The following is a 72,089-nucleotide window of genomic DNA, read 5'->3' as shown; positions in this document are numbered from 1 at the left end:
TAAAACATATTTCATACTTTTTCCACTAGCTTTTTGTTCAGATGTTGAAGCACCAAATACAAGATTGTTGTCACTTTGACAAGGGCATTACGTTCTCAGATACACATGAATTTCTACAGCAGAGGTGAACAGGCAAGCAGTTATTCTGTGACAACAGTACTGATAAGAGGAGGTGAACAAAATGTCTCTGTCTGTATTTTTGCCTGTGTACCATATATATACTACTGATTTGTAGCAGGGTATGCAAAGAGATTGTTAGGCTGCCCTTACTCCCCTAAGTACCTATTTTATTTTCTTTTTACCTATTGATTTTTTTTTGCTTGTTTCTGCAAATAGAAACAGGACTCCTACCCTAATTCACACAAGCAGATAGGCAATATTTATGCTGATTTTGTATAAATGCTTTCTTTTATTGTACTACCACTTAGTTTTCCAACAAGAAATTAGGATTTCTCTTTCTACATGTAAATCATTATTTCCTTTCATACCATGCAGCTGAACAAAAAGATATAAAATATTTAAGTAACCTTAAAGTCAGTGGAAATAACTGACCCTTTGGAAAATGGCCTTGGGTTGTTTTCCTTTAGAGCAGTTATAGAAACACCAAGGTTAAGAGCTTATCCCTCACTACTAACATTGTATTTTCACTTCACTGTTACTCCATTGAGGAACTGGATAAAGGTGAAGCTTGAGGAGTGACAAGGAAGGTGACTCTTACAGGAGAAATTGATGTTAGGGTAGAGCTCTCTTCAGTCAGATTAATGGCTTGAATCAATGGATCTGAGATGTCCTTCTGTACCCAGAAATTCCTGCAGTTTCTGGTATCCTTTTATCTCCATCTTTTGCTGCAAAATTAAAACATATTTAGAGATAACTTTTTGGGGTTTACAAACCAAATAAAGGATAAAGATGACAAACCAGACATAGCTTCAGCAAAATAGTTGAAAAAAAAATCAATTCCCAGTGTGTAATATTTTTAAATAAATAAAACTAGATGTTACCATTGCAGTTGTGACTTTAAAGATTTATTGTGGAGCAGAGTTCAGCAAGGCTTTTTCACCATATCTTCTCCATTTTGGCAGCATTTGGTAAGATAAAAAAGAATCAAATTACTTGCTTTAAAATACATACTGGTCATAATTCAGTGGTATGAAAACATTGTGATATAGATTGTGAAATATTTTTCCAAAATATTCAGTGATATGGCAATACAAGATTATTCACTGACTGTGACAAAGGGTAATAAATTCTAATGCCCTAACATAAGATTTCTTCATAATCTAACTATGGAAAGCAGAAATTGCCTTTAATAGTTTTCCACAGCTTTAAGAGTTAAAAAAAAAATACAAAAATGAAATATTCTTAAGAGAGAAAGATGTTAACTGGCAGAAAAATAAAATAATAGTTTGAAAGAACAACAGTATATGTTAGGATTAATGGTCTGGTGCTTGAAAATACTGATGCATTAATTGGAACATCTAATTAAAAAGTACCATTTAAAAGGACTAAATCATGTGAGAGAATTTGATTCATGTCAATTGTTCGTTACAAAAAATAAACCTAAAAATCATATTGTCAGAGTCAGTCCTTTAATTTACACTTCTGGATTAATAAGAGAATTCATATGTTGGTAGGTGACTCATTCTCTTTGTTAATTTTCGAGTTTAACACAAAATGTAACAAATTTAATTCCTGGTTCTCACATTCGAAAGGAGACTTACTGCAAAGACATTTTCATTTTATTTCAAGTGAAGTACCAATTTCTTTAAAGATATTAGAAGTGAAAGAAATAAGAAATGAAAACAATATGATCAAACAGAGTAGATCTCAAAAAGGCACTTTCAAATATATGTGTCCTGGTGGAATCTATACCGTTGATACAGGATACAGGAAGACAAGTAAATTTTTTAAGAATGGGATTCACCAAAGCAATTCCCTCATTATCAAAAGCTGCCTAAAGTTTTAAGCAGCAAAATCCCCCCTCTATCTGGTGGTAACATTCCTCCTTATGCAGCCCAGAATATAATTCACCTCCTTTAGTTGCAGCTGCACACTGCTGGCTCATGTCAAATTTTGTGTCTACCAGGATCCCCCAGTTCTATTTTGCCAAGATACTTCCCAGCTCCTTGGTCCCCAGTGTGCACTGTGCATGATGCTATTTGTACACAGGTGAAGGAATTTGCACTTCGCTTTGTTGAAGGTTCAAAAGGTTTCTGTCAGTCCATTTCTCCAGCTTGACAAGGCAGCACAACCCTCCGGTGTATCAGCCACTCATCCCAGTTTTGTGTCATCACCAAATTTGCTGATAGTGTGCTCTTCCCCATCATCCATATCACTAATGGAGATGTGGAACGGGACTTGACCCAGTGCTGACCTCTAGGATACATTGCTAGATACTCATCTCCAAGCAGAATTCATGCCTCTAATAAGTAGTACGATGGTTACGATCCCAGATTACGATCTGGGTTATAGACCCAGAGACTTTCTCCTAAAACCCTGGTGTTGAAGAAAATCTACTCCTCTCTAGCGCAGAGGTAAAATTTTGATTTGCTTATCTATTTTCCTGCCATTTTTAAACCTGTTTAAATTTTCATATGGATACTTACTTAGGCCTTAGATAGCTATGGTCCAGCAACTTTAAGGCCTGTGATTAATCAAGATTACAAGCACTGATTAAATGCTGATTAAATTGGGAGGAAAAAGTGGAAGTATATACAATAAGGCAGATAACTGAGGAAAAGCATTAGGAAGCCTTTGACACCAACTTGCCAAAATTCTGAAACATAAACAGCTGAAATAAAGGTAACTGGAAGTGAACATAGATGAAAATTTTAACTCAGTAGAAAAAGATCACAAAATGGCACGTTCTATAAAGACAGCCATTATTCTGAACTCACTTTCTGGAAGAGAGGAATAGTACATAAATGTATATAAAATGAGAAATCAAATGAAAAATATATTGTGATGAACCATGCCAAAAATTATAGATTTTGACAGATCGTAGTTATTGTGAGAATGACTGACTGGAGTAAGAATTACTGAACACATAAATAAGTTTCTGTGTGTGTGTGTCAGTCTCAGATTTTCTGCTATTTTTATTTTATTCAACTATGCAGAATGTCTTGAATGACCAAAATGATCTGAAGCAATTTAAAGACCCATTTAGGAAGCAGTTCACAAGGTGGAGTGAAATCTATGTTGAGCAAACTTGAAAGGCTTTGGACGTTTGATTTAGATAAGCATGCAAAGTGTGAATATTTATTTGAACCTCTAATTTCTTGTAGCTTGTTTTTGTTCTGGATCCAAATGACTCTCTCAAAGCTATATTACATGAACATTTGCAGTAAGGAAGAATGTATTATCAGCTTTTAAAGTATTTGAATTTGAGCTGGAAAGAAATGTTTTCCTTTTTGCTAGTGAAGTATTACTCTATATTTGTACAATACTGATATGTCACAGAATCACAGCATGGCATTGCAAGTGGCTCCAGCCACTCTGTCTCCTGAGGAGAATTCAACCAACCAGCTGTGGCGGTCAGCAACCCACGTTTAGTACATCACTGCAGTTACGGTGAGAATCCATGAGTCCTTTGTTCTGCTATTTGCATGTTTTCCCCTGATAGGTTAATGTTTTCCCCTCCAGTTTTATGTAGGCGGTTATGTATATTCATTTTCCTTGTTTGAGATGCATACGTTCTAGAAAGTTCTTTGTTCCCCGATGCCCTATTGGATCCTTCCCTAAGTCCCTCCTATGTGTTGTTCCCATTGGTTCCCTTACTGTCAACCCTACCTACTTGTCCCTATCCCATTGGATGTGATCCTGTTCCCTGCCTTTCCTGTCCCCACTATAAAATCCCTGAACCCTTGTCAGATCCTTGGCTCTCCAGTTATTTGTCTGTGTCATTTCGCCAGAATAGATCTCTGCATGGTGCACGTACGAAGAGTCCCCTCTCTTTTACTTCTTTGCCTTTGCTACTGCGTACGCTCACAACAGTTCAAGGGAAAGCTCTTTCGGGTGAGGTGCATACCCTGTCTGCCTGCTTGTTTGTTAGTGTGTGCCTGCCGTAGTGTGGACGGGTCCGTGGTTAGACCTCCGGGCTCTCTTTCAACTAGCACGCAGCGCACTGTCATCACAGAATCACAGAATAAACTTAGTTGGAAAGGATTCGCAAGGATCATCAAGTCCAATTCCTGCACAGCACCGTCCTCAAGAGACACGCCATGTGCCTGGAGAGGATTGCCCAAATGCTTCTTGAACTCAGTTAGCCTTTTATCTGTGACCACTTCCCTGGGGAGCCTGTTCCAGTGCTCAACCATCCTCTGGGTAAAGAACCTTTCCTTAATATCCAACTTAAACCTCCTCTGACACAACTCCAGGCCACACCCTCAGGTCCTGTCACTGGTCACCACAGAGAAGACATCAGTGTCTGCTGAACAGCTGAGTGACCTCAGCTGCTCCTCATACGGCTTCCCCTCAAGGCCCTTCACCATCTTTGCTGCCCTCCTTTGGACACTCTACAACAGCTTTGTGACCTTACACTGTGGTACCCAAAAGCTCACACAATATTCAAGGTGAGACTGTACGAGCACAGAGCAGAGCGGGACAATCCCCTCCCTTGCCCAGCTGGCGATGCCCCCCAGGACATGCTTGGCCCTCCTGGCTGCCAGGGCTCTGCTGACTCATATTCAACTTTTCACCAACCAATGCCCCCAGGTCCCTTTCCATGGCACTGCTTTCCAGGATCTCATTCCCCAGTGTCTGTACATCCAGGTGCATCCACCATCCCAGGTACCGAATCCATCATTTTCCCTTGTTGAACTTCTTGTGGTTGGTGATTCCCCAGCCCTCTAACTTTTTGAGGTCTCTTTGCAGGGCCTTCCTGCCTTCAAGGGAGTCAACAGCTCCTCCCAGTTTTGTATCATGTGCAGACTTGCTCAGTATCCCATCCAGTCCTGTGTTCAAGTCCTTTTTGATGATATTGAAGAGCACAGGGCCTAAGATGGAGCCCTGTGGAACCCCACCAGTGATAGGTCATCTGTTTGATATTACACCATTCACTATAACTGTTTGTGCCTGACCTGTGAGACAGTTGCTCACCCATCACAGGATGTGTTTATCCAAGAGACAGTATAGAAAGCTTTACTGAAATCCAGAAAGATTACATCAACTGGCTTCCCATAACCAGCTAGGTGGGTTACCTTGTCATAAAAGGAAATCAGGTTTGATAAACAGGACTTTCCTCTTGTGAAACTTTGCTGGATGTGACCAGTGACTGTGTTGTCTTTCAGGTGTTTTTCAGTACCATCCAGACTAATCTTCTCCATAACTTTACCAGGCACTGAAGTGAGACTGACAGGCCTGTAGCTTCCAGGTTGTCTTTCTTCCCCTTCTTGAAAATTGGGACAATGTTTGCCAGCTTCCAGTCAGCTGGCACCTCTCTGGATTCCCAAGACTGCTGAAAAATCAAGAGAATTTTTGTGATGACATCAGCTCACTCCTTGAGGATTCCTGGATGAATGCCTTCAGGCCCCATAGATTTCTAGGGATCCAGCTAGAGCAGGAGATCCCACACAGTTTCACAATCAACTGGGTGTTGATCATTCACACAGTCATGGTCCTCCAGCTCAGGGTACTGAGACCCCTTTGGTCCATCATCTGTGTTGAAAATAGGGGTAAAGAATGCATTAAATATCTCTGTCTTGTCCATGTCCCTGGTTGTGAGGTGATCATTCTCATCCTGTAATGGGCTGATGTTATTTTTACACTGCCTATTGCCATTAATTTACTTGAAAAAACTCCATTTTATTGTCCCTTATAGTTCTGGTCAGGTTCAACTCCAGTTGAGCTTTGGATGCACAAATTTTCTCCCTACAGTGGCAAGCAGCATCTCTGTATTCTTCCCATGTCACTTGATCTTGCTTCCATTGGGCATACACCTTCCTTTATTGCCTTATTTCCAAGAGAGGATCTCTGTTCAGCCAAGCCAGCCTTCTGCCTCACCTTCTTGACAATTTGGGAATTGCCTGCTTCTGTGCCCCTAGGAGGTGATGTTTAAAAATGACCAGCACTGATAGACCCCATCACCTGCAAAAACATTTTCCCTGGGGACTTTACTTACCAGTTCCCTGAGCAGTCTGAAATCTGCTCTCCTCGTGTCCAGAGATGAGGTTTTACTCACACTTTTCTTCCTGTCAACACAGATTAGAAACTCAATCACTTTGAGATCACTGTTGCCAAGACAGCTGCCAATCATAAAATCCTGTCTGTTGACAAGCAGCAGGTCGAGAAGGGCATCTTTCCAAATTGGGTCCCTTAAGACCTATTCCATAAAGTTGTCATCCAGGTTTTTAGGAATTTTCTGGCATGGGTTGTACCAGCTGTGTGATGCTTCCAGTTAATTTCTGGCAAGTGGAAATCCCTCATAAGGACAAGGGCAATTGACTTGGAAGCTTCCCTTAGTTCCTCAAAGAATAATTCATCGGTGTCATCGTCCTGGCTAGGAGGTCTGCAGTAGACTCCTATAATGTCATTCACATTTTTTGTTTGCCCTTGATTCTTATCCAGAGGTTCTCAACTATGCCATTGCCAGCTGTGTCATGAAGATAAGAAAAAAAATTAATAGAATGGAGAGAAAGAGCATACTATCAAGTACTGAAAAGGGGAGGTGAGTTACCCAGGGTATAAATACTGTGGACTCAAAGTCCCTGTCTTATTTTTTATGGGCTATGAATGTTGTTAATTGACCATGGATTGAATCCATAATAAAAGGTTATATCTCTCAAAACTAACTTTTGAACAAAAATACACATGAAAAGTAATATTGAAAACATTTTAAGAGGAATTCTTGCAGGTATTCACTGATAGGAACGTGTCCTAAGGATTCAAAAAACACCAGTGTATAGAATTAACTGAAGATAAGAGACGAGCACTAGGCTATTTCCGTGTGCTATGTCGAACATCAGTTGTGGAAAAAGGCTTAGAAACTATTTTAAGAGATCAAGTGAGAAAATACTTTGAAGGACTCAGGTTGATTAGCAGCAGAAAATACGGTTTTAAGAAAAAAAGAGATTTATGCATTAGTGACTTTTTTTCCCTTCTAAAGAAAACCACTGCAGCTTCTGAGTTGAAGAGAGAAAACTGAAACTTTACTGTTTGAAATATTTTGGCAAGATTTACATTGCAGGTGTAGAAGTTTTAATAAATAACTGAAACAGTAGAATGATTCATTGGCTAAAGGATAATAAACAAAGAAGTTTCTTACTGAAAATTTCAGGAGTCACTAGAAAGTAGGAGTTATTGTCTGGATAGACTAATAGGGTGTCTTTTGGGCCAGTGTGAGAGCTTCCCCAAAATCTTTTGTCCATACAGTTATTTTAGTGCATTACAAGACTCTGAGACTAGCTCAGCCTCAGCAGGACTGAAGAGAGGGACAAGGGGTAGACATGAGCTGTTGAGGTTAGGGAATGAGACCTCTTATCTCATTTTGTAATTTCTAGAATAACTAGACAGAGATCTACTTGAACATGTTACCAGAAAATTGTATCGACTCTTATAAACTTTCTTATTTTTGAGAATTTTCAGTAGTTTTTAGCATGTGTTTGATATTCAGCAGTCACCCTTCGAGCTCAGTGATTGAAGAGATGTCATGTAGTATTATTTCTGTTTCTTGAGTAGATGAGCAAGTGAGCAATATTTTTGTGGTGTTGCCCAGTCCTGCTGCTACAACTATTGGACCAAATGAATATAAATTGACTTTGTGCCAAACAGACTTTTGCTTTCTCACTTCCTTGTAAAAAGTAAAGGACAGAGTTATCACGTTAAATCTTGTAGTGTTCAGATATATTAGACCAAGTTGTGGAGCTCTACAAATTACTAAAGTTGAATTTCAGTTGTCAAATTAACAAAGTTTGAGAACAGGGTTCATGCTCTATTTTCCTCATTTTTCTACTTATGTCTGATGCTTACAAACTCATGTCAAAGGCTCCACCCTTCTTTTGTGAATTATCATAGGAAACAAGGGGAAAATGGAACAGAGTGGCAGAGCACCAAAGCTAACACAAAACTGTAAACCCATAGCAACAGAAGTTGTACATAAGTTCTGCTATGTATGGAAATAATAGTCCACAGCAGTGGAGAAATGGAACATACAGACTACAGCCTTCCAAGAGTGTTTTAATCTTCCTTAATGTTGGAATAACAGAATTGTTAGTGAATGCAGCTGTATTCCTTGTTCATTTGTCATCTTATTAAGTGCAATGCATATCTAAGCCATGTCTCATCTGGTTTTGTTCATAAAATGGAACTTAAAAACAGTTATTGCTTCTCTAGATAGTGTTCACATCAGTTAACACATTTTTAATTCTGTCTTTTAACTTAGAATATCCGTCTTGCAGCAAAATGTAAATGGAAGAATACACATTAGGATGGAATTATTTCTTTTCCAAACAGAGAAAAACCCCAATCACAGATGATACAAAATGGTGAAGGTATTGGGATAGGAAACCAACAGCCTCATTTCTCTTCTGAATTATGAACATTAGAGACATAAGTCAGCATACGTTTTATCTAGAGGGAGTTCTGACTGTAAGGCTATTGCCTATCCAAGCCTCTATTTACTTCTAGCACTACATAGTTTACAAATACCACTGGGATTGTGTCATTTTCATCTTTTTCCCCACTAATGAATAACATTTTCAGCTTTCAGAAGCAAGGAATTTTTTAATGAAAAAAAATGGTTGCCTTGCCAGTTCTAAGCATGCTAACAATGTATCATTAGAGTAGTTATTAGTTTAAGAAAAAAGAGCTCCAGGAGGGACAAGTGGTTCAAGTTTAATATATTATTAAAACAATTTCAGTGTATTACTGTATCAGTATTAGTTTGCAAAAAACTGACAGCAAAGCTTGCCTTTCTCCCACATTTCACAAGAATGGTCCCAGGAGAGAGAGAGTCTGCAGCCAACATGCTTTAATCTATGTGAAAGTAAAAATGGCTTTTGTGCCTAACACAGAGACATTACAGGGTTGGCCTTTTTCCTTCTGAAGGATGTACATTAAGGGTTCAGAATAATAGATCAATGTTCAAAACATCCCAGAACTACAATGCATTTTTCAAATATCTGGCTTAGAAATGAAATTGTGTAATAGTAGTGTAATAATATGTTCTCTTCAAGCTTTCAGGGTCATCTTTTCTGTTTGCCAGGTCATTTGCAGAACTCATAGGCATGAGTGGTTAATGTAAATCAGGATATGCTTTGATAATGAAAGGAAAATTCAAGAAAATCAAGAGTTTTAGATAAAGACATACTTTTTTGGCAAGTTGGTTTGATTATATATTTTTGATTGGGAGGTTTTTTGTAATTAGCAGCAGAGATTATATATTATTTCTCTAATAAAGGAATTGGCTATAAATCCTATTTTTGTAATTTTTTCCCTCTTAACTAATAACTACATTTTGTTAATTTTAGTAAAATATATATCCCTTTGTTTTAAATTTGTGTTTCTTTCAAAATTGAATGGAATGAAACAGCAAAGTTTTCAGTAACAGAAAAAAAACAAGATAGCTGGATGTCACTCCTGTATTACTGGTATGAGAAACATTTGCATCTGTAGATCTCTTCTAATCAACTTACAGGTGAAATAAAAGAAAGGTTTGAGAGCTACACAGATACTCTACAGATGGATGTTTGAAATTCCACATTTATGTGTTTTATTTTGGTTTCCTTTTTGCTTCTGGTTTCTGTTGCTTTTGCATTATTTTTTTTTTTTTTAATCATTAGAATCCAGAGCAATGTTGTTAAAGACACTGATAAATTTTCATTTATTTTGAATTCCATATAATATTGAAAAAGAGACAGAGAGGTGGGCAACACCTGTTGGCAAGGAAAGGTTTGCGGCCCTGTTATAGTGTATTTTACTCCAAAATCAAGCAAGTAGTATAGGGAAAGCAGGATGGGAAAAGCTAGACAAGTTGAGTTACCTGTATGCTGTAAGAAATTAATCTTTCCTGATACATCAGTTTCCTAATGGTGATTGCAGGATGTAAAGATTTCTCAGTGTGTTGGCTATTGTGGTTTAATTTAAGAAGATAAACAATTAGTAGAATTGTTATTTAAGAAAATTATTTAAGAAATTATTTACATTTCCATTAGATATTCATAATGTACCATTAAAACAAGTTGTATGAATGAATACTAAGTCAAATATTTTGCTGTTAATACTTAAGTAATGACTACAATGCAAGTATTTTTGTAATTATCAGAGCTTCATCTTGTAGAGAAGTAACTAAAAGGTCCCCTAAATTGTCATTTCAAAAGTAGTTTCTGTTTGGAAAGTATAAATGTGAACCAGGAAGAATGATTGTCCAAAAATTATGATCATCATAAACTCTAATTCTCAATTTAAATATATTGAATATAATAAATACATTCAGTTATATAGTCACAAAGCCATCTTACTTTTACCATTATGTAAAAATTGCCACATTGAACATTGTCCTTAAAATTACAGTACTGTCACATTGATTTATTCATATCATCAAGAAACAGGTAAAAGATGTCATTTTAAATGCAGAAGATAATTTTCCAAGATTATATGACTATCTTGCATTAGTTCACTGTTGTGTTGGGCTTATGTGGCCAGATTTTGATTACAGGGGTGGCTTCTGTGAGAAGCTTCCAGAATGCTCCCCCATGTCCAGCAGACCCAATGCCAAATGGCTCCAAGATGGACCTGCTGCTAGCCAATCAGAAATGGTCATAGCACCTCTGTGATAATGTATTTAAAAAGGAGGGAAAGTTATTGCACAGGTGTAATTGCAGCCAGAGGAGAGCAGGGTGAGAATACATGAGAGGAACAATTCTGCAGGCACCAAGATCAGGGTAGAAGGAGAGGAGGAGGAGATCCAGGCACTGGAGCTGAGATTCCCCTGCAGCTCATGGAGGAGACCCATGCCAAAGCAGGTGGATGCCTGAGAGGAGGCTGTGAACCCCTGGGAAGCCTGTGCTGGAGCAGGGTTCTGGCAGGGACCTGCAGACCCATGGAGAGAGGAGCCTATGCCGGAACAGGCTTGCTGGCAGGACTTGTGACCCTGTGAGGGACGCACTACAGCTGTTTCTTTATTTTACAAAAAAGCTGAAAATTATTACAATTTTTTTTTACATAAACTCTATGGGGAGGAATTTGCATTTTTAAAAGCTAAGACCATCCTAATGATTAGACCATATTCCCCTAGTGATATTTAACTTCCATTTCATTGAAACTAATAGACTTTATGGAGCTATGTACAAGGGCAGGATATGTTTGGTTCTGTTTCTACCTTTCCATCAGTTTTCATATTTAGAGGACCAGAGGCTAGAGCCACCAAAGAGGGGCTTGCTCCCAGCACCAGAGCAATCTCACATATTAAAGTTATTGTAGGCTGACTGCAGATGGGCAGGTCACAGTCTAGTATTACTTTTAAGCTGGTTTTTGAAGCTGAGGATTGAGTGGAAAACCCGGTTCTATTCCATTGTACTTACATCGGACAAGGGGGACGCAGAGTTTTGAAAACTCCAGAAAACCCAGCCATCTACTTCATTGAATATTTTCCCATTACAGAAGCTGTTGACAAAAGATGCAGGCAGGTTCACAAGATGGGTGTCAGGTATATGGCAGGAACAGAAAATATCAGAATTGGTGCTGAGGATGAGAGGGTTCTCGGAAAGAGGAAATAGTACAAAAGTGCTCTTGAATTTTCATCTACAACAGCAACTACACACCAAGAGTGACTGTGTAGTATGCCCCCATCCATAATATTTCATTATCAGAAAGTCTCAGAGATAACTGAAAGCCACAGTATCACAAAAATCTCATGCTTTTATATTTTATTATTTTGAAAATGAAGAAGGAGGTCTTGTGAAAATTTTGTGCCTCTGGAAGCAGGGGAGTCATAAGTTCCTTTAACCTCATTTTACTCTTCCTTAAGATTTTTTACTACATCTAACAAAAATTATATAGTAAATCCTCATGTCACAACTGGCATGAATCCTTTTGTTCCTAAACACCATTCCTGCACTCCTGTGCAATCAAGAAGTTCAGTATACTGATATTTGCAAGTGTAGAGTGTGGAATCTCCTGGGAGTGATGAAAGTTGTGTTATATTAGATCTTGATGATGAATCATTACCAAGTAGGGGAAAAAAATTATTCACTCCATTAAATTTTCATGCATGCTATGTTTTTAATTTAATAAACAACTATATAAGGACATATTAAAATGTATTTATTGTTTTGGAGGAGAATGAAAACTACTCTTTCAGAAAACAGTTTTACTAGTTTTGTAAAATTAATCATATTTCACAAATTTTCTAGAATTTTAAGTGTTGTACCTTAAATTACTGACAATGAACCCTGCAAAGGATACGTGTGTTTATGGTTCTGTTTACTCTAATCTCTGTGGCAAATGAAACACTGACATAAAAACAGCCACATTTCCATTTTTCATCAACTGTGTTGTTGATGTTTAGAAGTAGGTGGGCACGCTTCACATTTAACAAATGATCAATTTTAATGACAAATACATCTCTGTGTGGTCTGCCATTTTGCAGGCAGAGCATTTATCCCTGCCAGCACTGCTGTGAATTTCAGTACATCAGCTAGACAAAAGTGAACTCAGTCTTTTACCTGCCTTTGGAAATATGCAGCACATTTCTGATTTTCTTCTGAAATGCAGCTGACCAGGATGCAGTGCATCGTAAATTAACAGGAATTAATCAAAGAATAATTATCACTCTGACCCCATGACTCTTTCCCCATGACTGTACACCTAGTCACCCATGCTTGCCTGCACAATTCCTTTAAAGCATGCCATGCCACAAAGAATGTGTGTGTATGTGTGTGTGTGTGAGAGACAGGACAGTCCTGCTGTTCTGACAGCTGTGGAAGGACACAGGCATCAGAACTCTGTTGACATAAAGCTGTTCAGAAGAATCTCTTGCAGTGCTTTCGTTTTACATAATACATGCACATTTGTTGTGGTGTAGTATACTTTTGTACAAAATTTGTTGATACATCCTTCTTTATTGAAATTCTGCTTTGCACGACAAAAAAAAGATAACCTGTGAGTTATGCCTTGAAATATGTTCTCACAGATGTACAAACCCACTTTTAATAACTTCTGCTCTCCTTCACATAAATGCATATTCCATGCGTCTTCTATAGCAGGTCTAGGTATAAGCCTGGCATATATTGATACCAGGCTGCAGATGAAATCTTGTCTTTTCCGTTGGGTTTCTTGTGAACACCCGAATGCTGTGAGTGGTGTGAACCACCGTCAGCGTTGGGAGTTCCATGCAGGGAAAGAGAAGAAATGCAGAGGAAGGTCATACAATAAAATTTCTGATGAAATGGAGTTGTTAGCTACAAGAATGGACCCTTGCATTGTACATGGTTGTTACACTGTTCTTACGGGCAGCAGAAAAAGTCTTAGCTTGTAGAGCCTCTTTGTCCTCGATTAGCAGAGATCTGAGGTTAGGAGCTAGAAAAACCCTGACATGCATTCAAGTTTTAATTGAACTTGAGCTCAGTTTGTTCAGAATTAAGAGCAAATTCTGGCCATGGACATGGACACTGGAAAGGCAGCAAAAGGGGGGGAGGATGTCTGTATCATTGCTTTGATAGTTGAACTTCCACCTGTTGGTTTTACTACTGCATAATATAACAAGGTTTCTTTTTGTCCTTCATCACAAATTCTAATATTTTCTTTCCTGACCTATGGATTGCAGAAAAAGAACAGAAAAAAAGCAGTGAATCACTTGGATCCTGCAGTGTTACAGAGCAGCATCAATTCTTGATTTATCACCTTTCATTAGATCAGAATTAAAAAAAAAATAAAAATAGCTATGAGAAAATGGGATAAGAAAAATGAAGATAGTGTGGGCAGAAGTAGTTTTCCTCTACATTCTTGGCTGCAGATATTTAGTATTCTGCCCATAGTTCCAGTCTTTTATCCTGCCTGCCTCCTGTTTCTTGTTTTTCTGGCATTCAGCCTTACTTTGGCTGAGCTGATAAGAGGCAGCTGGCACAAAGACTTATTTGCATCTTTCTCCAGCTCTGCAGTGACTCAATGTGGTAGGTAACAGCTATGGAGGTGGAAAAACTTGGAATAAGCTAAGATTCTAGAGGAAAGGCAAAAGAGAGAATAAGTAATTAGATGGAAAGCAACATCAGCATGGGCTACAGAGATCAATGCTTCTGAAAATACACAGTGGGGGCAATAACACTCTTTGGACCTTCAGAGAAGGAGACTGATTCTCTGCAAACATGTTCCAAAGAATGGTACACTAGATGTGGTGAAGGATAAGGGATTTATTTGGGAAAGGATTCTTAAGTTGGGGGTTTTCTTCAGATTTTTGTAATCTTAATTAATTTTCATAAAAGCAACAATACAATGATGGTCTTATTTTTCAGGTTACCTTTGTATTTAACATAAAAGTAACAAATATATTCAATAAATTCAGTAAGCATATCTATGATGAGTGAAGGAAAAAGAAATTCTCAACATGCATAGCAACTTGCAGTGTTTTCTAATCTGCAGTCTAGAATATTTGTTGTTTTCATTTCTGGTTTTGTTGGCTTTTAAATGAAGAAAGATATTTTATTGTGCCCACATTAACAATTTCTCTGTCTTTCTATGTATGGTTTACGCCTTACTCTATAAGGAAATGCGTCCATAAATGTTCTTTAAACTCCTAAAATTATGGAATGTCCTAAACAGCAGAAATTACAAAAGTGAATGTTTCAATAATGAAAAAAATGCAGCCATGTTTCTTACATTTCTCACATGATTTCTTCCTGAATTATTCATAGGAAGACTTGAATACCAAGAATAGAAAGTTTGTTTCTATTCGTGATTTTACTTATCAGATCATTGCATAGGTTAGAAACCTATTTGAATCCCAGGTGATTGCTAGTGTCCTTAGTTTTGATTGGGGATGCTTGTTTTGCAGATAAAAGAGATATATTTAAGCAGAAGCTGAAATTGATCCCTTTAGCATGACTAAGAATAAGCCTTATCTTAACATGTTGAAATAGTATGAGAACATAAAATAAGGCTTTTCTGGATCAGATCAAATGGTTCCCTAAGTTCAGTGATAATAAGATAGTTCTTAGGGAAGGCACATAAATCTGACCAATACCTGATATTAATTTTTCTCATGTTTCTCCACAGTCATTGGATTAATGATCCTGACTGCTCTCTTCATCGTCTGGTTTACAAGACTATTTCTGATTTTTTTTCAATCCCTTTTTTGAAGCAGCTGATTCCATGTACCTCCACAATCTCCCCTAGAAAGAGATTCCAGAAAGTTTCTACCCACTGTGCAGAGAAATATATTCTTTCACCTATTTTAAGTGGATCTCCTGGTTGTCTCAATGGATATTCTCTAACTCTAGGGTCAGAGAATTAGGTGGCTAACTGTTCATGTTCATCTTACGCATTTCATTAATGAATTTGAAACCATGATCTCACCTCATTCTTCTTCTCTACAAACTGAGGGGTGCACAGTTGTTTTAATTTCTCTGTTTGAGGAGGTGAGAAGCCCTTCATCATGTCAGCTGCCCTCTTTGTGCCTATTCTGTCTCCAGGAAAGCCTTTTTGAGATACAGAGAGCAGCAGTACAGGTGCCACTACAAAACCTGCACAATTTAAAGCTTTCCAGAGAAAGGTACTAATGTTTCTCCCTTTCTCAGGAGAGGAAAAGGAAGATAGAACAAATGATATCTAATAGTCATTGTACTTAAAGCAAAAATTTGACGGCACTGAATGGGATTTGAGGAAGATACCATAATAGAGCAGAAATAATTTTCAATTTGTCATAAAACCTGTACAAAGTGTGGTTATGTAGTTATTTCAATTGCACATAAGAATAGTTTTCCATGGATAGGCAATATATGATTAGTTGTATGAGAAGTAAAGCTGCAGATTTGGTGACTGATCTGAATGTTCTCTCCTTCCATGTTTGTGATAACTGCCAGTTATTTTGTGACAGAAAATTTTGAGATCAGACAGTATCACAGTGACAGAAAGTGTATCTTGTACTCCACTACAGAGTAATAAGAGTTCAGCAAGAGTATAAATTGTCAGGATATCAAGAAAGGGTTTTAGAATTCAGAAAGACTGTTCCCCTGAGAGACAGAGATGAGAGTTTCTTAGGCTCCAATATCTTCAACTGATAAGACTCAGGAAAGGCTCATACACCTCTCACAGTAATAGATGCTATTATGGAACTGTCATTAGAAAATCGTTGACATTCTAGCCTTCCCCTAACTGTGTCTGATAGTTTTAATGAGATCCTAAATAAATTCTAGCATGAATAAAAATAAGGGGGGTTCATATCATCACATGTGATTCTATTTGTGCAGTGTCTAAAAAAGCAAATTACACACATAATTATGTATGCTATTATTTTGTCAAATAAAAGAATACAAATACTTCCCCTCCCCTCCCCCCAAAAAAACCCAAATCCCCAATCAGACCAGAAAATACACAAACAAACCACCTTTTCCAAAGTATTTTCCTTCCTATGATACAAGACTGGAAGAAGGAAGCAAAAACGAGGTTTCTGAGGAATTTCAGGAGGCATTGCTTTTATTGTTTCCTTGTACAAGTATGACATTTTAAAAGTACTTGTAAAAGTATGCTTCTTGTATGTAACATCTTCTCCAGACTTTCTTATTTATCAGAAAATCTTATGGATTGGACTACTCTTTCTTCATGACTGAAATTTTCAGCAAGACTTCTGCATTGTTGCAATTCTCTCATGATACACCACTGTGTTCCTTGCAATATGTTCCTTGCAACCTAACTTTTAACAAGTGATTGCTGAGACTCTTGTTAGGTGGAGATCATGTTTGGTCTTGTTATGTGTCAGGAACCATTTTTTTCAGGTTGCTGAGTGCATTTTAGCTATTTTATTTCAGAGGCGTGAATCTTTTGTCTTTGGCAATCTACTGTCTTTTGTGCTTAGACAGGTTTTCATGGTTTTTTACATAAACTTAATATGGTTATTTACTGACAGTTTTTGCTCAGCCTGAAACAGAATCTTGTCACTTACTGTTTTAATGTTCTTTTCATCTTCATCTGTATTAATAGGATAAATTGTGATTTTCTGCTGTACTGAAGAAAATATGACATAGGGCCCTTCCTGGTTTTTTCTTTAGTTCTTGCAATTCTAAATCATGCAGGAGGCTGATAGACAAGGAATTAATTGCTCCAGCTCACACAAGTCTGAGGTAAACCACTTTCAAAGCTATGCAAATATTTGTGATGTGCTGTTCCACTCTTGAAGTCATGAGTTAGGTTTATATGCTTGGTAGAAAGGAATTCTCTTGCAGAGTGAAGTGGACAGAGGAAATAAATAGCTGGTCTTGAGATATGATATCCTTCATGTAAAGATGTTCAAAGCAATAACTGAGTATTTCTTTTTTCTTGGTGATTTGTAACACAGTAATGAAACATAGATTTAAAAGAAACATAAAGATTTTAGTTATAGGCTAGCTGTGTTGAAATTAGAATAAGAAAGAATTTAAGCTTGGCTAGAGTTAATTAAAATGGTTAGGAGAGCTAGAACTGAAATGGTTTTTAAGATGTTAGTAATTGATTACTAAATAATTGATGATCTCTCATTTGTATGTTTGTTTAGCTGTGCTTAGAACGAGGAACAGAAACATTGATAAGGTGGTCTAGGGAACAAGGACAGTTACCAATTTCCTCCCTCTGTGAGAACCTATTCAAAAGTCACGCAAGAGGAAATTTGGAGGTCACTAAAGTAACTAGGATTGTTAAAGTTCAGAAAAGGGAAAAAGGTCAAAATGAGGAAGATGTGCTTACTTCATCTATCTGGGACCACTGACCCAATTCGAGACCACTGACTCAATTCAGAGCACACACTACGCATGCTTAATGACATTAAAGCTCATTTCCATATGAAGTGGAGAATGGGAGGGGTCATTGTTATAAATATGTATTTGTATTTTGGATATTCATAACATTTGTGGATAAATGAACTCTGTAACCATTCATACCTCGACACTGCGTATTAGGAAGCTGTTCCACGCAGCTGCCCGGCTCCAATAAAGCATACACTTTCTAACTTTAAACTGTTAGAGAGTGTTTGTTCATCTCGGATATCAATATTAGATCGATATTCATATCTTGGTAAATCAGTAAAAGGTGGGTACACCAGAGATGGAATGCATCCAACTGTTCAGTCGGTAGATTCTTGGTACAAAATATCTCTGGGTGTAAGTACTACTAAAAGACATATAGGGCTCACACTCATATTTAATGTGCACTGACAAACTAGTGGTACAATTGCTACTACTACAAATTATTACAGATCTGGAGAAAAATCATATCTTTGCAGCAGAGATAAAGGAAAAGAAGATCTGAATGTCTCTCTGTGTTCCTGCTGCCTTTTCTTTTTTTCTTTCATTTTCCTTAAATATACATTTTCCACAATTTTAACTTATATTTAGTGACCTATAACCTCATCTGTTTTCAAGGGCACTTCAATTTAAGAGCAGCAGTAACAGCAACAGGAATAGCAGAAGCAGCAGCAGCAGGGATTCTGCCTGTGTAGCTATGAGAAGTATTTCAGTAATGAAAGGGATAATTGGGGCTCCCTGCCTCTGCTGTAACTGAAAGTCTAGTATAGTGCCTTTTCATTTAACTTTATTGCTTAAGTTCAAATTGTTGTATAGAAGGGAAAGCAACACTAGAATAATGTCTCTACTAGTGCTTTCCTGTCCGTTCACCAGTTTGAAACCTAGCATTAAAGTTAAAAGGAAGAGCAATTAGACATATTCTATTATTAAAGAGGAAAAAAACTATAATTATAAATTTCAGTAATGAAAAAGGATTGCTTACCAAATATTTACTTACAAGTTCTTACTATCAGGTTATCTCCAGTGAGCTGGGAAACAAGTAACATGGTAACACAATTGCCCAGGTAATTTATTCTGAATTACAATGGAGAACCTTTTCACTATGAATTGCAATGACTTGTAAACTAAATAGCTAAAGCTATTCCATCCGCTGACAAAGCATAACTTTAAATCTGCAAAGTGTTGAAGTATTTTCACTTTCTACTGTTTCAGCTGCCAATGAAGATATGTTGTACATTGCACAGTACTCTGATAACAACTATTCTTACACAATATGCTTTTCAAACTTTATTAACTTTTTTCTGCTGTTCTGATATCTGAGTCTCTACAACAGCACACGTGAAGAATACAATGGGATTAACCATTCTAAATATATGTGAAATCTTATGCTCATAATTTTCAGTTATTTATATCACTGTGGGGAAAAAAAAGCGATTTTGGAAATAAGTACTAATTATGGATTTGATCACTATGTTTTCCATCTTATAAGAAACTGTAGACCCATAATGCTTAGTCTTCCTCCCATCCTGACATGGCATCAGTTGGCTTCTGTTTTCAGAGTAAAACCCATGTAGATGCTCTGCAGCGATGAATCTATAAAGTCTAGTTTTGTCCCTATCAGTACATATGTTATTGTATTTCAAATAAAATAATGGAGCTACTATGGACATACCTCCTTTAAAATTAGAGCAAAAATTATATTTAATTCATGGGCTTGGAGAGGGATATTTGATATTTTACAGGAAAATTCAAAATAAGAAATGCAGGGAAAGAATCTTCAAGGATATGAAATAAAAAGAATTTATTGAAAATCATCCTCTCCTGCCTTCATGAAAAGTGACAGTGCCCTGTCTGGTTTTTGTGTTTGTATATTTTAACAGTTGCTCAGCACTGTAAACTGTTTTTAATAGGTGGATATTTCTAGTATGTGTAAAGGGATGGAGACTCTTTTAGACTTTCCATTCTATGTAAGTTAAAGGTTTTTTGAGTCAATACATGTCTAATTCATGTCCTGTGAAGAGTCAGTCATCCTATGCTAGTGTTAAAGAACTGCCATGGAAACACAGAAGTGAAGACAAAATAGGAGAACAAACTGAGGTATCATTGTGATGTGATGTGATGTGATGTGATGTGATGTGATGTGATGTGATGGAGAAGATCTCTGACCAAGCTGAGATTGTGGGAATTTCATTGCTATGTAGTCATTACCTTAATCAAAGCTAGAGATGAATTTGGTTTGGGTGCAAACAGAACAGGGGAAGTGGGCATTATAAACTAATAACTGTGTGAGTTCAAATTGATCTGCGTAATGTGAGTCCTTGGACAAAAGGTTTATTTATATTTACCATTTTGGTTGTCTACTACTTACAAGCTATTTTGTCTCTGTTCACAACTCTGTGCAAATAGTTCCAGTTAAATAATCCAGTTCTACTTGGATTATACTTTGATGTGCATCAGCTGCTGAAAGCATCCCCATGTCACTATCTAACATCAAAGACAATGGCCTTTGTCTCAGAGCACCTACTCCCTAACCTGACTCAGCAGAGCACACAGAATTTCAAATTACTGGACAAATACAAACAGTTGACCCCAAGTCAACTCTCCTTCCTAATGGTGCTAAAAGATTAAGTGTTAATGAAAAAAAAAAGTTAGTGGTTGCATTTTTTTTATATACTTACTCAGCTCTGTTATGATAAAGTAGCTGGTAAAGAATGGCATCAAAACTTACCTTTATTTCTATACCAGAGAACTAGTGCTCTGTTGCTACAGATCATAAAAATGGGGTAAGACTTTTGACACATCTTGTCATTTCTACCCTAAATAGCCTAGAAACCTAGTTAATTGAAATTCATGAGGAATTTTACTGCCTATGGCACGGGGGTTGGAACTAGATTATCTTTAATGTCCCGTCTAACCCAAACCATTCTATGATCCTATGGTAATTCTTTCAAGTTCCTTCTGGGCAGGTCAAATTAAATAATTTCCATTGCCATTAGAAGGTAACATTTTGCCTCTACTGTGCTGCATAGTAAAGAATATTTCCTGCACTGTCCTTAAAGACAGATATGAAATACGAAATCTGAAGTTTACTTGCTTTATTTGTTGTTTTGGCTCCAGCACAGTATATACATGTAAGAAAGACTTGTTTTCTCCCTTCTGTATTTTTTTTCCAGGTAATATTTTGAGACTCTAAGTGTTTTGCCCAATTGAATGACTAATGGGAAAGTATAAAATGGAATATAGTTTAAGATTTTTTTTAAAAAATATTGAATTTTCCTGGATATTCCCAGTTTCCATTAAATCTGAAAAAAAACCAGAATATAATGACTGTGTAATTTAAAATGGGGACCTAAAACATGGTTTCATTCCAGAAGAATGAAAATATTCTCAGTTCTGAAAAGCAAGCAGAAATTAATAAATAGTAGAATCCTTTCCTGAGTATTCATTAAAATTTGAACTGTTGGGGAGCCTTAGCTTTCCTTTCACAGTGGAGTGCTAAATCTCTATTGATAAGGGTAACAATGTGAAAATTAAAATCAATAATGGAATTACAGAATTCTTGCAATTATACAAGAAATTTTGTTATAAAGAAAAGAAAGCTTTATATATGTACTGAACAAAGCATTTGCATATCAAACTTGCTGAGGAGCTTGACGTTAGGCTATCTATAAGGTACATGAGGTTTGCCCCACCACCACCCTTAACATGCAAAACAGAAACTATTTTGCTGCTCTCTTAAGTGTTATAGCTATTTTTAACTGCAAAGAGTGCATATTCTGTGTTCCTGATAATAGTCTGTGAATGTTGTAGGAAAGGTCTATAAAAAAAGTGGTGAAATTTTACTCAGTGCAGACTGAAATTAGAAGAAAATATGCTTGATATAAAGGTGGAGAAAATTCTTTTCTAAGACAAACTGGAGAGAGTGCATTTGTATTTGGGATTATGATTGTGTGCACACTGCACACTGGGACGAGGCAAGATTGCACATATTCACACACTATACAAAGACTGGATTTATTCCAAGATGTGGGCTGCATTTCAGATTGATTACTCTTTTAAATGAATGATCTTTTCTTTCCTATTCTATTACCTCAGCTTCTGGACATGTAGTTGCAGTCTCGGTGAGAGCAGCACAGTTAAAATGCGCATAATAATAGGTATACTTCCTTTATTCTGCAAGATATAGAGGTCAGAAATGTTGTTTATGCTGGATGGATGCTTACAAACTTATGCTTTTCCTAATGGAACAGTTTTGACAGCTGAGATTGGTTCAGCTTCATGACATTCAGAAATGCATCAGTACATGTCATATTCTTCACAGCAGGATATTTTATGATTGCGTACTGCAAATTACTCTGCAAACACATAGGTATAAAATAATTTTAACATATTAGGAATGAGGAACCAGAAATCCAATTAAAGAATATTGTGACCATAAAATACAACAATATTATATCTAGGGAAAAAAGATTGTTAAAAAACCCCCAAAAACCAGAAAAGAGAATTATGCCTCTGTGAATGATTTTATTTGTTCAAAGGAAAAAAATCTTATAAATAAAAATTAGCATTATTTCATCAGGAAACTCACATATACCGCTAATCTTGATTAAAATTAAAATTTTATTTTGAGAGAAGTACATTGTCAGGGACTTCTGTCTCTCCTGATACAACCAAGATGAACCTTAGGGATACTCTACCTTCTTTCAGCTTGTAAAGCTTATGTCTTCAGCTATGTGAGACGTTCAGCATGTGATGGAATTATTGTACACTGCTTGTTGGTAAGGAATAGTCACAGGGATGGGTAATTCTGCCAAGTATTCTCTGAGGTGTTTATTTGTTACTCCTTATTTCAGTAAGTGACTAATTTATGTTGTCAGAGATTTACTGCCTGCTGTTTAGCATGTGACAAAGTGATTCCAAACTGTACTGTCTGAGTTACTTGAACTGCAGCAAGGCTGGTGTAATCACAGTGTTATATAAGTGGAATTTCAATGGAAACAGTATAGATACACCCAGGGAAGTGCAGACCACTCTTTTGTTTCCTTTATGTAAGATGTTGCTGCTGTACTGGAGCATATCTGTAAAGAAATAATGATGAATTGAATATAGAGTTGTTTGTTTGTTGTTTTTTTTTAAATTCAATAGCTAATTTGGAAAAAAAGAATCATACATTCCTTGTCAACTTTTTAAAAGTACAGAATAGCAGGAAAAATTGTCTGTTAATTCAATAAAATATGTGGTTAAAAAATGGAAGGAAAACCTATATCCAACAGTTGCTACTCATGTCCCTTGAAATGGAGACTGGAACAGAATGTTACTGTCAGATATAAAGAGACAAATTTCCTTGTCTCAGCCACATGTTCAGCTTAAAAAACAATGAAAGAGCTCCTACACACTAAATACTAAACAACAGTTTCTGTTCTTATGTTTATAAAGTCTTACAGCCAGTACCCAGTAGATAAATTTGATCATATACCCACTATTGTGTTTTACAGTCCTGTCTTGTTCTGAATTTGTATTTGAGAAAATAGATAGTATGCAATCATTTCTTGTTCATCTCAGTTTATTCAAGTCACATTTCCAAGTGGGGGTTTTTTCTGTAGCAATAGGGGACAGAATTTTTTATTTAATGGGTAGAAAAATTTAAAAACATGCATTGGAGAATGCTCATTATCTAAACATTTTTAATTCTTTCACCTTGAGCAGACAGTGCTGTGAAGAGAACAAAACAGAATTTCAAATCTTGAGCTAAATATTGTAAGATTTGGGACAGAACCTGATGACCCAGAAACAGTTTCTGTTTTTGTGGAAATCAATGTTGTGGAAAAAAAAAATCTTCTTTAAATGTGGTATTTTCATTACTTTTGTAAGATTAACAGGAAAGAGATGCATCCAAAAAAATGAATTGGTGTTCAACATATGCCTTTTAATGTTATTGTGATGAACTAGCAATAGAGTCCCTCACAGACAATCCACTTTTGATCAGCAACAGCATATGTTAGGGATTTTCTCCTCAAAAATAGATTCCACCATGGAACACCAGTCCAGAACCTTCTATGAACATATCCAGTTTCTCTATGCCAAAGCAAAATCGATAATCTTCACACAAGTTTGAAACTAAACCTAAAGTATGCTACTAAAATAATGTCTCTGACAATGAACTTTCAGTTTTAGTGACTCAAGAGACTTCTTTATTGAACTTGGTAATAAATCAACCAACTTTATAGAAAGATAAGATTAGGGATTTTCATAATAGCAAAAGGTTAAGCAAACCTCTATGTTGTTAGTATTTTTAATTTACATCTTTAATGAGGTGTAACATCACCAGAATTGCTGGTTTGTCTTCCCTCTATTTGGCTACATAGGACTTGAGTTTCCTTTGATGTACTTGCAGTCATCTCATATATAAAAAAATTGAGAAGCATATGAATTTAGGAGGCAAAAATGGTAAGATTTCCTGCTTACCACAAAACAATTTGCATGCAGATGGGACATTTCCATGGACCAGCCTAATGCAGGCATGTTATCACCCATCAGAACACTGAAATTGCTTTTAATTACAATTTTGTAAATTTAATAAACTTCATGTCAACATACTAAAACCTCAGACTAACAATATAATGTTTCTCTTTGCAACCAGAAAGTGTTGAAAGTGTTTTGCATCACTTTTCAAAACTCAAAAAAAAAGTGACTCTGGCCTTTAGTCTTTTTATTCATTTGTGTCTTCACAAGAATATCTTTCTAAGAAAGTATTATAAAGATAAAAGCTCACATAACAATGACATTTAACGCATATATGATTGTCATAGTTCTGAATTATTATTGAAATTTTCTAATTCATTCTTTTTTCCTTTTAGACTTTTAATAGTAACATTCTGTATGACTGCTTAGAGGAAAAAAGTCATATATATATATATAGGAAAAAAATATTAAAACTTACACAAACTATTTTGTTCATTTCTGGGAGGGGATAGGTGGTTTGACCTTAGAACAAATTGAAATTACTAAACTTTACCTTCAACATCCTCTGAGGACTCAGATGTTTCAGCACCATGAAATGAAGCTGCCAGTAATTCAGATTTATGAAACTTGCTGTAAGGTATAGAGTGAATAAGTTAATATTTTAACATGTTATATTTATAAAATTGATCTCAATGTCCTTGTTCTTAAAACAAAGGCAAAAGCTAAAAAGGAGCAAAATTAGCTAGTGTGTTTGTTTATTTTGATATATCATTCATTAAAAAAATCTGCGTGTTCAAAATAGGTTAGGTTTGGTAGAACTGAAATTTGTTTTCCTTTATAGTAGCAGCATACAATACTCTGAAAGAGAAAAGTAAATAAAAAAAAAATTTACTCCAGTAAGGTTCTTTTGGTCGCTAACACTGAGATAAAGAGAGAAGGGCATTTTAATTCGTGAGGGCAGCTGACAGAGGGGAGGTGGCAAAGACACCTCTTGATAACCCTGCTGGCTTCCTTCATGCTGATCAGAGAATACTGCATCTGCTTGGGACCCCCTGGCTGTCCTGAGGTCTAGTGCCTGGCCTTCAGAAAACAAGGTCTTTAGCAGGTGACTGCTTTAGATGCAAAGCCAAATTCTGGCAAGTTCTTGGAGAAACCTGACTTCAACTCAAAATCCAGCAGTACAGGTGCTCTGGAAAGGTGCACTCTATAATAATGATACCACTAATTCTTCTGCTGAGTGTAAGATGTCCTTCAATTTAGGGTGTATAATGAAAATTCATGCTAATAAATAGAATATAATGTAGAATGATCCAGTATATTCTTAACACTAACTGGTTATTAATTGTATTCTTAGCATTTCTTTTTGCTTAGCAATGTCATTTACACTTGATTACAACTGTATATATGTACACATACACAGCGTTATAAATCTATACCAAGTTCTACTATACCAAGTTCTACCAAGTTCTCAGTCACATTATGTTTAAGCAACAACTACTAAAATTAAATAGGAGTAATAAAAATATAGTTGTCAGATAATGCTAAACCAGATTTCATTGCTAACAGTATTCATACATAGCAAAATCTGAAATTTCCCATCCTCCTAAATAACACAGGCATACAAGGGAAAGGAGCAGCAGAAGACATTTTCTCCACACAGTACCAAGATTTGCAAAAGCAATACTGACAGAAATGGGCTCACTGAAATAACGTGAAACTGGACTTAGCAGGGAACTTTGTGGGTGATTTCTCAGAGCCTGATCCGTGCTGGGGGCAATGAGAAAGAGGGGAGGGGTGACAATTTGAATAGTGGAAAAGATTTTAGATTCCTGTAGAAAAGAAACAAGGACAAATTAGATGGGTTTTAGTGGACACTGACTTTCATACCATATGGTCCAGTGCAACAAGTGTAATTGCCTGCTGACTTTGGGCATGAATTAGAAATACTAAATTGTAGTGGAGTTTGAGAACTGATAGGCATCAGCACAAGTTGCAGTCCGTGAGCTTCAGATCTTGCTAAAGCCAGTCCCAGCAAGGGATTTTAAAACTGCCTGTGGCATTTTCAAATCAATCTATCAATCCGTAGGTAGCAATGTAAAGAATGCGCAGCCAGCAAAATACCTGTTCCAGCCAGTGACAACTCTGATAGTGCATTCTGAGCAAGCCACAAGCAATTCAAAAGTCCTGCAAGGAAAGAATCACAATAAATGAGTCTCTGTTCCCAAGAGGTTAAAACATGATTATAAGAATCAGGAAAAAGCAGTGTCACTTGAACAAGGAATAATACATTAAAAAATTAGGTGCACAGAAAAAGTACTCTTGCATACAGATCACCCTAGCTTATTACAAAACTCATCTTTCTGGTAACTTTTTTTTTCCTTGGAATCTAAAGCCTATTTTCTTCACTGTTGCATTGTTTGGTTTGGTTTTTTTTTTTGTTTTTTTTTTTAAGTTACCCAGAGAAAAACTGCAGCATTTCAGGCCAAACTTAAATTAATCCTATAAGGCCTGACCAATCAATGAAATATTCTCTTCTTTGGAAAGCAATGAAACGTGGTGCAGCTAATTGTTATTGAGGTTACGATAATGTGTTCTGGAAGAACATGGTAAGACAGACTTTAGAGTCAGATTTTAGTGACAGAGCAACAAGCTCACATTGGTAATGTTTGCTTTCCCATGAAGTAGTATCTGTAGGTGAACTCTAAAATGGGCTTTCATTTCTGGAAGATGATATTCAATTAACAGTGAAAACCTACAGGTAATGACAGGACAAGACTTGCACAAAGGATTCTCTGAATGTTAGTGGTTGAAAATAGCTGTATTTCTCTATGCCTGCATTTCCTGGAGCCTTTTGGCAGAGACCTAGTTTATTTCTGTTCTATGAGCAGCTGTTTGGTTGATTTTTTTCCGGTACATTTGGTATTTCTTATCTTCCAATCATCAAGTACACAAACAGCCACTCCAAAAGCAGCATTTTTTCTCCCCTAGATAAAATTCAAACAAAATGGAGAATATTTGTTTTGGAAGTTTTTTTTCATGGAATGGTGTTTAACTCAGTATTTTTTGTTCTTTAAGGCCAGCTCCTACCTAGGTGTACAGTGATTAACACAATGATAAATAGAACTTTAAAATTTCCTCTAATATAGAAAATACTACAATAAATAAAGTGTATTTCCTTAAACAAGCTTTATATTAAAACAAATATTCACAACTAAAATAGCATTTTATGAGACCTTGCTAGTCATATTCATCAGAATTGTGGTTAACGAGATCATTTAAATCAAGTCTTACTGTCCATTTTCCACAATTGTCTTGAATTTGAACTGGCAGTTATCAAGCTACAGAACATTTTTGTTTTATGTGCTGCACTAGATTATTTGCTGGCATAAGTATTAAGGCAAATAATCTAACCAGACTAAAGGTAAGAAGAAGTATTTGGATGTAAGTGGGAAAATGTCAGTTCATTTCTCCAACCTGACCATTCCTGAAGATGTTATTTGAAGAAATATCAGAAAATAACAGTTATCGCTAAAATTGCTAAGGGGAAAAAAAAGTAGCTTTTAGGAAAAAAGACTGGAACTAAATTCCACCTGTTATCTGGTGTAAAACCAACGTAGTGTTAAGAAAAGAATGGAGTAATACACCATAAAATAGAAAAGCATGTTTGTTTTCCCATTACACACACACACACACGCACACACACACACATATATATAAAATGTATGTATGACACAATTTCAATTTTTCTTACTGATTTTTTCATTTAAGTTTTTTTTCTGCATGTATAAAGGGAGTCCTAAGGCTGCTTAGATACCTGCTTGCATGCAAATCTGTTTGCCTTTCACAGAAAGCTTCTTCCTTGAAAGGCTTAGAATGTTGTTTAGATTAAATTCCTTTGCAGGTTATATATGTCTCACTGTGCCTCACACTCTTGGTAAATTGGTTATATTATGTTATTCTATCTTATCTGTAAGATAAAACTTTTAAACAAACCTATCACATTTGGGTTTGTAGGGCTTTTCTTTGGTTTTGGGGTTGTTGGTTTGGTTTGGTTTTTGTATTTCCCTGTTTCCTTTTTAGTTCCAAACAGCTTGTTATCTTCTTTTCCATATTGATTTTAGCTACCTGGATTTTTTGCAGTCCAGAGTGCTAGGACTCCATACAAATTTATCCTTAAAAATCATATTTTGTATGGTCATGTGTTCAGTAAATGGCTTTAGATTAATTCCCATGAGATTACTGAAACATGAGGGCTACCCTAAATCAAAAGCAGTAATGAGCAAGTACTTTCTTAGAAAATAGACTATAAATTTATCCTGATTTTTGCAATCTGCAACATATTGTCACCATGTCCAGTTCCATTATTTCCCTCTGTTCCAAATGCAGATTGTATCTTATGCTGTTACATGAATATAGTTATTGTGACTACCCAGCATGTAGTTTTGATACCAGAGCAGCATATGAAAGGTAAAGAGAAGAAGAAAGTTACAGAAAGAAAGAAGGGATATTGAAATATAAAGCTTTTGTCAATTCTTTCTGTAACCTTTTCCATAATTCCGTGTTCTACACACTGCATAATTTTGAAGAGCATAGTATTTATTTTTATAAAATCTAAAACAATAGAAAAAAGAGAAAAATATTTACTTAAATGCTGTCAATGTCCCCTCTAATAGTTCAGTAAAAAGTGACAGCTGTGCTCTAGTGTTTTATAGTGGTTAATTACAAAAATATTTTCCCACTGGTGTATTTTATTTTTTGGTCTTTTATTAGGATAAACTAATTTTTTGTCATTTCACTAATGTTTACTACAAATTTCTGCTTGTCTAGATATTTGCATTAAAATAATTCTACTCAGATGTGTAAAACATACATATTTTTTAAAAATCCACTTAGTGTAGTTGTAGGATTCAAGTTCAAGGAAACAACGAGGAAAAAAGAGTTTAAGAGAATAAAAGTATACCAGCAAAAAGAATAGGTGATAAAAAGTGTTTCTAAATGATTTAGATTCAAAGGATGTAAATTAGGATTATGGCACAAATTGTAGTCTCTTTCTCACTCTGTGAGATGGAATAACAGAAACAAAACTGAAAAACAGGATGATGGTGTCTAAATCAGGTCAGGTTAGCAACTGTAAGCAGATCAAAGAAATCTACAATTTACAAGAGAAAAATGAATATTCTTCTTCTTCTTCTCAGAATATTACTGTACATACATTTTGCTCTGTATATAATTCTATTACAAAATGACAAAGGAAAAACACTAGGAAATTTACAAATTAGCAGTATTTAACATGCAGAAGATGATGAAGATCTCTGGATTGTTACAGCATCATGTACGGACTAAACTAAACCCTCTTACTAAAATAAGCTGTACAATATAGACACATCTCCTGCAGTCATTTTCAAGTGGACTTCTGGGCATCACCCACTGTTGCCTGCTGTGGTGACTTGGAAACATGGGAAGCCATGAAAAAGCATCACTTCATGGATGATCAAGTTCTGGCTTCTCTGTGAAAAAGCATAGCATGTGACTTCAACAGTTCCAAGGTCTTGGGCACCTTGAGCCTCGGTACCACAGTGAATTATTCTCCAGAGCCATGCTCTCAAACACATAGACATTTCAATGCTTTTAAAGCATTAGTGATGTTCATCATGTGTTTAATGTAGGAGTGGAACTATGCACATCCATACACAGCCAAGTGTGTGAATGCTAATATACTCCATACAGAAAGAGCCATTCTGGGTCTGGTCCTGACTCTGACTGTGCTAAATTCAGTGATTTGAAAAACTGGAAGGGTACAGCACTGGAGTGAAAAACAACAGTGTTCTCAAACAAACCATAGCTACATTGCCTCAGAGATCAGTTTAGGAACAGCTAGTGCAAAAAAATACAGCATAATAGCAGTTAACACTTACCAGTGTGTTATCCTTTATCCTCTTCAAAGCACTTTACAAGCCTTGACTAATTAATTAATATGTATAACTCATTATTAGACAACATTGCAAGAACTCGGTGTATGATTCTCTAATAGCTGTTACTAAGAAGTCCCTTTGGGAGGCACTCAAAAAGGTTAATGATTAGTGTTGCAGAAGCCATTAGCTCGGCCTTTCTAGACCAGTTGCTTTTGTATATACTTAAGTTATCCCATATACTCATAATTTTATATGTATTTATGTCTTTGAAGCATGGGGTTTATATACTTTCTGTTTTCTAGAAAAAATTCTAGAGGAAGATATATTTTCATGTAATTTTCCTTATTATTTTGTAGAGATTTATTTGCATTCTATATTGTCCGGCCTGTAAGAAAACAAGTAAAACAAAAAACCAGTAATATAAGGGTGTTGTACAGTGTGCTTTGTGTGATGCTTTTCAGAATTATACAGTGGGAATCAGAAATGAGAAAATATTTGATTGCAATGTTGTTGCTTTTTGACAGCTTTCTGAAATGCTTTTTAGAAACTTGCTTCTTTCAATTAATGATAAAATCACAAGTTGCTTTGCTGTAGCTGTCCAAATCCAGGAAATACTGAGTTTCAGCCCTTTGGTGAGTTACAACAGGAAGTCTTTGAAATCTTTACTTTTAACATTTTATTAAGTTAGAGAATCCCAAACCTCTTTTCTGGGCTTCTATCTGGGGGTTAGGTTAATATAGCTCATTTGCCCTTTAACATGCCACTTAGCAATAGCGTGCTGAAAATGACAGCTGGGGCATGACAGCATCTTGTTTAACAATATTTTGCCAGTATTTCAGTAGGTTTATGAGAAAAACTGGCATATTTTGTCAGTAGTGTTTATATTTAAGCTTCTTATAATATAAATAAAAGAGAAAAATGTGTGAAGTGTATACATATAAATGACTACTGCTCCAATTTAAAGAATTTCCTTTTTGAGTTTTCACTGAACAAAAATAAACCCAAAAATATATCCCTTTAGTTATGTCTACTTCATTTTATGTTAATCATGCCAAGGGACACATTTAACTAGAGAGTCTGGATCTGTACCTCCCTTCATCCAAGCCAATATTTCCCATATTTTCCTTCTAGTGCCTCAGTTTCCCTGCCTCAGGAATTGGTTTGTCCAGAACTGAACCAAAGTGAGAATTGCAATTTAGGCAGTATAAATTAATAGGTGCAGAAGGAGCCAAGTAGAGCTAACTTTTTAACCCCATGTTATATTCAGCTGTACTAATCCTCCTGGAGAAGAATTTTTCCTTGTGTTCATTAGCCTTTCCTTGGAAAAAGATTTAAAATATTTAATCTCACTAGAAAGTTTTCCTCCAAAAAAAAAAAAATCATTACAGATAAAAAAATCCTGAGTGAGTGACCTAAAAAACATTTAGAAACACTCTATTTTATGTTTTAAGAAAAAAAAAAGAAGCATTTTTTACAAGTGATGCTAAAGATACAGAATCAAAACCTATAAATGAATTTGTGAAGCTAAGCCTGTAAACAAGAATATCATAATCTTCTCAGGGATGCAGACCTCAGTTTCAAGTTACTTTTCTGTGGCACAGGCATAGACAAAAGCTACTGTTAGACCCTCAGGTTCTTTTTCACTGGCACCAGCTGTATTCACACGTACAGTCTAAAGATGCTATTTTAACTTAGGACTTGTGCACAAAAGTTAGAGAAATAATGTTTGTCTTTCTTCATGAGAATAAAAAAAAGAATTTCTATATGCTCACTTGGCACTTACAGCAGTAATTTTGTTTATTTTTAGATTGATTAATTTCTATTTGTTTTGTTCATTTTAATTTGAACAAATACCTAATAAAAGATGAAAGAAATATTAAGTTAAACTCTGTTCTGACTGTATTTTGCAATGATAGAAAGGTAATTTTATTTAACTGTGGGTTACATTTGCACCAAGTTTAAAAAAAAAAACATTTAGGAATGTAAGACCAGATCTCTTTGCCTCACTATTTTCCAAATACATAAATTCCAGTATAGTTTGGGTCAGTTTTGCAGGTGAAAGATGTAAGTCTGGGAATATTTCAAAAGACCATTTAGCATGTGTTCTTCAGAAATTATTTAGGATAATAAGACTGCAGAATAAAAATTGATAGATTTTTATCATTTCAGCAGTGTTTTCCTATAACTTTAATCGAGACTAATTTTAGTGTTTTATTTTATCCTAATTCAGATCAGAAATAAAGTGAACATTTGGTATAAATTTGTTTTGGTTTGTTTGTTTGTTTGTTTGTTTTCTCTCAAGGAAGTAAAATCCAGTAAGTTCTTTAAAAAAAGTTCTTTTGAAATTGTTATGAAAAAGTAAGGAGTATTTTCTCCTTTTCCCTTTCTCTCTTTTGCCTTTCCTTTCTCTTTCCTTTTATTTTTAGTGCCTTCTTTTCCCTTTTCCTTTTGCCTTTTCATTTTCTGTAAGGGAGAAAGAAGTAATAGAGAGATTAAAATTGTCTTGTATTTAATTGGCTAAAAGCAATTCGATTAAATTAAATTAAAACACATCAAGTGACTACAGTTGCCTCCCCAAAAGGACCTTGCCATTCTTTTACCACACTTCCTTGTGAAAGAGGTATCTGCTACTACTATGACATTATGATAAATATTCCCTTCCCCCAAATTCTTTGTTTGGAGAGTACCTGGATGATGGCTAACTCAGTCTGCATTCTGCCAGTACCAGTGACAAATGCTAAATTTTGGAAACAGACACTATTCCACCATGATAGTCTGTGACATTCAAGGATTAACAGATTATTTAATCTATAGAACCCATAATTCGGTCAGAAACTGCCAAAATAAAAGATCTCTTCATTAATTAATGGTATTTTTTGTAGTAATATTCATCATAATGTTCCAATTACCTGTTAATGTGCATGTCACACGTGCTATTATAAGATTTGCACTGTAACTCATCATTGATTAACTGGATGATCATTTTAAAGTGCTACAGGAATTATACAAAGTAGCTGTCATCTGCTTTCAGCTATTTTTAATTTATGCTCATTACAGTTGCCAAGGATAAGTTTTTTGCTGCCTATGCAAATGTTATGATGCTCTGTTATTTAATAAATCCAAATTAATACTTTGACAGTGAAAGATTCAAATAAAAAAAAATAAAACTCGTGTACAGGTAATGTAATATGTTGCTAAAGAGAGGAAAATGTTCCTACATTCCTGTTAATTTTTAATAAATAAAAAACAAACAAACAAACAAAACCCCCCAAAAACAACCAAAAAAACAAACTCCCCCCCGCTAATTTTTAACAAATAAAAAACAAACAAACAAAACCCCCCAAAAAACAACCAGAAAAACAAACTCCCCCCCTGCCCGCCCCCTCATTATTGAGTGCTTGGAGGTATTTAAAACTGCAATTAGTTTTATTCAGAGCAGAAATATTGCCCAAACTTATTAAAAACAAACACTAATGAACTGTAGGAGTTAATGTCTTTTATGCAGATTGGAATACTGTAAACATGTCCAAAAAGAGGGGGTTTTGTAGTACATATTGAGGCATACCCGAATCTGTCTTTAACATATAAAGACAAAGAGACCTGGATGAAAAATCAAGGTCTTAAGTTTCACATTGATGATTTTTTTTCCTCTCTTTTTCTAAGAGACCCTAACGGGGTCTTTGATATTCAAGGAAATTGAGAGTTCATGACTATGGGGTAATGGCATGAAACTAGCATCCAGATACTAGGCAAAAGATGATCTAGGTTATTAGCAAATGAGGAATCTTGCAATTAATTCTATTATTCCTTTGCAGTGCATTAAACTACTTAATTTATTCTTCTCCACATGAAAGAGTCTGGTCCATCCACTAATTGTATTGCTTCCTCTAATTTTTGATGAACGTATTTTCATAATGTTTTGTAATTTGAATTCTGCTTATTTTCTCCCTGATACAATGGAATTCCACCAATCAAGAATAGAGGAATTTTTTTTTTTTTTTTTGTGATGTGGAATCTGTGCTGATGTGGAATTCTTTTAGCTGCAAGAAAATAAATACATTACAAGTTCAGTTTCCTTAATTGCTGCTTAGGGCTGTTGCTCGGTTTCAGCTGTAGAAACGGGTGTAATGCTACCATCATCAGAAATTAGCATTTTTAATCTTTTGGAAATAGAAAAAATATGCTATTTTTTAATGATATATTCTTTTTGGCAGATAATACTTCATTCATTAGGTAACATCACTAGTGGAAGAGCTAGAGTGAACCTCATAATCTATTAGGAAATGAAACTTGTAGAATTCTCAGAAGATAGAAAGTTCTTTTAAATGGTTCATTTCATTATTTAGACAAGGAGAGACATTGCATTATGTATGACATTTTGTTCATGAAAGAAGAAAAAAATAGGCTCCAAAGTTTCTGGGGAAAAACTTAATCTGTATCAAAGTGATTAAAAGAAATAGAAAAAAGTGTCAGTGCAATGTGCATTTAAGCTAATCTTCTAGCAAAAAATGTTTTATGATTTGCTAATTCTACTTTTAGGGGCTGGATGGCGACTTAGCTGCATTAAATCTGATTACTTTGGAATGCTCTTTCAAATATTTTAAGTGGAAAAGAAAAAATATGATTGGCTGTAAAAATAGTTTACTGCATTTGGACACAAGCTGGTGTTGAAGTATTTAAAAAAGAAATCTTTGACAAATATCAAATGAGAAAAAATAATCCAATTTTATGTATACCAGAAAATAAGAGAGATTTTTTATGAATTATTTTATGAAGAGAGCTTAAGAATTGACAATCTAAAAGTACCATATGCAAAGTAAGATTAAATTGAAGTAATGCTTCTTTAAGTATGTTAGTATTACACTGATTTAAGATGACATGGACTTAATATAAAACCATTTTTTCAATTAATTTATATATTGCAGATGCTTAACTGAATTTATAAAGAAATACAAACTGTGGTGTGGTTATGATTAGCAAAATAAGTCTAGAACTGTGGAAAGAACGGTTATTGAACATCTGTAGTTATAATTACTCCGTGAATGTTAATATTGCCACAAATTCACTGGAGTATCTGAAAGTATAAAATTAAAGAGATTATATTTTTAAAATTTTGTACAATAGAGTCCTGCAGAAAAAGTAACTGTTAGTCTAGGAGTTGCCTAGAGGGTAACTCCCTGTGTAATACATGTACATGAGCTTTGAATAAAAAGATGCCTTACTCTGGGCCCAGTAAACCATATAATAAAATATTTAGGTCACCAAGAGCTATAAAACTCCAACTTCCATCTGATGCCTTAGGATTTAGCTTTTATATTTTCAGGCCCTGTACCAGTTTAGTGTGTAACTCTAAAACTTCACATAGCCTGTTAGCTATTGTTAGACATAACAAACCCTCTCTGGGCCTGGACTCAAGGACACCTTGTTGTCCCAGGCTCCAAAATATGTAAACTGAGCCTCTGGGGAGGGGGTGCAAACTTGGAGTAATTACATCATTACCTGAAACTGTAATTGGAGAATTAACCCTGTTAGGCAAAAGGACCAAACTTATAAAAGTTTGAAAAACCCATGACCCAGGGTCCATCTTGGGCGTAGGCTCTTGAGTATACAAAGTACCTTTGAAGGCCCTTAAATAAATATACGCTTTTATTCTTTTAATCTTGTCTCGCCTCTGTTTCCAGGTAGCCACTCCTAGGCATCATCTCTGGCAACCCAGATGAGACAAGGAGGCTTCTGGAAAACCCTCTGAACTGAGAGAACGACCCAGAAGCTACCATCCCCCGCACGCCCCCAGGACTTCAGGGAGGCAGTTGCCACAGTCCAGGCGGCATCAGAGCCCAAGAATCCTCCAAATTCAGCACGGAGGCACGGGATTGAGTGAATAACATTGGTATTTTGTTGTTAGCACCTGGGTTTGGTGTTAGGAGATCTGTTATAGTTTTATTTGGTCTGTAGAACAACCTGAGAGGGTTCAAAGGGGGGGTTTAGTTGGTTTGTTGGTTTGTTGTTTCCCCCCATTCGCTGTTCGCTTATGAGAAGTAGGGAAGGAAGCTTTCCAAAGAGGAGCTTTAGCACTGCAGTGGCAAATTTTGGCCTGGGCCCAAGGGTGGTGTAGTGGTTAAGCTGCTGCCATGTTAATCCAGACTTGTGGGTTTGAGCCCCCTGTGTTCCTTGTTCTTGTTCTCTCTCTCTCTTTCTGCTTATTAGTGCCTGGTTAGTTTGCTTTGCTTTATTTCTGCAATTTCCTGTATATGAGTGCAGACATGGGGTGTATCTTCTCACGTGAAGATACAACTCAAATACCCCGAGACTTCTCCCGGGCTTAATATTGAAAAGTTGGCAAAAATTAACCGGCAAAAATCCATTGCTTCCAAAACCTGAATTGATCAGGCCCACTTATAGGTTACACAACAATGAAGTGTGGCCCAAATTTGGTAGCTTAGATGAAGAATTAATATCAAATTTCATATCTCGCATACATCAGGACCAGGATTTTGGAGAGTTTCACGTCTTGTGGAGACTAAGGACAGAGGATTGAAAGAAAGTTCAAAGCCTGAACAGTGTTGTGGCAATTTGTTATGGTGTTTGTGTTTCCCATTATAAATCAAGATGGTGTCTCAGCAGGCCTTGGTGGTTTGCTTCTTCCCACATCATAATACTCACATCTGGTATTATATCAGCATAGTGTAAAAGCTTGCTGTTGTAGGACTTGAAGGTGAGCTGAATCTCCCATATAACAAGTGATAGGACACTAGGAAATGTCCTCAACCTGCACCAGGGGAGGCGTAGATTGGATGTTGGGAAAAATTTCTTACTAAAATGGTTGTCAAGCATTGGAACAGGTTGGCCGGGGAAGTTGTTGAGTCACCATCCCTGGAGATATTTAAAGGATATGTAGTTGTGGCACTTAGGGACATGGTTTAGTGGTGTATGTGGCAGTGCTGAGTTAGCAGTTGGACTTGACGATCTTAAAGGTCTTTTCCGACCTAAAATGTTCTGTGATTCTTATACCTGTTTTCAGGAAACATGTGTTGGCTGTTCCTTCTAATGTTTTTACATTGATGGGGAAACTTGAATGCTTTTGATAGAAGTGTCAGAAAGTATTTGTATCTGATAATGTAACATTTCAGTAAGAAACCTGCCCAGAAGTTTCAAAATGGAATGTATGATTTCTTTTCCTTCCTGTTAATGTTACAAATGGTCTTACACTTCCTTAAAAATTTTAGATTTTCCAGCTTTTGATCTATTTTTTTTTTCTTTTACTTTTTCTTCCTTTGCTTTGTTCAAGGCAGTATCCTGATGAGCTTCCCTGTTTTTTCCTTTACTCAGTAAATGTACTGATGACATGATCTGCAGCAGAGCAAAGTTTCCACATTCTTCCAGCTGTGGAATTACCTTCATGCCTTGGAGATTTCCCTTAATACGTACAAAATTATTTGTTTTATTTTTCCTCCCCAAATCCTTATATATTTTGTTTCAAAGACCAGTGTTTTACTCATATTTCCAGAAAAAAACTGGTACCCAAAGGAAATTATTGTGCCTAATTTTTTGTTCTAGTTAGCTGGGCTGCTTACTTTACCCAAATGGAGGGGAAAAGCCTTTGGTTATACAGTGCTTAAAATATGAACTTTTTCATCTATCTTTTAAATAGATGAGTTAGCACAGAGCTGTTACTATTTTAATAACAAAAAAGAGCAAATATTCAGATAACGACTCTGAGGAACTGACTCAGTATTAAAAAAAGAAGTGGTGAAAGAGAAATAGTATATTAACTTTGCTTTCATGATTTACTTACTGCAGACTGGAAATTACAGTTTTAACTTACATTTACCATGTTTCAAAGCTTTTTTTAAAAAAATATGCGTGTTTATAGCTACGAATTATTATCCTCCATTTTCTGTTAAATTAATTTCTAAGATGACGTATATATTCTAAAGCTGTGCATATTAACAAAAGAGAAAGACTTTTGAGGTTAGACTGATGTGCAGTAGAGATATAAAATGGCAATCTTTTCCTTTATAAAAGAAGTGTTGTTTGTCTCCAGATTGAACACTTAAAATATAAAATAAAAATTGCCTAGCCTCAAAAAACATAGATTGACTACAATAGATTATTAGATTAAAGTTTTAAATAAATTTTTGGTAATGTCTCATGTGAAATATCCTAACTTTATCTGTCAGTTTTCAATGAAGACACTGATTTACTTCTATGTGTAAAACCCCTCCTGTATTAGTAAGAAGACAACTGCTAGAGGTGTGTTCTATTATAAGATAATAATACTTCTGAGAGAAAAGAGACACTTCAAGTAACTGCACCTTGAAATGTTTCAGGAGTCTGATCTGTAATCAACAAAGTTTGGGTAAAATATGCATGAAAATAATAACACCCACAGAGAGGAACCGTCTGGGAACTTTAAAATTGCATGCTTCTGGAAACATTTGCTACATATGATATCTCCGGCTTTTTTTAATTAATTAAAGTTTTTCATATCTGCTGAGAAGGTAGTGTCTAAAACTCTTAGCTCAAAACCATTATCATTTAAATAAATAAATAACCAAATAAATCTAGGTACAGTTTTAGTGTGTAATCTACACTATATTCACATGACCTCTGAATGCAAAAGAAGAAAACAGAAATCCTTCCAAAGTTTTCAAAAGAATCAAGCCTGGACCAGCAATAAATAAATAAATAGTTTTAAAGACCAAGGCTAATTTCAAGGATACTAGCATGCAATATTTATTACATTTATTGAATTAACAGGGTATAGCACGTCTCATCCAGCTCTCATACTTCTTTTATTCTATACTGAGATGCAAATGAAAAGCAGAATAGTATGTGATGTCATTATATAATTAGAGCACTCACATATTAATTTTTATATAAACACACATATGATATTCTCAAAGTTTTTCTTGAAACACCTGAGTAAAAGAGGAAAACTCTAGTAACTAATTTAGCAGATCATTTAGCTCTTTTGTGTAACAGTTTTAACACTACTGAATTTTACCTCCAACTCTAATGGGAAGTTGAGTGTTTGAAAATTTCTGCTATGCAGAAAGAAGCAATTTGAAGTATTTGCTAATATATAGGCTGTTTACACATCTGACATCCTTGGTTCTCAATACTTTCATTCGGCTGTCTGATTTTTTATCAAACCCCTCTCTCCTTCTCTTCCTCAGTGTAGTACTGTGCTGGTACTAGTTTTGTGGAACATTTCCAGAGTTGTAACAAAGTAAGACTTTTTTTTTAGGTAGTGATTGTTGACTTTTTTGTAGAAGATGAGAACTACCCCTGAAATATGCTGAAAGATTGTTAATACAAATATGTAGGGAGCTGCATTATAAGTAACATGTAGGCAGCTGGCTGTAAGTATTATTATGATACTTTCTAAAGGAAATTCTTGAGATATTGCAATTTGCATTAAAAGATGCCCTGCAGTGTATAAAATTGAATTCATAAGTATTCAAGAGCACACTAGGTAGTATCCTTGCCTTCCAGTCCCATGAAATTCTCTTAGTGGTACAAATACAATAATTTAATTTTGATAATTCTAGGCCAGATCTTCTTGGCAGGAAAGTCACAATGAGAAACTATAGATTTTGCAAACCATTAAATCATAATCCTCCTTGCCATTGAAAATTAGTTTATCTGGTTTTGATTTTTAGCTCCAGATTCTGTGTAGACTATGTTTATCAACATAAAATATGCTTTGAATATCATGTATATCCAAACATTTATTCTCCAATATAACACAGCTATTTTGAAAAACTCTTGACAGATACAATAGCTATGGTTCAAACAACTGCCAGTGCCTCACATCTTAGATGAATTTTTCAGGTTATCAGACACTGTAAAAGTGTCTAAGAAAAATGATTGCAGAATATACAATTCCTAGTACAAAGAAATATTAGTAACTTCTCAGTGAAGCTGAAGAAAATGTAAGTGACCCAGGTGAGAAATAAACAGACACGCCATTACAGGCTGAGGCATAACTGTGGAAAGCAGCTTTGCAGAGAAGCTGCTAGAGACTGTGGAAGAAAAGTTAATCATGGGTCAGCAGTGTATCCTTGTGGCAATGGTAGCCTGCAGTGTCATGGAATGCATTAGGCAGAGAGATGCCAGCAACACTTGGAGATACACTTGGAGTGCTGTGTCCATGTGTGGGTTTCTGGTATGAGAGAGATGTGGAATGAGTTCAGTGAAGGGCCACAAAGCTCTTGAAGGGATTGGATTATTTTTCACAGAAAGCAAAGATGAGAGAGTTGGAGAAGACAGAGCAGGTCTCTAGGACATTCCAGTAATTTTTTATTTAATAGACATTAGCGAATATAATTTCTCTTAAGCAGTATAAATGGATCCTTTGTCTTTTCAAAGTAGATGTTTTTCTGTAATTGTGATTTTTACAAAAACCTCTGTGCATATCTGCACAAAATTTTGGAAATTGAATCAGGACCTTTTTGATTGCAGCAATAATGCTCCTTTCTAACTACCTTAATACAAAAAAGGTGGTTTGATTGGACATTCTTTAAAGGACAACTAAGGCCCTGAAATTAATGGCAGCAGCAACAAAACCAACAGGTTTTCCATGTAGATGTCTGCAGGCAGAGAAGAAAGTCTTGGCAGGAGTCCTAGTCAAGTAGTGCTGCTGTCAGGGATTGCCCCTGAAAGTAATTTTTTTTCTCATTTCCAGTTGTTTTTTTGTCAGTTGCTCGCAAATATCTGTGCCAGGAAGAACACTGTGAGAGAAAATGAAGTACTCTGACAAAATTAGAGATGGAAAAGTGCCAACATATGTCTGCTTATTGAGGATTGAGGGAACTACTGTGCTGGCACATAACAATGTAGAATTACACTGAAAACATTTACAAAGAGAAAAAGCCAAGATAGAAAAAATATTATAAAGGCAGTCCGCCAGTTATTTTAATATGATTTAATTTTCTAATTGAGAAAAATGGTGGTGCAATTTACTGAGTTTGCACATGGTACTGCATCTTACCAGTCCTGTAGAAAAGGACTATCTATTTGAACCATATGAGTGCTATTAACTTGAAAGAAATTCTGATGTCTTGTTTTGATATAAACAAAGTTTCAATGCTTAACGAACAACATTCAAGGTGTGTTATTTATTTAGCTACATTTATAGCATTTTTGCCCAAGGCTATTTCCTGTCATTTTGGCTTCCAGATTACTTGGTGACATCCAGACATTTTGAAATCAGTGAGGAAAGAATGTATCATATCCTTCCAAGTTCAGCAAAGAAAACTCCTCCTGTATTCACATATGCTGGGAACAACTGGCTGCAGAGCTTATCTTCAGGGAAAAAAGGGCCCAGAGGTTCTGGTTGAGAATGAGTTGAATGTGAGGCAGTAGTTCACCATTGTTGTGATGGAAGTTCACCAGGTATTGGACTGAAATTGGTGACAATTTGCAACACAGAAAATTCCAAGCAGTAATGAAGAAAAATGTCTTCACCTTGGAAGTTACTCAGCCCTGGAACAGGTACCATAGAGAGGCTGTGATATGTTCATCCTTAGTGATTTCCAAAACTTGACTACAAAAAGCCCTGAGTAACCTGCTTTAACAAGGAGATTAGGCATGATCTGGGGAGAAGGTTGCATTAGAAGACTTCTTGCATAAAAATCTGTATTTTTCCATGGTTGTATATAAAATCTTACACTACAGATAATTTTATTATCTTTCTCTAATGTGGAAATTTACTGCCATGTTTTATTTTATTTCAATTTGGATATTAATTTTCTTACTGATTATCTTGATGATATCAGCCCATTTTTTAAAATAGTATTCTGTTGTAACTTTATGTACTGATTCAAAGGTTCTTTTTTCTCTACAGAATATATTCAGAAAGTTTGAATCATAGAATTAAAGAATAAGGCATTTTGTAAAAGGCCTTTTCCACTTTGTCATTGTCAACAAGTCCCTTGTCCCACTGATCTCCTAAACTTCCTTCTCGTCAAGATTGCCAAAGGAATTCTTTCATGTTACCCTTCACCTTCTTTGCCTTCATTAAGCAATGTCTTTGTGTCCCTTCCATGTAGCATGTCCCTGCTTCCAACAGCTATAGATTTCCTTTTCATGTCTCAGCTCTGTCAGGAGCTCCATGTTATCCAGGAACAGATTCTGCCTTGCCTGCTTGATATTTTGTCCATTGGAATGGACCATTCTTGTTCCCTAGAAAGCTGCACTTAAAGGGCAACGAATAAATAAACGAGGCCCAGGTTATAAACCTCTATTTGATTTCTTTTTTTACACAGTGTTTACCCACATTTTCTAAAATTTGTTAGGCAGTTTAATTAATATTCCACCAATTTAAATGTTTAATTTTATTATGTTTTTCATTAATCTAATTTTTCTCAGAGACTTTAGAATCTTCAGCTAAGTACTTTGAATACAGATAAATTAATGCACTTATAAGCCTTGTGCGCTAAATCTTAATAAATTTAAGAAGGCAAGATTGCCTCCAGAATCATAAATAAATAGAAAATACTTTATGGGGACACCTCAAAAATTTATCTAGCTCAGCTTACTGTTCCTAAACACTGAAAATGAAACTGGTAGATGGTTGTCTTGCTTGTTTTTTAATAATAGTCAGCCACTCAAATTCTAGTGCTTTCCCTGCCCTAAAGCTCGTTTTATTTTTCTTAAATTTAAATAGAATTGAGTGACTCATATTCCAGCGCTTCCCCTACCATGCAGCTCATTTTTCTTAAACTTTAGCTCATTTCTTTTTGTTCTATACCTCAGAGACATGGAGAACATTAATTTTTGTGACAACCCTTAACATACAGCATTGTTATCGTATTATCTTCAAGTTTGTTCCTTCCTAAATAAAGGAAATGCAATTCAGTCTTTTTTTTTCTGGAGATTTTTTTTTCTGGATTACTTCTCACTATTACTGCTCTCTTCTTCATTTACTACCTAACGAAGGAGTCATTCTCCTCAGTTACTGGGGCTAGAGTGTTTAGTTCCCGAGAGTATCACCAAAACAGTGTGTCCAGAGAGGCTGTGCAGGCCAGGTAGAGAGTTGGTATTTCAGTCAAAACGGAAAGTGATTTTTCAGTGCTAGTCAGTGTAAGAGACGGTCCGAAGATCCCGCATCTGCCTCACGATCATCACCGAGGACAGAGACTGAACACAGGAGTCCTGGCCTGGCTGAGGTGGGATGTCTGCCAAGTGTTGCCTGCGGGTGTCCCCACTGGAAACTGGTACGCATTCCTGAGGAAAATTAGTGCAGGTCCCAATCGCGTGCGCCATTCGTGCTGCCCAGGCAGGAAGGACTGTGCTGAAGTGGAAAGGAATGACCTGTCCTGTACACCTGTCCTGTACACCTGTCTTGTACGTCTGTCCTGTACCTGCTTCCCAAAGCAACGGGCCCCATAACAATGGCTGTAGATTTCCCAACCTCTTGGCCAGTTGCCCGTTGCTTCTGAAAAGGACTGTAAAGGGACTTTCTGAAATAACTGAGCCCGAGATCTCCCCACGGAAAGAAGACAAATCTATTGGCAGAAGACCACAAGGACTTCGTCTCATCCGTTGGTAGCTATTGCCCCCTCTTTTTCCCCCCTCTCTACTTTGTTTTTCTTTATCTCTCTCTTTTTCTCTCTTCTATTGCATCACTGTGTTGTGGGCACTTAATAAAGGTGCACTGTTTTGATTAAAACTGAAATCTCTTGTGTCCTTTTACACTCTGAGATCGATAAATGAACCATCACGACCCCCACTTGCATTAGCGGATCGTGACAGTCAGGAACTTGGATGAAAGTGTTAGGGAACATGTCTCCCAGGGAGTTTAACAATTATTTTTGTAGAGAAAAAAATATAAGGATGAGCATGATGTTCTGCCTAGTGGAATATTAATACAAGGTGACATTATGGAGCCATAAAAAAAAAAAAAATGGGATCTCATTATTGCATTCAGTGTGGTGTTTTCTCCCTGTATGGGAAGAAGTTGTAGAATTGCATACAGCTTCTTGGAAAGGCTTTACTTGGACTCAAACATATAGTTCTGCTGTTCTGGTAAATAAACTTAGGACATGAATGTGAGGAAGAGCCACTGAAATAATAAAAGTACCACTCATCTTATATTACAATGTTAGAGAGTCTCTGAAAAAAATTCTAGCAATTGTAAACTCTGGGAAAGGTAAAAATCGCTTCCAAATTAAAGGGTGCTGGTGATACAGTTCTAAGTAACAAATGAGGATATGTTGATCATTAGTATACTTATAATAAAAGAAAATTCATAGCCATTGGAGCAGAAAGAGTCTGGAATGGGGTCTTATAAAGGAAAAATAATGAAGACTAACAAACACTTTTACCTCTAATATTGAGATTAATAAATATATGGAGATAGGGGAAGATTTGGTGTCTCAGTATCAGGGACTATGCTCAGTGATCCACACAGTCACTCTTATTTTTTACAGGAGCTGTTCCATGACAGCCTCCCTGCCTTTCTCTTCACAGTATGAGGGAATAATTTAACATTGTCAGGCTTATATCCCTGGCACCACATGCTTCCCTGTGTGTGTAGGAAGAGCAACTGAAAGGTGTACATCTGGCCAGAGAAGCAGAGGACAGGACTGTTTTCCTGTGCCAGGGAATGGTTCTGATCACACTATATGTAGTAGTATAAACATACCCCGTATTTCTTAATTTCTGAGATATAATTATTGAATAAAGTCTACTGTTCTCATGCTACTTATACATGTAACAGCAGTAATACAATATATTTTATTATTATTATTTGGAAGGGGAAAGATGTGTGCTTGAGCATCTAGGGAGGAGAGGTAACTTAGGACTGCTTACCATGCTGAGGGGGAGATAGTCAAGTATCCATTTGATCCATGGTCCAGGGGCAAAGTGCCATGATCCAGTTCTAAGTCCAACAGAGGACTGCAACACAGATGGAATTTCACACCCTAAAGACAATATGTAAAACATTGCCTTAGTGAATTTTATTGAAAGTTTATAAAATCTTGGAGCTTGGTACATTTACTGACATTTAACATGATTTATTCTATAGGCTTTTGTACCTGTAATCTCTAATGTTTTAACTAGGGAACAGTGGTCAGTAGCACTGATTTTATCATGCAATTTTCTTCCTCCTTGTTGTCTTACAACAAAGTACAAAGATTCTAAGGAACCTGATCTGGTGTAGAATGGATTCTCTTATCGTCGTCTGTATCTGTTGTCAGTATTTTTTTGTGTTATATTAAGTTTATCCAGTTTTTGTCATGTGAGGTTGGGGGTCTCAGTTTTTTAAATTAACTTTAGGAATTTTAATGCTCACTGCCATGTTGTGTGCATCCCAATTTATATGATTTATGCAAAAAAATTTAGGATTTATTTTATTATTCATTCTAGATATGAAGGTATATCTATATTCTTATACTATTCTTTTATCATATTGTTATGCACAACAGCATTTAAGATTCATACACTTTTGGGTGTACCGGGAGCTATCTCAAAAAGTTAATAATTAGACATAAAGGATAAATTCATGTCTGCATGGCCAGAAGCTCCCACTTTATATTTAAAATTATACCAGAGATGGTTCACAGGCATCTGCTCCTTTTAAAAGTGAGAGCAGATTTGCTATAAAGTACATATTGGAGAAAAAGCTAGAGTACAAAGTGATTTCTCTCACTCACTGCAGCTTTTGGCAGTTGAAGATGCTGTAAGTGAAAGGAAAAGGGGACTGGGAGTATTTCTGCAGAAATCAGAAACTGATATAAGTAGAAAAAATGTATTTGATTGGCATGCTGCACAGCATGTGTAGGCATGAGTACAATACATTGAGTTCACATGAAAAGGAAAAAGGTATTACTTCTTGCTTGCAATGATGCCTGGAGCAAGACAAGTAATAACTTAAATATCTACCACAAATACAATGGTATTTTAACATGCAAATACCAAAGAATGAAAATCTAGTGTTTCATCAGTTAAAAGAAACTATGTAGAATTTAATATTTTTATTTTTTCATGCTATTGCCTTGTATCATATATCAATTATTTCATTATTGAATTATTTGATTTTTCATTTCTTAATTTAACTTAGAACGCACATATTGCAGTAGTCTATATGGTTATAGATCATGTTCTCAAATTTTTGTGTAATTGTACAAATACTTGTAAGTACAAAAATTAAACATATATACAGTCTTATATGCACTTTCATACATGCACATATGTTACTAACTCATAGCAGTCAGGTGAAGTCCCAGGCAACAGAAAAAAAAGGGAAATTTTGTACTCAACTTTAAAAAGGCAGAAAGGAGGACGCTGGGAACTACCAACCTGTCCACCTCACCTCTGTGCCTGGGTAGATAATGGAACAGTTCCTCCTAGTAGCTGTGCTAAGGTACATGGAGAACAGGGAGGTGATTCAAGACAGCCAGCATGCTTGGCTTCACCAAGGGAAATTTCCTTCCTGAACAACCCAGTGCCCTTCTATTTTAGACTGACTTCAACACTGGGCAGGGGAAGGGCTACAGATGTCATTTATCTTCTGTAAAGATAAAGACTTGTATAAAGCCTTTGACATATCTTTATCTCTACATTGGAGGGACATGGAATTGATGAGTGGATTGTTAGATGGATAGGAAAGTCACTGGATGATCACAGGGTAGTGGCCAATGGTTCAGACATCAGAGACAAGTGGTGTCCCTCAGGGGTCTATACTGGGACCAGTGTTATTTAATAACTTCATTGACAGAGACAAAGGGATCAAAGGAACCCTTAGCAAATTTGCAGAGGACACCAAGCTGAGTGGTGCAGTTGACACACCTGAAGGACAGGATGCCATCCAGAGCGACCTGGACAAGCTCAAGAAGCGGGCCCATAGAAAAGTCGCGCAGTTTAACAAAACCAAGTGTGAGGTGCTGCACCTGGGTCAGGACAATCAACATAGACAAGGGGATGAACAGGTCAAGAACAACCCTGCCAAGAAGGACTTGGGGGTTCTAGTGGGTGAGAGGCTGGACATGACCCAGCCACGTGAACTCACAGACCAGAAAGCCAAACATGTCCTGGGCTGCATCCAGAGCACCATGGGCAGCAGGGCCAGGGAGTGGATTCTGCCTCTCTGCTCTACTCTGGTGAGACCCCACCTGCAGTGCTGCATCCAGCTCTGGGGTCCCAGCACAGGAAGGACATGGACCTGTTAAAGTGAGTCCAGAGGAGGAACACCAAGATGATTAGAGGAACAGCTCTCCTATGAGTAAAGGCTAAGAGAATTGAGTTTGTTCAGCCTGGAGGAGAGAAGGCTCTGGGGTGACCTAATTGAAGCCTTCCAGGACCTAAAGGAGTCCTACAGGAAAGCTGAAGAAGGACTTTTTTCAAAAGCATGTAGTGACAAGGGGAATTGGCTTCAGACTAAAAGGGAGTAGGTTTAGATTTGATATTAGGAAAAAAGTTCTTTACTGTGAGGATGGTGAGACACTGGAACACATTGCTCAGAGGAGTTGTGGATGACCCATCCCTGAAAGTGTTTAAGGCCACTTTGGATGTATCTCTGAGCGACCTCGTCTAGTGAAAGGTGTCTCTTTTCCTTGCAAGTGGCTTGGAAGTGGATGATCTTTAAGATCCTTCCAACCCAGGCCATTCTGTGATTCTAAGAGTCCATGATTGTGTATGTGTGTCTTAGATGTGAATACAGGTGTGAACAGGGTCTAGTGCACTGCTGCCTTCCACTATTTATAGTAATGATTAAAAGAATCCTAATCTTTTTATCTGTCTGAAGATGTTTGTGAGCAAAGAGGAAGTACACCTAGTATACTGGAGTCTGGAAGTTCCCAAGTCTTGCATAAAATCAAAGTATTCCACATGATCTCTTATATTTCTTGCTATGGGCCCCAGCTTTATACATTAAGATGCACCAAATTTGTGCCACATATTTTACCTCTGTGGATTTGCACTAGGTACATATCTGATTTTGCCCATTCATCATTCACAACAATTAACATGAATTAAAAACTTAATTATTAGGAGGAAGTCATTTACAGTTTTGCATCTAACCTGTTGTAGAAGCAGTAATGAGAATCTATAGCTATTAAACACATTGACCAACACTGAAACAAACTCTGTGAAGAGTGGTGCCCAAACAGAGTAATACTGTCAGAGATGGGATTAGACCAATGTCTCGAGCCAATGCCCGTGTGTGTGGTTAGGGGTGGGTCAGACCTTACTTTCTGGTGAGACAAGGGCCCATGAGGCAATCACATGGGTTGAACCCTTCCAGCTCCCCTGGAGTGCCCATCTCATGCACGCTGGAACCCTAGGAGTTGGTAGCTATATGTCTTTTTCTGTATTTCTTCTGTCTTTTTCCCTCTTTCTTTCTTCTCCTTCTCATCCTCTTTCATGGAACAGTTTTGGGTAACTTAACATCTCATAAGTTTAAAGGTTTCTAGGTTAAATGGGCTAAGTTTATGCTAAGTTAATACTAAGTTAGTAAGTGTTTTGTACTGAATTTGGTGTTGTATTTAGTCCTTTGACAAAGTTCCTTAATTTTCTATATTTTTTGCCAGTAAATTTTGTGTGATTTTTACCTCTTACCTCTGGCTGGGATTTCTCCTTGCACCAACTAGAGTAACGGAACCTCAGTTTAACTCCTGAATTTAAGTATTCCAGGTGTTGTAAATACTCATCTTGATTGTCATGAAGACAAGCAGACATACCACTACCAAGGTTTGAACTCTCAGATAAAATGTATGACATGATCTGATAATTTTAGCAACTTTTTTCAAGTGAGGAAAATTGCTGGGGAAAAATAATGTTGGGTGTCTTTTTCTCACTATTTTCTCTTTTTTTGTGCATTTGTCTTTCTGTAAAGAGATAGAATTAATCTCAGGCATTTACAATTATAGATGGCATTTGGAACAGTTGGCAAATACACCTCTAATTTTCCATCAATTAATTCATGGAATGTATATGAGAAACAGTCATAAAATAGATCCATTACTAAACAAACTATACAAGAATGTTTTTGGCCTAGGGCACTGCCTTTTGGTTATCTTTATAATATAGCCTTCTCTATGATAATATACTATGTTAATATTAGAAACTCTTCTACCCTATACCCACATTTAAATTTTCTTGGATTAATAAATTTTAAATAATATATATGCACTCTGTAAGTCTCTTCACAGTCCATAGCTCTTTTTCAGTGGAGATACAGATCTCTGGCTTCTCCTTTTTGAGCTCCTTGAGGCTACTGTTAGGCTATGTCTTTAGCCTGTAATATGTTTTTAACTTACAAAAAGTTATAATATTCTGTTGTATGGGTGATAAATACCTGTCCTTCTCCTTACCAAAAGAGGTAGCAAATCTCTTTCTCACCTCCATAAACTGTACTCTTTCCAAAACCTTCATTGCTTCCTTGCTACAGACACTTCCTCTTCCAGTATGCTACCCATTAGACCACACAAGCACTCAAATCCAGCATATTAATTTTACATTGGCGTATTTCAACTAATGAACTCTTTCACAGAGAAAGGTGGCATAGTTTGCTTCACTAAATTCAGATTTTATGAATGGATATGCTTAGAAAAATGTGTAAAAGGGACTTTGCAGTCTATTATGCCATTCAATAACCAATTGGCATCTTAATTTTTTGTTTTCAAAGGAGAAGGATGATTCTGTCAAAAATGGCAAGACTCCCTATACTCCAATAGTTCTCCTGGAAGTCCCTTCATACACAGCCAATTTAAAACCCCTAATTTTTCTCAGGTTTTGACACTTTTCAGTGCCTGTGGACTATATTTTTGTCTAGCTCTATACTGAGATTAAAGATGTTTTATGGAGAAAACAGTCTTTGCATCATTCCTTTAGAAAAAAATCTGAACTAGAAAACCATGAAGTTAAACTATGCTTATACCTTATCATTTTTCTTGGGAAGCTGGTAATATAACTAATTTCTAGCAGATGAAGTTGAGCTCAGATGTCGTTAGATCTGAAGAGAGAAAATTCAGGATTATATTTCTTTTCTTAATGATTCCCCCATATTAATGAGCATGATGTCTGTAGAAAATATTTTGAGGGTCAAAGGTTCATAATATTTACATTAAGATATGCATACTTTTACAGGAAAATCAATACAGTCACCAAGATTATATTTTTCATCTGATGTGAAAATCACCATTAAGATAATAACCTTTTATTTAGAAATGCACCATCTTCTAAACAAAACCACATAATGCTTTTAAAAATAATAGGTTGGCCTTCAATTTATTATAAAATAATATTGCATTTCATTTTACTACGGTTAGAAGTTAACAATATTTTAAACACTTATTGGTCATGCAATTTGAATAGCGTTTTTATTCTGCTAAGACACTACCTGATGTAAATCAAATAAATGGGTGTGATTTCTTCTTACGCTTACATTTATTTAGTGCATAAAGCTTTTCTCTTCCTTTATTTTGAGCAGCTGAACCCCAAAATTAAGAAGTTTTGAAAGAAAAGGAGCAATAAACTGAAAAAAAGACTTCTAAAATGTTGAATTTTTACAAACTTTTTATTCTCTGTGGAATATGCAATAAAATTTTGAAGCACATTATAAAATCAATAGTTTACACTCACTTTACTTACATCTTTTACATACTCACTTACATCTGGAAAATACTGATGTGATTTATGGGTCAAGTACAAATTATTTAGGTCATTTGTGGTCTGGTGATAAAATGTCATAATTCTTTTCATGGTCTCTACTCCTAACTCCTTTTAATAACTACAAAGAGAGATAAATCTTTCAGTTTTATTTCTTCTAATGTGCAGAAAACTACCAAATTAATTTCAAGTTTTATTTAGTGATGGATAGTACTAACAAGCAAAAAAACCCTTGGTATTTACTGACCTCTAAATGTGTCACAATTTGTGTCCTCAAGCTTGAGTGGGCGAGTCTTGAATGCAAAGGAAAAAAGGACAGAAAATAAAACATGTTAACAAGAGGAGAAGTTATGAGCAAGATTAATATCACAGATCTTCAGCTCACTTCTTACAGGCATACGTCTCTCTTTCTCATCTGTCCAAGGAGGTTAACTGAGGAGATGCAAGTTCTTGGATAGCACATGTGGAATAAAAGAAAAAAGCACAGAAGATGATTATTAATGGTGCTGTAATGGATTATAAAAATTAAGAATCTGTAATATACAGCTCTCATAATTTTATGTAGAACTTAAAGTAATCTTTTTTTTCAGTGCAAGCTATATAGAACTGCAACAATTTTCCAGGTCACGAAACTTTTCATCACTCTACCAACATCCTTTCACGGATCTGTTCAGTTTAATATCCTTGCAGTTATTCAACTTCAAGTAGGATTTTCTTTCCTTCACTAAGTGATGTGGAGTGGCTCAGTCATTATTCCCCAAGGTCAGAGTTTCCATTTTACACTGATTTTATACACTTTGCCTTGTGCTTTGAATTTTTTCCTTGTTTGCCTTGTCTGATGTGACACATACACCTTCCCTCAACAGTTCAGTCTGATATTATTTCTGTGCAATACACTTCACTAATCTATTATCTATGACAGTTGTGTGAAAAAGTTTATATGCACATAGAAATTTTTTCATTTGAAAAAATATCTTTCTGTATATTTCAATGTTACCTTTTTAATAACCATACAGCTCCTTGATTAATTTTCTAATTCTAAGGGTGAATTTCCATTACTTAAATACATGTACATACATAAATAGGTATGTGAAATACTAAAATATCAGTGGCAAGAAAAATGCAATAATGCTCAGAGTAAGCAAATGTTTTATAATATAAGCTTTTTTTAAAATAAAAGTTATGTTATATAATTTTACTTTATATGGAAATTGTTGAATTCTCAGACTTACTAAGAAAAAGTAAAAATTCTAAGGTTAATTCTGGAATCCTAAAGTATATTCTGAGTATCATTTATACAAGACCATGAAAATGTTTTGACAATGAAACAACGGAAAAATCAACCTTTTCAGTAGTACATTAAAATTACAGACATTTAAAGTTATCCTATTTATGACTTCCAAGAAATAAAATTTTGTTATTTACCTTTCTTTTTTATTTTTCTTTTCTTTTCTTTTTTTTTTTTGGCTTCCTTTTTGGTTTTTTTTAGTATAACACTTTTTGAAGTTAGACTAGATTATCTTTTATATATAATTTTTTACTCACAAAATATGGAGACAGCTAGGTCAGGCATTTATATTAAGGGATTCAGATGCAATACCCAAATTAGAAGTACTCTCGGCTCCCTCTATTGTCGGTGCAAAGAGATGCACTCTTCCAAATCGTCATTCAGATCTTGCAAGGATTGTATCATCCTTGAATCTGTGGACCTTTGAAATTCTTTCCAAAGTTAGCACATCCATGTATTTTTGTGGTAAAAACATTTTGTCCACAGAAGACAAACATTTTGGAAGTTAAGTTTCATGCACTAAAATCTCATTTAAAAATAGTTTGGTCAAAATGTTTAACTGTATTTCGGGGGGGGGAAGCCACTCCAGGGGTTTTCTTGCATCATGTGTCTTGGTTCCTATTGAGATGCATACAATTTTCCAGTGTGAGTGAATTTGAGAGGTTAATAACAGTAAATGAGTCACATGTCTGAAAGGAAGAGAAGAGCAATTGCACAGTAAAAAAAGGGATTTTTTTTTTTTTTTTTAGCACAGGTTGGTGAATCATTTGCCCTTTTTTTGAATTCAGAAGCAGTAGACATTTTTGTGGTCTTAATTCTTCTATGATTAGCTGCAGTTATGTGTCTGGAGGCTCATTTCTTTGCTATTGCAAACATGTGAACCAAAATAACTGAAAAGGTGTTAAAAAGCAACCAAAAATATGCTGCATGTTCATTCCTTAGCAAGAAAAAAGGAAACTCAATCAGAGAATTCTCAGAGGGTAAAGTCTGATTCTTCTTCTACTTTGAGAGATGTACAGCTATATTCTTCACTCCATTATAGTTTGCAGAATTTTGGTCTTTTCCAGGCACAAAAACATTTTAAATATGAATTTCTGCAACTGTGGTCTTAATCTGTAGATCCTTTGCTGAAGGTTCACTGAAAGTGTCTGATTTAGGTGGACACCTTAGTTCCAAGAAAGTCTAGGACTTTTGTTCACTTATGAAATATTTGTTGGCTCTGACACAACTCCTGTGCTTTTATCTCCCCTCTGCAGCAGTAAAATGGATTTCTGTGCATGCAGGCTTTGGTCCAGCACTGGTGTAAGGCCATGGAGAAAGAAACTCTGCACCAGAGTCACAACACTTGGAAATGCTCCAGATTTTGCCAGCTGAGATACAGCCTGAGGTATATGGTTGCATGCAGCTGTCTATTTTTATTTTCTAGCTGCATGAGGAAGGAAGAAATTAAATACAAATTAAAGAAAAAACCAAACAAACAGCAGGAATTAAAATAAATACATTGTGTAAAAGACAAAAGCATATATCTCAGTAGAGAAACAAAACCACAGAAATACTTCCCACAATAATTTCAACTTTATTTTGGCTGAATATGCACTCTTTCAACCTGTCCTGAGGTGTCAAGTGCAAAACAAAAGGGAAATGAGATCTCTGCCATTGCCAATTGAAAAGGACAAAGATACAGCACAAAACAGACTGTTGATGAGAGTTTCAGAACTCCTGTTCTGCTCCCTTAACTGCTGAAATCATCAGTTCCAGAGATCTTTGTCTTTTGTATTGGTTTGTGTTGTTTATGAACCATCAATCCTTATGGTTTCAGCAAAACTGCATTAGTTTAGGTTCAGCCATTCTATTTTATTCTTCATACTTTGTCACTATGAAACCACAAAGTTTTAATGAAACTCCTATACCATTGTTTAAGACCCAAGAAAGAAAACCAGACTTTGTTTATTAGGGATGCGGATGAAGTATTTCATTTTTCAGTTGGTCATATACAATGTCAATAAACCTGAAGTTTCACATACCTATTCTTAGTCAAGTGGACAGTGGTTTCCAGGGAGTTTAGCTGTCCTATATACTGAAATAATAAACTCAGTCAGAAAAAGAATATAAAATTCATAAACAATATTAGACAAAGAACGGTCTAGGAAATGGAGTTTCGGCTATAAATTTCTTGACTGTAAGTGGTGAAACAGCAGAAATCATAAATAATACAGGATTTTATGTTTTGCATTGTGTGAGTTTTATAGAGTTCAAATGGAACATAATAAGGAAACAGCAAAGCTCTCTCTGGGTACTTTATAAGTTGTGGGTTGAATTTTCCTCATTGATGCCAAGTGAGCTTTTTTTCCCCCACTGCAATATTCATATAAACAGCAGGGATGCATTTAATTTCAAAAAAGCTATATATAGCAGCTAATTATAAATGACAAGGATTGATTAATGTATACCTGATCTACCATAAATTCTGTTTAAAAGGATAACCCTCTGTGGTCCAAATACCAGGCTTTGAGAAACCCTTTTTACCTTGAAAGTGCATGTATGTTTTTTAAAATTTAAGTGATAGGTCTTCAAAAACACACTGGATAGACACTGAGATTATACAGAAAGACAATTAAGAAAGTATTTAGTAAGAAAATAAGATAAACTGCAGAGATAAGGAACAAGGCTGTGGCAGGTCATATCACCTCTCTCCCCACCACAGGTGGCCGGTGCAGATAGGAGAGATAACCCAGGGGGGCAAGGCCCAGCAGGTATCATCTCCTGGTGCCAAAAGTTCTGCCACCTTAACAGATGTGGAAAGAGATAAAAAACATAAGTGACCAAAAGGCCTGTTTTACACTACAAAAGTACTACAGATTATCACAGAGGCAGAAGCCTTCTACCCACATGCTCTGAAAGCATGTCCAGCGTGTGGCTGGACAGCGCCCAGGTGGAAAGGGACCTGGGACCTAGGGGTACTGATTGACAGCCGACTGAACATGAGCCAGCAGTGTGCCCTGGTGGCCAAAAAGGCCAACGGCATCCTGGCCTGTATCAGGAACAGTGTGGCCAGCAGGACCAGGGAAGTCATTCTTCCCCTGTACTCAGCACTGGTGAGGCCACACCTTGAATACTGTGTCCAGTTCTGGGCCCCTCAGTTTAGGAAGGACATTGAGATGCTTGAGTGTGTCCAGAGGACAAGGCTGGTGAAGGGCTTGGAACACAAGCCCTGTGAGGAACGATTGAGGGAGCTGGGGTTGTTTAGCCTGGAGAAAAGGAGACTTATCGCTCTTTACAACTTCCTGAAAGGTAGTTGTAGTCACATGGGGGTTGGTCTCTTTCTCCAGGCAGCAACTGACAGAACGAGAGGACACAGTCTTAAGCTGTGCCAAGGGAAATATAGGTTGGATACTAGGAAAAAGTTTTTCAAGGAAAGTGTGGTGAAGTACTGGAATTGTCTGCCCTGGGAGGTGGTGGAATCACCATCCCTGGATGTGTTTTAAAAAAGATTGGGTGTGGCACTTGGTGCCATGGTTTATTTGAGGTGTTAGGGCATGGGTTGGACTTGATGATCTTAGAGGTCTCTTCCAACCCAGTAATTCTGTGATTCTGTGATTCTTTCTGAAGCCTGGATGCAGATTCCGTTGTTACTTTCCCAGGAATTGAGGGAAAGGATTTCGATGTGTGCTCCATCAGGAATTGGATGGTAAGAAACATTGGATCCTAAGTTACATTATTTCTTCGCTAGCTGTAAAATTAATAGGTACTTTTAACCCTGCGTGTATAATACCAGCATTCCCTTTTGTCTTATTCCTGTGTAGTAATAGTCTGTTTTAAATCTTATGTCTGTTAGTTTTGTGTCTATTAAATAAATAATTCATTCTATAATAGACTGAATCACCCATTATTAAAAAAATTGCAAATGAGGGTGGGTCTTGGGGTGCTGGCCACCTCAATAACACGACTGCCTGCTGCCAGAGGCCTGGGCAAAAGGCAGGGACTTATCTAAACCCACATCATCCATTCATAACAAAGGCTTAGTCAGACAAGCATACTGACCGGCACCATTTTACAAGTGACCAACCCCTTCCATACCCCTTTCTGTCTGTTCTTTCTTTATTCCTACTTGGTGGCCTTCCCCTGCACACTCCCTCATCAGTTTGCCCCAATGACCTTCTGTAATAACCTGGACCCTCAAGTTTACATTTTCATCACCTGCAAGCTCTGGGTCTGCCTGCAGTTTCTTGATAGCCCATCAGTTCATGTGCCTGACCAGGTTTGTTTCTAGGTATTGTCTCCGTTAGTTTGTTTTTTAGCTCTGTGTCTCTGCATATCTTATTATTTTCCCCTTCTTGTCATACCATTTTGACAAGGTCCTTCATTGCATAATCTTACAGAAATAAATGTTCTCACATTCTACGTGCTCTCATCAATTAGTGACTAAGTAGCTTAGGTTCTTCCTATTGCTTCCCTTACCACTTGTTGGTCATGTTTGTGTCTTGGTTTGTTTGGTTTTGATGTCTCTTTTCTTCTCTTCCACTTTTACATTAAAATGGTCCTTGACCAGATACAGTAAGGAAGGAGGAAACACTTTCTCCTTCCACATATCCTTACACTTAGACTCAAAAATTTCTTTTCAGTTGACACAGTGCAGAGCAGAGCAGTGGTCATGTGTATAAGCAAGTAGAATCACAGAATGGCTGAAGTTCAAAGGCATCTCTGAAATAATCTAGTGTTACTCCCTGCTGAAAAAGTTTCAAACAGGACAAGCTGAGAAACCTTCCTAGGCAATGTGATCCAGTGCCCAGCTACCCTCAAACTGTTTTTTTTCCCCTGTCCTGATACTTAAATGGAATTTCTTGAATTTCTATATTTCTTCTTGATCTCTTACTGGGCACCTCTCAGTCTCCTTTGTCTTCTTTACCACCGTGTCATCAGGTAATTATACATATCATGAGATCCCTGTGAATTTGTCCATATTAAACACTTTTAGGACCCTCCTCCCTCACAGATCCTCCAGTCTCTTAAAAATCTATGTGGCCCATAATGGAGTGTCCTACTGCCACTTCACTGAAATAGTGATATTCTATGTCCAGAGAATAACTTTTTTTACACCATCAGAGCAAGGGTAGACTAAAGCAGGGGGGTAGGAGGTAGAAATTTCAAAAAAGTAAAAGTTTGGGAAATTTTCATTTTAACCTGCAAATGAGTAAACAGCCAAGAACCAGTGCTGAAATTCCACAGCTGAGTCTCACCCTGCTTGAAAAAAAATCAGAGTACTCCACAGTTCAGTCTGAAAACTGCAATTCTATCTCTGGATCAGTTAATTGCTTTTCATGGTGACCTTTGAAGGCAGAAACAGATTACTTTTTTTTGTTTAGCTTCCCACATCCCTGTCGCATACCTATCTTTATATTTATATATTTATTTAACATTGAAAGCTAGGTTAAGGTTGCCAGATATTCTATGCTGAAATGCAAGGGAAAGCAGGATGTAAACAGCATTTCTTTATCAGCCTGTGAAGCAAGTGTCAGTTCCCTGGGAGCACCCACAGGCCTCGCTGACCTTGCCTAGACTACTTTGGATCTTCCCCCACCGTTGCCCATGGGCCAGGACACCACTTTAGCTCAGTCCCAGCCCTGTTCCTGAACTGTGCTGTTTTAACAGGGGTCCCAGGCACAGGGATGTGGGTGATGGCCCCCAGGGGAGACTGGTTAGGAGCCACAGCAGCTGTGGCTGCCCTGAGGGCCCTGGCAGGGAGTGCAACCAACTGGACTCACCACACTTGTGAACCATGTAGGGTCAATAGCTGGGCTTTTTCAGACTTCTGAGAAATTACATTGTGATACTCAGAAAAGTGGTAAATTTCACAGGCTTTTTCTGTTCTCTGGATTGCACAGTCCAGTGTGGGGCCTCCCAAATGTTACATAGCATATTTAGACATACATATAGACCACCAATGGATCAGTAGAGAATCCAGAACTGTTGGCAAGGTTTGTTGATATCTCAGATACAACAGGGCTGGAAGCTGTAACTATCAAATTCTAGAATATTCAGTTCAGATTTTTTCTGCCAGTATGGCTAAGAGAGTCAGTCACTTTGTTATCATAAATAATCATTCCAACATCAAAAAGGTGCTGAAAATCATGTCTCCATGCTTCCTTATAAAGCTAGTGGTGATGACATTTTAAGCATCCACCTTCAGATTCTCTAAAGATTTAGCTGGCAAATATAAACTCATTCTTAAGAGCTAAATTTCTTGGATAAAGGAAAAAATAAAATAATGCATTAATATAAGCCTAGTTGTCACACATGACCATTAGGTTTATTTATGTAGTCATGCAGAAGTGTGCATTTCCTTTTGGTTTGATTGAGAAATTGCTTTCCACCAACAAAACACGACACAATTATCTTTGAAAAGCATGTGGACATAAATTGAGTAAATAATTACTTATTATTTGAAGAATGTAAACAATTAGTAAAATTAGTTATATGTAATATTCAAAAAGCCAGACATATCTCATTACATAATTGATAAAAAATAGGTATTACCCTTTTTTCCCCCCACAATTTTTATTCTAGATGAGAAAGTAGACTTCAAAATGAGTGTATTTCTAAGAAATGACGTGTCTATGAAAATGTCAAAGTAAAGCACTTATTTTTTAAATTATTTTCAAGTATTTCTACAACACACTTTTTTACCCCCCACAGTTAACATTATTCTGATTGACATTTCACTTTTGATAATCTGTTTTTTGGTTTGGTTTTTTTTGTTTGGGGTTTTTTTTTTTTTTTATCATGGAAAACAGTCCTTTGGAGAAGGATTTCTTGGTTTTTTTCTCCTGTGGTTTGTGGTATTATGTGTTAGATATGTTTAAGCACACAGTAATTATCAATCTCCTTCTGACCTTTACACTCATTCCCTCTTCTGTAATGTGTGTTCATTAGCAATACCACTCTAGCTCATTTGGCTAGTTAGTTAATGTTATTTTTCTTTATCAGGAACTGGAAAAATTTCTTTCTTCTCTCCAGATGGGGATTATGTAAAATATAAACTCTACACTTGTGCTCCTTTGTTTACATAAAAAAGCTTTACAACGTCTAAGTCTTTGTAGGCTTCAAGGTAAATATGTTTATTTTTTTAATAAAGGAATGACAATTATAAATTTTGAAACAGACTAGGGAAATTTTTGTAAATCAAGATTGGAGGTACTTTCAGCTTTAAAGTATCATCTCATTGCTTATCAGAATACTTTTAATTGAAATACAGATTTGTAGTAGAAGAAAAGTTCCTAGTATATTTTCTCCCTGAAGCATGCACTGTTTAAATTGTACTATTTAGGCAATCTGGATTTGAAACTGAGGGAAATTAATGGCATTTTTAACAATCCAGAGGATTTGATGTAACATCCTTTCTCATATGCATGTGATCCCCAGAGAAGTTGATCATGTTTTAAATTATGGGTTTGCCTTTGACAGACATCTAAATGAATAGGGAAGAACTACCAGAGTAATCACGCAAAAAGGGTATATATTTACAAACAGGAACAGATCTAGTTAGCTCTATCTACTGTTAAAACTTGTGGAAAATCAGCCAATTTAAGCACACATAAAACGTCACTAAACTCCACCTTTTACTAAAAATTGTATCCCTATGGTTTACTTTTCCTATTCCATGAAGTTGTTTAAACTCAAGATTCAAGACTAGAAAATTTTACTTTCAATATCATTAAACAAGACAGATTTGTTAGACTGACAATCACAATAGTGGTAGTGTACAAATTTTTGTTTATAAATTTATAGTCTTGTGTCATGGAGAAAGAATATTTCTGGTTCATGACCAGTTTTTCAAATTTCTTAGAACAGTTATGTGTCATTATTTTTTCAGCCTGCCTTTCTCATTTTGATTTGAGATTTTGCTGAACTTTCCCCCAGAAGATAATTCTTTCATCATAAAATTCAATGGTAAATTCCAAGTGCAGAGCAGTGAGAAGGTTAAGGACGTTTTGGTACCAAATGTGTCCTCAGAAGAGTTAGGAAAACTTTGGTGGTTTATGGCTTTAAAGTGTAAGGGAAACCAGAAATTCCTCTCATAAATCAAACCAAAATTAGATCAGTTTTAAGAATTCCAGCCTTGAACAGAAAACAGATGGAACAATCTTGAAATCAAACAGAGATGCCTCTAATAATTAAATGTTTTTGCTGCTATTATCAAATGCTGCTTGATTGTGAAGTTAGCTGCTTTCTGCTTTATTGGATGAGCATTTAATTACTTACCTAGTATGGCTAGTAAGAGTTCTGAGAATGAGGTAGAAAAGGAAACTACTCATTCTGAAACAAATGGCTTTCAGTAGAAAAGAGTTGCTCTCTATGTTTTGTCTCAAGTATTATTGTTGCCTGCTGGGTGCATTCTAAAGTGATATGAAACTCTCTATTTTAGTGTAAAGACAGGTTTTCTATATTACTTTGAAAAAGAAAAGCTCCATTTTCAAATGGAATGCATTTAATGAAATACATTTAATTTGCAAACAGATGAAAGATGTAAAATTTGAATCATACAAAAAATAAGAGTGTCACTAAATTTAGGCTTCCTTAAACCCAAATTTTATTCCCTCTTTTAGTTGATCAGACTTTTTAAATCAAACATAAACTGATTCTAAAAATGTTGTTTCTAGAGAAAAAAACTATGCTACTTTTTTTCAGAAAGATAAATAAAGAGAGAAAGTGAAAAATATTTTCTGTGGTTTGTTAGTTACCAGATGAAAACATTTTGTGAAACAGCAGGTTAGTGGTCTTTACTGCCTCTCAGAAGAGATCCTCTTCTTTCAGGTTAAGTGTTTGTTCTTTGAGAAAAATTGTCTTGACACCTGGTAAGACCATCTGTCCTTGTAGTTCTGTTTCCTCTGTGCTCTTAAAATGTCTTTGGATGTCAATTTGTGGAATGTGGAATATTACTTTAAAAACAGTAAAAATATAATTGCTTATATGTCCGTAGTTATATGTAGCCTAGCAACCTAGTAAATGTAGTACTGCATTAAGCTAACAACAGAGGCCACAAAGCTTGTTAGACCTTTTAAAAACTTTGGCCTGTCTGGAGTTGTGTTTGATCTTATTTAGCAGTTACAAAAATTACCTAAGGCCCAGACTTACTGACTGTTATTCACCTTGTTTTAGCTGTTGCGTCATGGTTGCATAATGCTTATTACTGTAAAGAATTTTTCTTAACTCTTAGATACTATTAACAATTGTTTCTTATGTACAGAATGAACTATCTACAACCCTTGAGTATAATGCAGTGTAGTGGAATATTCTCCATGGTGTGACAGCAGCAGACTCCAAAGCAGAGGCACAAGATAATACTTGGATTGTAAACAGCTGACCACTGGTCACTTACTGATTACCAAAGGGATGAAATCTTAGGAACTGCAATTTTAGTGCTAATAAGAAACCCAAAGAGCAAGTATTCAAAATATGTAAAACACATGATACAGCAAATTTGCATGGAACCAGTGAAGAAAGTACAAATAATTGCTCTGTGTTTGAGAACATGCTACAAGTGGACCTAAGAGTGAGGAAAAAGAAACCATGAGCACTTTAGTCCTCCTGGAAAAGGATTTTATGTACAGATGACCTTTTCTACACTCTCACAGAGCAAGCCCATTCACCTGAGGACCTAGATGGTAGAAAGTTCAGCATAACACAAGAAAAAGGTGTATAATTCACAAATTATGAGGGGGAGCTACACCTATGTTATCCAATAAATGCTCTACTTGTGTTGGGGTTCCTCCCCCGTGGCATGAGGTCCGGGGGGAGGGGGACCCTGGGGTAGAGGCATGACCTATGGGGTTTCCCTAATTCTTGGTCAACCTCGTTCCCCATTGGTTGTTTTGTGTTCCCCTACCCGGGGGAGGACCCTGCTGGTCCCGTGATTGCGGCAGTTCTGGGGCAGTCCCCGGCCATGCGGCTGGAAAATAAACATCTCTGAAACATCTACCAAGAATCGGTCCCTATTTTTCCTTGGGCCTCGCTGTCTTACGCATGTTGCAGTAATCCCCGCTGCAACATACTTGGCCATTGATTACCTGTTGTCAAATAAATGAGAGGTCTGTGACCTCCCACCTCAATCCTGTAGGGGCAAATTTTTCATTTACACCTTAACTTCAAATTCCACAGTTTTATGACTAAGTCAAATTCCCAGGTGAAGTTTGTAAGAGTATCCTAATTATGAACTACTTTAGAAATTTAATAGAATGTTCATTATCTATTCCATTATGGGAAGGTCAGAGGGTATCAAACAATTCTCTGTACAACTGTGTTGTCTTTTAATGCTAAATTCATATCTTGGCTATACCTTTGAAACTCAGGTAAAGAAAACTACACAGCAGTAGATCTAATTTCCTATGCTTCACAAAGTATTAAGTGAATTAGAATGTTTCAAGTATGGAGGAAGTACTTAATTTTACTTTCTCAGCAGCTTCCACCTAATAATTCAAAGTTTTATTTCAAAATAAAATTCAGAAAATAAACGTATTTTTTATGTTACTCAAAGCCAGCTTGAATAAGTTGATGTCTCCCTGGTTTATGTGTTGCAACATGGAGTATTTTATGTCCAGGAGTGACATGTCCTTTACAAGTGTGCTCCCTACAAAAACAAAAACAAGCTAAATTTTGCTCAAAGAATTTGTATTGCATATACAGAAAAAACAAGAAAGAACCACACCACCTTCCAAATACAAATAAATGTAAAAACAACATGGAATAAATCTCTTCAGTCCACAGACCAACAGTGGTAAATATCCTGCCTTGAGACAATAAATATGTCTTTCTTTGAGAAACGTCTTTTCTAAAGCTAAATTGTGTTATTGAAGGCAACCAAATGTTTATATTTCCCATCATTTAAACTTAGGCCTACAAATCTTACATCTAAACTCTTAGAAATTAGAGGGTGAAAAGTGGGAAATATGCTTATACTTTTGTGCTGTCCTGTGAGACTGAGGATTGACAAATTTTTGTCTCTCCTGCTTTTTAAAGCCTGCTTTCAATATGTACAATAGAATTTGCATGGAGTATGTGAAATAGCCATTAAAAGTAGTGTGGCAGCACATAGAAGGTTGAAAAGCCTCTAATGTATTCAGGCAAGAAGAGAGGCACATAGTTTGAGAAAATCTGTATTAGCAAAGATTATAAACACTTCAGAAAAGTTTTTCAATATAACATTTTTATCATGTTTATTGGAAATGTTTGTCCTAAAGCATAAAATCATTTCACTCTACCTGTTCTGTAACCAGAATTTTTCAGTCATAAGAATAAATTATCTATGTAGGTGTATCTGTTGTACTCTGATAGTAACTTCTATGAAGATCAGAAAGACCATAGCCTTGTCATTGCAGATATTTCTCCAGGAAAAAAAATCCTAAATAGCTATCGAGAGAGAATGATTTTAACTCACTTGCCACTAAAGACTTATCCATCCACTCCAGCACAACACAGACTTCAAAACAACAGGTAATTTGTTGAATTACAGTACATGCTGTCTCTCTCTTCTATAAGAGTCCATTAAGCTCAATTAGTACTTCTGTTTCCATAGAGCCTTTAATAACCCTTCTCTCAAAGTATTTTGAAAAGATTAATACTGTACATTTTCCTGACACTTATAAATCACTATTTTTTCATTTTTTACTTCTATCTAATCAGTCACATTCTAAAATTTAAGTTTTGAATTATCCTGAGGCAAATAACAGCATATTCATTTAGGATGCTTAATAACATAATAAAGCTCTGGTCAAATGACTTCTTCCTTCTGTCAAGATCGAAGGTGTGAGTAGAAGCATCTGGCTAAAATTCCACCAACTATCTGAGAGGATGGTGAGAATGAGTAGGTAATAAAATCAATTCATTCATGAATTTTACTTTTCATATGCATACCTGAGTACCTCGGGATATTTTGATGGGTCTGAAGTGTGGGTATTTCAATGTTATTGATTTTTTTTGTTTGGGTTTTTTCTTTGTAATGGCAGGCATGGTACTATAATGATTTAATATTTTGTGAGAGCTTCACTCAACTGCCACACATGAAAAACACAATGAAAAGCCAAAACTTCCTTCACTTCCGGTAGCAGTAAAAATCTGTATTCTTGCACTGCTCTCAGTAAATATTCTCTTTCCACAATTTATGTGGATAAGAATCAAAAGACTACTGAAGGGACATTTTGTGTATACAAAATCTCTAAATTTCTTCCAAAGTTGATTCTACTGCACCTTTTTGACACTGCCAGTGAATTTGTTTTCTACATGAAAGGTAAAATATTTTATTGCAAAACTCAGATATAAAAACAATTAAATCACACTGTGTATTAGAAAACTTGGATAGTATAGAAAAAAATACAGAGGGATAAAGTTTTTTAGCCAACAATCACATAGAATACTGTAGTTTATCACACATTTTGTTGGAATTTTGAACTCATTCTGATGAATTCACAAAAACAAAATACAGTAATACGTGTCTATTTTCCATTTGATCATTGGCAGGCACGTAATCATAATTTATATAGAGAAAATTTTATGAAATATTAAACAGGTGTGAAGAACATTCATGTCTATTCACCCTGCTCATTTGCTTAGGAATGACAATCTACAGAGCTGCAGTATACAGCTGCAGAATATCCTTGCTTAAAATGGTGGATGATGACACTTCACTCCTGTATACAATGTGCAGAAGTACTTCTGCTGATCTGAGAGGGGCAAAACAACTTGTATATTCTGTTCAAATTCATAAGCTTTCTTTCAGTTAAAAAAAAAAAAAAACCAAAAACAGAAAGCAAAAAAAAAATCAACAAAAGCCAAACAAAAACCAAAAACAGCAAAAAAGAAAAAAAACACCACCACCAAAAGCCCCTCAACTCTATGTGTGGAGCTGTACCCACATGAAATTCATTAAATTTACTAAAATTCAGTTATGCTGGTTGTCTCAATTTTAGTAGATTTTACCTTAAAATCAGTAAAGAGAGAACTGATTTTATAAGTTGATGTTGCTGGTCTTGTCTCTGTTCTAAGATTTTAGAGTTACTGTATCCAGATATGCATATTAGACTAATTTCTTTACTTTCTGCAGTCTGCAAAACTTTTGAAAATAAAACTCACACAGAAACGGTCAGTACTGCTCATCTCTTCACTGGTGTAATGCTAGAATAATTATTGACTCCAAGAGGAACACAATTTGATAACAATGCATTTTTCAGCCCTCATCTCCCAGCTAAATCCTTTATCTTTTCAGGTAGCTGTTTCTGTAAAGAGTATGACTGCAAGCTCTGTACCTCAAACTTAAACACATCTGCCATCTGACTTACTCATCTAAAAATCTACTCCAATAAAAGAGCCTTCTGATTCATAATTTAAGGAAGTCTGTAGAGGAAACTATTACATTTGTCTCTAAGTGATAAGTTATTTTAGATTGCCTCTGGCAAAGAAGAATGCAGTATAAAGCACTACAATCTTAAAGAAATACATGTGAAAAGCTAAAATAATGTAGTCGTTACATTACTACTTAATTTTTCATGAAACTTCTGCAGGTATTGTAAAAAAATAAGTGAAGTCCTTCAGGCAACTCCATCGAATTGTAAATGATGACAAACAGCACTGCAAAACCTATTGGGATAAAAAAAAGAAACATGCATCTTCTTTGCACAACTGTGGCTAATAAAATTAATGTTTAAAACATAGTAGTTGCATCACAAAGTTTCTTTTCTGATGCCTTGCAATTTCTGTAATCAATCTCTTCTAATAGTGTAAGACATTAATTTTTTTTATTTTCTAAGTATTTATGTTACCTACTGAGGTAAAATTTACAAAAGCAGTGGACTGTGTGGTTTATATCTTGCTTCAAAGACTACTCAGTCTTCAGTTTGAATGAATAGGAGCTTGTCTTGAATCATGCTTTAGAATGCAGTTCTGGTTTTAATGAAGACAGAATCATCATTGCAAATTTTTGAGTGAAAGTTTGGTTTTTATAAATTAAGTTTCTAGGAGAAGAGAAAGATAAAGGAAATGCACCATCTAAATATTTTTTTTTTCATATATTATCATGGAATGATCTGGTCCTAAAATAGTCAATGAAAACTTAAACGCTGCCTAAAAATTGCTTTTAAAGTATTTATTAGTGTTTTGACCTATAACTGATAAGGGCAATATCTGTAGTCTCCGGATAAATAGCAATTGATAAAGCAGGGAATTCCAAGAGATATATAAAGAAATGCATTGTGGTAGTTCAAAAGGAGCTTGAAGAATTCAGTAAGTCTTGAGTCTAAAATAACAGAAGCAAGATATAGTCAGCTACTTTAAAAAACAAACATAACCCATAATTTTTTTTTCTTCTCTATTTGACTGTCTTTCTTAAATTGTAGTTGGCTGTATCTTTTTTATTCTGTGATTTGTCAAGACTCTCAACTTCATATAGAATCTAAAATTTTAATTCATTTTAAGGAAGTTTAATGAACTAACAAATTGTGGGTAAAACCATGATGAGCTAAGCAATTTGGAGTCCTGTTTTATTGCTTTTCTTAATCTGTTTAAAGCCCTGTTTGGTGGCAAGAGACATAATCTTCACTTTCAAAACAAGTTTTAATTAAGAGCATTATTTTCATCATCTGCATTTACCTCAGTTTTAAAAAGATTTGTGCTTTATTAAGTAGTCTGAAAATACCTGTTGCCTTAAAGAGTGAAGAATCTTGGCATCTGCCTTAGAATTGGTCTTAGCATTTTTCTAGACATTTATAGTCTAAGTTGACATTTCATGCTGCTTCTTGAATGATCACTTCTATGTCTGTGTATGGATACTAATGCCTTTCTAAGGGACTGCTTATTGGGGTTTACTTTTTATGATAGTTTTGATGAACTGGAAAACCTTACCAACAAACAATTTTTATTTAAAGTCCAAGTCACTTTAAAAGACTGCGAAGGACTAGAATAGAGTCATGCTATAGATACAATTTATTCGCTGGCCTTTGCAATAGATTGACATCCACTGAAATGTGTCTTCAACCTTTGATTGCTTTAATTTACAAGCATTTGCTTTTCCTGCTCCATTTTCACCCAAAGAAAACTGAAATAAGATAAAAATGGTGCCACCGAGACATGTAGCAGATTTCAAATGCAACAAGAAGCACCAACAGCCAGTGTTTCAAGATTGCAGAGGATATAGGGCAGCATCTTACAGCTAAAGCAGAAGGAGGGATCATGGATCTGGTCTTCTGCAGGGAGTTGCTACATAACCAAAGATTGCATCCCTTGTTCTTCTGTTCTTCAGTTTTATTTCTCTACAACACCTCTGTGTTTTTCCAAAAGTACACTGTTTGCAGGGAGACAATCCCAGATCAAAATGAAGTCAGCCTCATATGGGCTGTTTACAGATGAAAGGGGAAAAAAGTTCTATATCTTTATTCATAATACAAATGGCTTTCATGTAAATTCTTTATTTAGAGGGGTTTTGTGTATTTGTACATTTGTGCATCTAATATTGTATAAATTAATACATTTCTAACAGCCACAAGAGCACTGTTTTGGATTACTCAAACTCTGTCTCAGCAAAATGTTTGTTTCTGTGTATCATGAAATGCTTTGAATGCATGAGTTTGTGCAATCTAGAAACTAAAGTGTCAAAAATCAGTGTGAAGAGATAATAAATAAACCATCTTTTTTTTCAGCTACTTTTTATCTGCTTTCTACTTGTACACTTCAGCTCCTATCTGAAGACTTAAAAGAACTTTAACTTCTATATAATAATTTTCAGCATCCATCTATAATTATTTCCACTCAGAAGATTAAATAGCTTTGCAAATTGGTGCCATTTTTCTACATATGCACATGCACAGCTGCTAGACCTACCACTCCTTAAAAAGAAAACAGTGCCTAAAAATAAAACCTGAAAAAGAATCCATAAACTAAAAAGAGATTTATATTAGATAAAATCTTTTTATGTCAACATTATATAATTCCTAAATTTTTAAATATTTAGTGCTTTAATATTTAAAGCTTTAAAACATATTCAATAGTGTCACCTATTAAACTTATCTGCAAGGTAAATTATTTTAAATAGCATATCTTTATTATAGCATTTACAATTTCCTATTTGCTATCCACTAAACAATGGAATTTGAGTTTCAAAGGCTACAATGTTAAATGCATATGCAGAACTGTTTGCTACAGATCACCTCGCCAACACACTTGTGCTTCTGTTGGTAAGATTAGGATGTTGTATACAGCATAAGGACGAGTCTAAGAGATATGATTGGAAATATTGAATTTTGTTGATTGCTACTGTCTCATTTTGTAAGCAGCAGGAAATCTTTAATTCCCAAAAACAGTAAGAATTGTACTTAGATTTAAGAAGAAATATTCTGTAATGTTTTACATAAAAGAAGTGCTGGCTTTTTTTTTTTCTTTTTCCTTTTTTTTTTTCCTGCTAAGGAAAAGGAATTAAAACATTAAGAGATTTATACATCTCACTAGGAGACAAATTCTTTTTTGAAGACTGTTTGAAACAACTAAATCTTATAATTTCACAAATACTATAGCATGGTTTTTAAACTTTTTTTGAGGCATAGGTTCATGGTACATTTTAAGCAGAAATAGACTCCCTCAGAAGAAGTATCCAAAACCTTTATTTTTTTTTTTTTTTAAACCGGCTTCTACTCATGTTCTTCATAGCACTCATAACACCACAGCAGACTGGTATAACGTCCCAGACCTACCAGAGCTTCTAAACCAGCCTTTGCCAGTATAATTTGCATGGGTTTTTGCAGTTGCCAGCACTCTTGACAGATCAGGCCCTGGAGATTTACCTTAAGTTTCTTCACAAGGAATTAAGAACATTGTCAGACACAGGCAGGAAAACAGATGTTTATTAAAATCAATGTTTTCTTCCATGTGACTTGTTAAGTGAAGTGGGATGAGACCATTTGTTGAATGTTGGACGTAATTCCTCCTTCATCGCGCACCTCCCATTACTGGCTGCACCAGCACCTGAAGCACAATCTGATTTTCTCCCTGTTTAATATGATAACAAATAGTTCTGTATCTGACTCATCATTCTCATTTGGGACAGTTGGCAGCAGGACCAGAAGTTCTCCGTAATGCAAGACTAGCCAGGTGTTCAAATAGTACTTGCCTTCTGGCTTCATTCAAAATTTTCCAGAGCAGTGGATATTCTGAGGACCTCAGATAACTTCATGTTTTCACATAAAGTTTGTTGGCCCTTGGTGGTCAGAATTATTGCTGTTATTTACCTTGCAGATGTCTCTGCAATCCAGCCTTTGTGCCTTTTCTTCAGCTTCTCTCACTGTAGATATCATCAAGACTGTGACAAGAGGAAAACGAATAAAATTGAAGACTCACAGTAACTACAAAAGCATGTATCTTTATAGTCTAATATGGATTTTTTTGTCCTAAGTATTAATTTCTGGTCACTTAATAATAAAAAAATGTATTCTATTGCCATTTCTATTAGTCCAGCTAACAATGGATCTTGAAGAGATGCCGAAGTTTGCAATCTAGCTGAAAAGAATTCACCAATACTTGAGTATCTAGGGTCCATTTCCCCACTGGAAGACTACAGAAGCAAAAAATTATCATAGATTTGGCCTGTTTGTTTGTTTGTTTTTTTTTTCCTTTTCAAGTAAAATTTTACATGGATTAAGAAAATAACACTTGTAATTGATAAATTGGACATTACTGATGGGTTTTGTCTAATGTGACTCAAATACTAGAAATCCACAGCTTTCTGTAACACAAACTGACATCTTAAGCAGTGGTTTTGGTGAATTTGCTCTAGAAAAATCCAAATTAAAAAAAATTCCAACAGCAATAATTAAGCACGCAGGGGAACAGAGAGCAGGGTATTGGCAATGTTATTCTCCTATTGTTTACCTGCCAAACAAATTCAGGCTTGAGGGGTTTTGGGTTTGTATCAAATATTTGGAAACAATCCTGTCCATTTCCTCTCTGCATTTGATTTTCTGCGTGTTACCAAATAGGGCATAACATTTGAGAATTCCTTTCTCGCAGTGAGATTTTTTTGGGCTTGCAAATTAGAAATGATGGAAACATGACAGAATTAGTTGCTTCTGAAAGCAATATGGCCAGAAGAAAAAAGAATATTTAAGTACATGTGGCAAAATGAATTTTATTTTAAAAGGTTTAGTGTAAGTAATCAGTTTTTGGAAATAGTCTGGAGACCTTGCTACTTAAATGCAGAACTGATAATATGCATTTCTGTATAGAAACTCATATAAAGGTCATACTCACAAAAATGACATTACCAAATAGATGTTTTGTCTCCCATAGGAGGTGTAGTCCTGAAATACTAGAATTCCACTTTTATCTGCTACTCTCTCAATATTAAATTGCTGTATAATAAAACAAATAAATGGAAAAATTGAGCCTAGTACAGAATTTATCAGTCTTCTGGCTAAACAAGTTGACTTGTCTAGGTGCTACTGTTAATCTATTTTAATCTACATTTTGGGTTTTAGGTAATACAAATGCACTGAACAAATGGGGAAGGCACTCATTTTTATTTATTTTATAAAACTCAATAAAATATTAATTGAGGTGAGAACAAAATTAAAATATTGAAGAATATTTCTTAGTTCTGTTATTCCCAAGATGAAATGGATAAAACCTTATCCAAATATATGCTTCCATACTTATATATGGCTGTCCAGATAAGCATATAGAAACTTGTCCAAATGTAATAGCTGACTTTCAATAATTATACTCAGTTAAAGACAATTCAAAGCTGTATAATTTCTGGGTCATTAAATTATTTTTAAATTGTCATGGAGCAAGGTAATCAGTATCATGGAGCATGAAAACAAACGAGGAACAGAAGTTTCAATTGCTAAAAGCAAATACAGAAAATGAAGTCTTTTCTTGTGTGAATAGCAGTATTGCTTGGTAACCTGCAAATAGTAAATAAGATGGAAAGAGAAAGAGTAACTGCTATTGAAGCAAATAAATATTTTCAAATTAAAATTCAGTTAAAGGAAGGACTTCACACATTAAAGTGTATTTCTGAAGGGCAGGATATGAAATATCAAATAATCATAGCAGAGATCAGGGTTTTTTACATGCTGTGTGCCTCAGCCATTCGTGCCAGGGGTGATTATAAATTCCTTGTTTGGCAGAAAGATACAAGACTTGCAAAGAATTTTTGTTGCTAATAGGTAGATTTTTTTTTAATAATTAAAGCATGTTTTTAAACATTTTTTAATATTTGAGTTCAACTATTTAGTTGTCGTATTAACTTGCACCCACAAAGAACAGCTTAGAAGACAATGAAACCTATAAAAAGCTAGAGAAGTATAAGGTTAAACCACTTTCACAGTTCCATCACAGAGCTAAAATCTAGTTTTTCTTCTTAAAACTATTACTGTTCAATACTTTGTACAACAATGAGGAGTTCTGGAAGCAACTCTGCAGCAAAATATCCAGTTTGAGGGGTACCTAATTGTTTCTATCACTGCTGAAGTGAGGCCTTCGTGAGGTCTGTAACGTAGGTAAAATGAAGCAGATGAAGAACTATGTGTCTTACAGAATAGTTTTTTGGTCAGGACATTCAAAATTTATCTCCAATAGCTTCTCCATAGTCAATTATAAATTTGTAATGACTGGTATTTATTTATTTATTTATTTATATAAAGACACTCAAGGCTATCATAATACAGATTACGTAGAAGCTGTAGAAATTTTGTCCATTTGTTTTCAAGACCTTTTCTTTCACCCTTGAAAGGAAGAGAAACAAAAATCTTGTAACAGTATTCTCTCCAATAAAGCTTGGGCAGAGTTAGAAACCACTGCATGCTTTTAAGTGATCTAAGAAACTCTAGCATAGATTCACTTCATCTCATGGCT

The sequence above is a fragment of the Corvus brachyrhynchos genome, unplaced genomic scaffold (genome assembly GCF_000691975.1).
Source record: "Corvus brachyrhynchos isolate BGI_N302 unplaced genomic scaffold, ASM69197v1 scaffold17, whole genome shotgun sequence".
NCBI classification, from domain to species: domain Eukaryota; kingdom Metazoa; phylum Chordata; class Aves; order Passeriformes; family Corvidae; genus Corvus; species Corvus brachyrhynchos.
This window is presented reverse-complemented; position numbering follows the sequence as displayed.